Source organism: Natrix helvetica, assembly GCF_964273705.1.
Source record: "Natrix helvetica genome assembly, chromosome: 7".
NCBI classification, from domain to species: domain Eukaryota; kingdom Metazoa; phylum Chordata; class Lepidosauria; order Squamata; family Natricidae; genus Natrix; species Natrix helvetica.
Window position 1 is genome coordinate 23,852,453 of NC_138558.1, and position 60,948 is coordinate 23,913,400.

General features: G+C 40.6%; 1 protein-coding gene across 4 annotated transcripts; it reads left to right on the plus strand.

Annotated features, from left to right (window-relative positions):
- The first annotated feature begins 14,294 nt into the window (after window positions 1-14,294).
- On the plus strand, window positions 14,295-60,515 carry SGMS2 (sphingomyelin synthase 2). 4 transcript variants are annotated; one of them, XM_081959238.1, is made up of 7 exons: window positions 14,295-14,372; window positions 41,022-41,100; window positions 46,806-47,458; window positions 52,627-52,744; window positions 54,593-54,746; window positions 58,013-58,179; window positions 58,655-60,515. In XM_081959238.1, the coding sequence occupies exons 3-7, from the start codon at window positions 47,004-47,006 to the stop codon at window positions 58,856-58,858; spliced, it is 1,098 nt and encodes a 365-aa protein (XP_081815364.1). In that variant the 5' UTR covers window positions 14,295-14,372; window positions 41,022-41,100; window positions 46,806-47,003; the 3' UTR covers window positions 58,859-60,515. The 4 variants fall into 4 exon arrangements, with proteins under 4 accessions (XP_081815364.1, XP_081815366.1, XP_081815363.1 ...); XM_081959240.1 differs by lacking the exon at window positions 14,295-14,372 and adding an exon at window positions 14,390-14,413; XM_081959237.1 differs by lacking the exon at window positions 14,295-14,372 and adding an exon at window positions 14,422-14,710.
- Window positions 60,516-60,948: the final 433 nt, after the last annotated feature.

The window sequence follows — 60,948 nt, forward strand, 5'->3', positions numbered from 1 at the left end:
AAATGATAAAAATTGATTTGAATTCCAGTGTTAATGCACACATAAAGACAATAATGGGAAATTCATACATAGTTGGAATGAGCATCTACAATTAAGATAATGTACATTTCCTACTTTAGCTATATAAGAAAACATTAAATGATAGCTACCTCAGACAACAGATTTTGAGCACCATTGAAAGGCAATAAATTGTCTTTATCTAAATATTTTTAGATGTACACATGTTCTATTTTTATGGATACCAAAGATGTAATAGTATTTAAAAATTCTGATGCCCATTTTGGCTTTGGATGACATGGTAAGCCAAAAATGTTAATGAGATGAGTGTATTAGGGGTTAAAATGACAAAGCAGTTTTATTAATATGCTCTGCAGCTTTGTGATTTGTGCAAACACTGCTTTTTACTATTGTATGCACATTTGCTGTTAGGATTGCAAAGCCTGTTAGTAGCTTTGGGTCCCTTTGTCCTCAAATATCACTGATTATTAATATATTTTACTTTCAATTGCCAGTCAGCAGCTACACATTGCTGATTCATCCTGCCTCTTTACAGTACATACCAGCAGAAATAGGATTGCAGTTCTTGAGAGAACATGTCTCAGATGTAAGCATGCAGCATTCATTGTGCTAAATTTTGCAGGGGAGATACTTAACACATTTTCTTGTGGGCTGCAACTATGATAAGGCAGAATTCCTGTTCGCTAAAAGACTTGCAAACACTAGTAAATTAGCTAATGGAGATTTATCTCAAATTCCACATGGCTTTTTAACCAGCCTTTTTGAAACTAAGTATCTTGCTCTGATTTGGACTAGCCTCTATTTCTGGTTAAGACAAACAAAAAGTAGACTTATTCAATCTCAGATAATATCCATACTCTAAATCCATGAGTTCCAATCTTTGTCCAACGAGATCTGACGTTAGTTATCATCAAGATTCAGTTTAAACATAATTATACAGAGCTGGATTATTTCATTTTTAGCCTACTTGGTTATTGCTCTGTCATTACATTTTTTTAAAAAATATATACTTAAGAAAATTGTAGGGCAAGAATTTTAGACTTCATGTCCAACCTACTTACAATTTAAATTAATAATTCTTGCATAGATTTATTTAGTTAAAAGCATTGGTGCATTTGGGAAAAACAAGTGGACCAGCTGCAGAGCACTTAAAATATGAGCACATAGGAAGTGATCAACCAGAAGTAATATCAGATGGTAGGGATCGTGGAGAATTTAAAGGGTGAGACAGGCAGGTGAATAGGTTTGCTAATTCTAGCTGCTTTCTTCAAATATAGATTTTAGCTGAGTAATGTTTTACACATTACAACTACAATTCTCTATAAAGATGACCTGGGAATTCATCTCACTGAATTCAATTTCAATTTCAATTTATTTGATTTGTTAGCCGCTCCCTCTCCACAAGGGACTCGGGGCGGCGTACAATAAATAAAAACACACACATATATATATATATATATTACATTACACGGAGGAGGTAACAACCATTACAATACATAAAATAATAATAATGAAATTAGAAATTAAAATACCCCAGTTTAAAATTACTAATTTAAAAAGACTGTCAGGAGGAATAAGATGGAACTATGCTTGAGCCAGGCCAGATAATTGAAAAAGGTGGGTCTTGAGTTTTGAACGGAAGGAGCGGAGATCGGAGGTAATCCTAATGTCGAGGGGGAGGTCATTCCAAAGGGCTGGGCCCATCACAGAGAAGGCCCTACTCCTGGGTGTCGCCCTCTGGCATTGTTTAGTGGACAGCACCCGGAGAAGTCCCTCTCTGTGAGAGCGGATTGGTCATAGGGATGTATGGGGCAGGATGCGATCCCGCAGGTAGCTAGGTCCTGTGCCATGGAGCGCTTTGAAGATGGTAATCAAAACCTTGAAACGCACCCGATAGACCACAGGAAGCCAATGCAGCTCGCGCAGGAGAGGTGTTATATAGGAGTATCTAGTACTCCCCATAATCACCCGCGCGGCCGCATTCTGGACCAACTGTAGTCTTCGAGTGCATCTCAAGGGAAGCCCCATGTAGAGAGCATTGCAGTAGTCTAGGCGGGACGTCACCAGCGCATGGGTGACTGTGCGTAAGGCATCCCGGTCCAATAGGGGGCGCAATTGGCGCACCAGGCGAATCTGGTGGAACGCCCCTCTTGCCACGGCTGTTACATGGTCATCCATGGACAGCCGGGCATCCAGGAGGACGCCCAAATTGCGCGCCCGCTCCATGGGGGCCAGTTGCTCACCCCCGATGGCCAGAGATGGAAGCAACTGGTTGAACCGGGGGGCTGGAAGCCACAGCCACTCCGTCTTGGAGGGGTTGAGTTTGAGCCTCTCAATTCTAGCCTCCCGCCGGCCGCGAGTCCTACCCGAGCCCGGCGCTTCGTCCCAGAAAGGCCCGTAGGCCTTTCCTCGGTGAAGCTAGCTGCCCGCCACCCTCACGCCCCACGCCAGCCCACCGCTTCAGTGAGGGAAGGCCCAGAGGCCTTTCCTCGCCAAAGCTAGCCTCCCGCCACTCCCCTCGTGCTTAGTTGCTTACCTGAGGGAAGCAGCAAGCTCCTGGAAGGCGAAGAGAAGGGAGTTTTGAAATGGAGGACCCGCTTTTAAACGGGTCGCCTCCAGCCCGCTCACTGATTGGCTGGACTGGGCTAGCTGGTTTAGTGCGGATGGGCGGGGGAGGGAGCGAGCTGCATTGGGACGGCAAGGGTGATCGAGCAACAGGAACGGTGCCGGTTCCCAGAAGTTACTTCCGGGTCCGGTTACTTCCGGGTTCGGTCGCCAACCGGTTCACGCGATCCGGTGCGAACCCGTAGGAACCCACCATCCCTCTCTTCCAGCACCATCTAATTTAGTAAAAATCCTTTAGGTCTTCTTTGTAGACTTTGAGAGAGAGTTGGAAGGACTTCTTAGAATGAACAAACCAGAAAGATAAGTGCTTTACAAACATTCTCTTCTATTAAATGAATGGCTGGTTCTCCCTCAACAGAAACCAGAATTTGAAGTTCAATGCTTCTTGAAAGCTCCAGATTATAGAAGGTTGACTTAATAATTCGACAATGGACAGTGTTTCATAGCATTCCTTTTAATTTATTATAACAGCAGCAATAAGTTTAACAGTTTAAATCTTCAATTCCTATTGGATTTATATCACTGTGAATGTCCAGCACTCATCAAACCCATGTTAAAGCTTTTATAGCCTTGTCCAAATAAAGACACATTATTTTCCTTTTAACGTAATTGTACTTCTTTGATTTTTCTGTGTAATACAAGATATGGCTAAAATATTTTGGAAAGAGGATCTAAATTTATTGTAGTTGATATAAGTGTAGGCTAAATAAACTTAACTCTTCTGATCAATACATATTGTTTCTTATGTACAGCTACAAATGATATTTTAGTAACAAAGAAAACATCTAATTGAGAAGTGCAGTATTTGTTCAACAAACATCTTTTCAACACTGGATTTTCCTTTTGTATTACAGAACTGAATGGGCAAAATGCCATCTATCATCTTTCTAGCAATAGCACTTATATACCGCTTTACAGTGCTTTTACAGCCCTCTCTAAGTGGTTTACAGAGTCAGCATATTGTCCTCAATAATCTGGATCCTCATTTTACAAACCTTGGAATGGATGGAAGGCTGAATCAACCTTGAGCCCATCAGGATCAAACTCCAGGCTGTGGGCAGAGTTAGTCTGCAATATTGCATTCTAACCACTGAGCCACCAGTGCCACGTATTTCTTGACCACTGTGGGGAAACCCAGTTTATTCAAACATGTTGTATAATATGTTTCAAGTTTATACTGTTTGGGGAAATAATAAATTTCCTTTAGATCCCTAATTCATATTTAAACATTTGTATATTGAGATTGTATACTGAGGTTTGATCTTTTGATTGCTATTCTGGTCTCCTTTATGCTCATTTGTCCTTTGAAGCATCTTAGATGAAGGAGGTAAAACTATATTCTGTCCCCTACCAAGTCAAATTGATCATGAAGGACAAATTGATCATGAATAATTAAAGTTGTATTTAAGAATATCATTATATGTACAGATAATATAGGATATAAACTTTTTAAAAACAGTACTTAAAATTTAGCAAAATTTCTTATTCATAGTTAAAGCACAGTCACTTCACTGGCTCTACCATACTCCTTTTGACCATTGGTAAAACTTGTCATCAGGGCCTTGCAAAAAGCCAGCAAGTTTGGGCCAATTTGATCTTCTGATGATGTTCCATAGGCTGGCTGCCATGGCATAAAGGTTCTCTTCCATGGAGACTCTAGGTCATTACCAGCACAGTATTAGTGGGAAGAATTAGGCTACCTCATCATTTAAATATGTGACATGTATATGCAAGTATATGTGGATATAGATATTATAGATGATGATGGACATACCATACTTTATTTATATCCTAAATGAAAGCAGGATGGTCAGAACAGTTTAAGCGAAATCTTTGTATTTCATTACTGGAAAAAAAAAGTGAAGGAGTGTAAATATGAATGAAAGTCACAGAATGCTTGTAGCATAGTGTAGGAGTATGTGGGGATGACCTTGGGAGATATGGGAAAAACACATAGCGTAATGGTCAGAAGGGAAACAGCTTAACCCATAGAAGGAATGTGGGTATGGCAAACATTTCAGAAGAGACCCTCCCTAGTTTCGTGGACTGCAAAGACACAGAAGAAATACATATGTTTTATTTGCAATTTAAACTTCTAATAAAGTAGAATTAGTTCAACTGAGCATGCTTCCTATCTGGATTAGCTCACAAAGATGACATATAGCCCTTTTAGGTTACATACAGCCTTAAGCATTAAAAACCCCTTTTTAAAGTACTATCCTGACATCCTTAAAACTAACTTGTAAAGTAAGCCAGTTTGGCAAGAATGAGAAGTGACGTCAAAATCTACTTTTGACATAGTATGAAAACTCTTCTCACTGACTTCCTGATTCTGGCAGACAAATCATAAACAGATAAAAAAGAGCAAAGAGTAATTTGAGTAGGTTGGATTAGAATGCGGGGGGGGGGGGATTAAGCTGTTAGCTGTAATGGGGATTTCTTTTATGGTCTTTGTCCTCTGATTCATTGCTTATCTTAAGGTGGGGTTGGGCAGGAATAATACAGTATGTATTTAGGTGACAAAACTATTACAAGGATAAAAGTCCATTAATCACCGGGATGCTGGATTGAGAGTTTCTGTTAACTATTTAGTGGAAGCTGTATGTGAGATGAAAATTTATGATATTGTCTGGTTAAACATTTAAAGAGAAGCTTCAAAAAATGGAAGTAGTGTAAAATGCTACATTCTATGATATTTTTCTGAATTAATGAATTCCAGCAAAAATGAAGTCACAACAGTACAATTTTTAATTTCATTCTCAAAAAACCATGGTACTTCTCCTGCATTCTAATTTTGGTGTTTATTCAAAGATCAGTCTAATATCTTTCTGGAAGTCTTAATAACTTTAAAGCACCAATTGTGTCCATTTATAGTATTGCTCCAGTTATGCCACTCTGATTTCATAAAAGAAATGCTTTTAGAAAAATAATTTCTATTTGCTTCAGTATAGACTAATAAAGAAGTGTGATCTTGAAAAAAATTGAGAAAAAATACTTAGATTGAAGATTTGGTATAATAAATAGGTTTTGCTTTTAAAAACTTGATAAGGGCTATCCTTTATTTAATTTCATGTTCCACTGATATATGATATTTACACTAAGAAAAGTACAAATTCTGGTAATTTAATAACAATTTATTTTCCTTGGCTTGGAAGATGACAAGCCACTTTTTTAAAAAAAAACCTTGATAACAATTTTTTCTTTTAAAATTATACATGAGATTTCTAATACTAATTATAAATTGTATATGTTATTTAGTGAAATAATATTACTTGTCGGGAAGACAATTAAAATCCTTATACTATGAAAAACAAGCAAATTCTACCCACTAAATAATTGGCATTTGGGTTGGGGGTGATTACTGGCCCCCAATTACCTTCTCAGGTATTATTTTCCATAATCTGCTTCTAGAGTTTGGACAAATCCAGTAGAACAGCATGGGATGTGTAGTTAAATGACCAACTGATCAAACTAGCCCTTCTGATTGAGAGATGATAGTTAGAATACAACTTTTTGTGCATGTTGGATAATTAAATGAATATATTTAATATCTCAGTCCATATTATCCAACCATAATTTTAAAGCCTATCAATTAAATTTATGAACAATTGCCATCATGTGACATCTGTTAGAATTTTGCCTATATACCGGTACTTGACTCCAAACATTTTTGTAAGTTCCATGAACAGGTTTCTAACAGAGGCAGTGCCAGGAGAGGAAGCCTGGTGTTAAGTCCTTGAGCTACGACGCCATTGACTATCATTGCCGGCCCCTGACTGGTTGAGACGCGAGCAGCCAGCTGGCGGGAGAATGCAGCCATTCTATTGGTTCAGCGTCTGACAGCTCTAATATAAAAAGAGCGGTCAGCTATCAAATGCTGCTGTTTGCCGGGTTGAGGTTTGCCTTACATTTTGCCATGTTATACTGTTTATAAAGGTTGTGTTAGCTTCAACCTGCCTTGCCTCAGTTCCTGTCTGCCTCATTCTCCCTACAGAACACTGGTGATGAGGATGGGATAAAGGAAAAGTGAAGTCACTAATAAGAGCTGCCTCAAGTTACAGGCAACGAGAAGTCGCTCCAAGGCTAATTCCTCACGTTCCCTCCTTCTAAGGATGGCTAATCTACCGGCATTCACGGCATTCAGCCCGGCTACTAAAACATGGGACGCCTACCTCGAGCGGTTCGAGTGCTTCCTGGAGGGAAACGACTTCCCCGGTTTGTCCAGTGGCCGTAAAAGAGGATATTTTCTCAGCGCATGTGGCCACGAGATGTTTGGAACAGCCAGGGCTTTAGCAGCCCCTCAATCCGTCCCTTCGATGCCTTGGGAGACTCTTTTGGAGAAACTTAAAAATTATTACTCTCTAACTGCCTCACATTTAGCCAGTTGTTATGCGTTTAGGCAGAGGACCCAGAGAGAAGAGGAATCTGTGAGCGATTACATGGCTTCCCTCAGAACAGCGGCCCTGCACTGTGACTTTCCTGTGCTGGATGATGCCCTGTTAGAACAGCTGGTCTGTGGTATCAAAGACCCCAGGCTTCAGCAACGCTTGCTGGCACGAAAAGAGCTGAGCCTTCAGGCAGCCGTGGATGAAGCCAAGGCATATGAAATGTAAGAAAATACACTGCAGAAATTCAGAGATTTCTGCCACTGGCCACCTATGCCAGCAGGGGCCATGCTGTCCACCAATCGCTGACCCACCTCCAGAGCGCACCTTGTCTAGAGAATTTGTAAAAAGACTTCCCAAACACCGCGAAGACTGCTTTGCCATCGCAGGTGACCAGCAGCATCCTGATTGGGCTAACAGCCATGCGTCCCTGACTAAGCCTACCGATAAGATATACCTGACTGTGCGCATAGAGGGAGAGCCCTGCATAATGGAAGTGGACACTGGCTCTTCCAAATCCCTGGTCTCTTGGGCTACTATCAAACGGATAGTGCCCAGCCTGACCAAATCTCAACTCAGGCAGTGCCCACTTTGCCTCAGGACAGCCAATACCCATTGTGGGTTGCGGCACATTCACCATAGCCAGCAATAGCTTTCAGGGTCCTCTTCGCCTCATCATTGTAGATGGCCATCTGCCCAGCCTCCTGGGGCTTGACTAGTTCTCTGCATTGGGGCTTAACGTCTCTGGCATCCACTCTGTTGTTCCAGATTCCTTCACCGCGCTAGCCAGCGAGTTTGCGGACATATTTGACAACAAGCTTGGTAAATCTAATGGGACCCCCCATTTCTTTTAAGTTGGACCCCCCAGGTAGTGCCAATACATCTAAAACCCAGGAGAGTGCCTTTTGCTCTTCGGCCCAAAATAGATTTAGAGCTAGATAAATTAATAGCACAAGAAGTGCTCGAAGCAGTAGACCACTCCCCCTGAGAGACCCCCATAGTAATACCTATTAAGCAGGATGGTAGTATTAGAATTTGTGGGGATTTTAAATGCACCATTAATAAAGGGTTGCAAGCCAACCCTTACCCAATGCCAGTGGTTCAACATCTGCTTCCTTCCTTGGGCCAGCTAAACATTTTTGCCAAGTTAGCCTTGGCACAAGCATACCAGCAGCTCCCGGTGGATGAAGCCACTGCCATGGCTCAAACCATTGTAACGCACCGGGGAGCTTTCAAATGTAAACGCTTGCAATTTGGGGTCAGTGTAGCCCCGGGTATTTTCCAGAGCCTAATGGAGAGGATGCTCCAGGGGCTGCCAGGGGTGGTACCCTATTTCGACGACGTGCTTATATCCACTTTGGATCAAGCTGAGCTCGTCGATAAATTAAGAGCAGTCCTGACTCGTTTCCGCCAACCATGGCTGAAATTCAAACAAGAAAAGTGTAGGATAGGGGTCCCCAGTGTAGAATTTTTGGGTTATCTAGTTGATTCCAAAGGCATCCACCCTACTCCGTCCAAGGTAGAGGCAATTAAGAAAGCCCCAAGCCCTCCGCTAAGGCTGAACTGCAGGCTTTTCTGGGGCTGCTTAATTTTTACTCCATTTTTAACACCATAAGGCATCTTTGGCAGAGCCTCTTCATAGGCTCCTGGACTCCAAGACGCCCTGGCATTGGGGGTCTAAGGAAGCACAAGCCTTTAGGGCATTTAAGGATGTCCTTACATCCAAATCTTTATTAGTGCAATACAGTGATCGCCTCCCATTAAGTTTGGCGTGCGATGCATCGCCTTATTGCCATATTAGGGCCGTTCTGAGTCACGTCCTACCTAATGGCTCAGAAGCCCCAATTGCCTATTATTCACGCACACTCTCAGCAGCTGAAAGAAATTACAGTCAGCTGGATAAGGAGGCCCTAGCTGCTGTGGCAGGGGTTAAGCGGTTTCACAATTACATTTATGATAGTTTTTTCACTTAGTGACAGACCATAAATCCCTCTTGGGTCTTCCGGCGGGGGATCGTCAGACTCCTCAGATTTTGTCTCCAAGAATGTCCAGATGGACAGTCTTTCTAGCAGCGTATAATTATCAGCTACAATATAGGCCAGGAAAAAACTTGGGGCACGCTGATGCCCTCAGTCGCTGCCCTCTGCCAGCGCCTGTTTTGGACCCTGCTCCTACAATTTCGGTCCTCTTAATTGAAGAGTTAGCCATGCCAGTATCCACCCAGGATATTGCCAGGCTTTCTGCCACAGACCCCATATTGGCCTAGGTTTTGGACTGGGTGCTCAGGGGGTGGACGCAGAGGCCAGTAGATCCTGAGTTTCACCCCTATTATATACGGCAGCATGAACTGTCCGTCCTTAACGGGTGTCTGTTATGGGGCAATACAGTGGTAGCTCCCCCAAAGCTTAGGTCGCCAATTTTAAGTTGCCTGCATACTGCTCACCTGGGCATTGTGCGCATGAAGGCTTTGGGCCAAAGCTACATGTGGTGGCCCAAGATTAAACAGGAAATAGAAAACTGGTAGCCACCTGCCAGCAGTGCCAGCAATCTAGACCAGCTCCTCCTTCTGTGCCCATCAGGGAATGGGACATGCCCCGGGCTCCATTGGCACGAGTCCATTTGGATTTCACCGGCCCATTCTTAGGGCAAAACTTCTTGGTTCTCGTAGATGCCTACTCGAAGTGGGTGGAGCTGGCACTCATGCCATCCACCATTCGGAGGCCGTAATTAGGGTGCTGGGGAGGCTATTCATGACCCATGGGTTGCCTGACATGGTGGTGACCGACAATGGGCCCCAGTTCATGTCGGCACCCTTCCATATGTTTTTAGGCCAGCATAGCATACGACATGCCCCAATGGCCCCATTCCACCCAGCTGGAAGTGGCCTGGCAGAACGAACCATCCAGTCGGCTAAGGAGGCATTGGGCTGCCTGGGGCCAGGGAATTGGCACGGCAAACTGTCCCAATACTTCCTGGCACAGCATACGACCTCGTGCCCAATCATCAAGCAAAGTCCCGTAGAACGGCTTATGGGTCGTCAGCTCCGGACAACCCTGGACCGGCTACACCCCGGTTATGTAGCAGAGAAAAGCCCCCTTGCAGGCAACTCCACACGGGCCTTTAATGTGGGAGACCCAGTCTACGCCCAAAACTATGGGGCCAAACCAAGGTGCCTTCCCGGACAAATCACGCAATTAACTGGACCCTACTCTTATAAGGTCCAACTCAGTGATGGGCGAATGTGGCGCCGACACATTGACCAGCTCAGACGGCGAACCACCAGTGCAGCAGACCAACAATCCTGCCCCAGGGAACTAATATCGACAGAGGCTGTTCCAGTGCAGACAGAGCCGCATGCAACACCCCCCACTGATGCGTTCTTGTCACCAGGTTTACCTGAGAATCCGGTCAGTCCCGTGACGGTCACGTTTCCTGCCGACTCAGCTGCGCAGTCTCCTGATGTTCCACAGGACTCTCCACCAGCGGCTTCTCCTATGGCCACCGCCCCTGAACTAAGGCGATTTGGGCAGAGCCGACGTCGGCCGGCATATTTGGCTGACTATGAATGTGCTAACTGGGAGGAGAGGGATGTTAAGTCCTCGAGGCTACGACGCCATTGACTATCATTGCAGGCCCCTGATTGGTTGAGACGCAAGCAGCCAGCTGGCGGGAGAATGCAGCCATTCTATTGGTTCAGCGTCTGACAGCTCTAGTATAAAAAGGGCTGTCAGCTGTCAAACGCTGCTGTTTGCCGGGTCGAGGTTTGCCTTACATTTTGCCGTGTTATACTGTTTATAAAAGTTGTGTTAGCTTCAACCTGCCTTGCCTCAGTTCCTGTCTGCCTCGTTCTCCCTACAGAACACCTACATTTGCAATTAAAGGGACATTGCAATTAGTTAATCCACTGTGTTTTAATACAATACCAGAGTTATACTGGTTGGCCATCTCAACAAATTATATAAAATAAATACAAATTAAATATTCTCTTGATACTGTGCAGATCAGGCAAAAAGTTTAGGTCATGATATGTGTTTGGTTTCTTAACATGTTGCCTCATCCCAGACAATTGTGGTTTTCTTCAGCGATATCTGAACTACCACAACTAAGTGTGTGCAGAACAATCAGTACAGTTAGTCCTCACTTACTGACTACTATTCAAATTTATTTTAGTTTATTCATTTATCAAATGTATATGCCACTCATCTCGCAATGCGAGGTAACATTGAGTGGCTTACGACATATGACCATTCATATGATCATTCAAAGTCACAATAGCACTGAAAAATGAGATTTCTCACAGGTCCTCAAAGTTGTGGCCTTGCAGCATCTCCATGGTTATGTGATTATGAAGCAGGCATATCAACCAACCCATATGGTCACATGACATTGTACTTAATGACCACAAATGATTTGCTTCACAGCAACAGCTGGAATTGATATACCTACGTCAGCATATAGTTATGTGACATTTCATTTTAAAGATGGGTCATTTAATTTTGGAGTTGCCAGTCCCAATTGAGGTCAGTAAGTAAGGATTAGCTGGACAGATAGTTCTCGACTTACAACAGTTCATTTACTGATCGTTCAAAGTTACGACGACATTGAAAAAAGTGACTTAACCGTAGCAGCATCCCCATAGCCACATGATTAGAATTTGGACGCTTGGCAAGTAGCTCAGATTTATGACGGTTGCAGTGTCCCAGAGTCATGTGTTTACCTTTTGCAACCTTCTGACAAGCAAAGTCAATGAGGAAGCCAGTTTCACTTAACGACCGTATCACTAACTTAACAATTGCAGTGACTCACTTAATAACTATGGCAAGAATGGTCATAAAATGGGGCAAAATTCAATTAACAAATGTCTTGTTTAGTAACAGGCCAATCGTGGGCTCAGTTGTGCTAAGTTGAGGACTACTGTTTCTACCACCAGCAGCCTCAAATCTAAAAATATAGGTGACTGGTTCAGTTAAGTTTACTTCCAAATGAGCCACTTCTTGGGAACTTGTTTGAATTATCCTGGTGACTAAGAAGACCCTCGGCGCAAAGCTGGCCCTCTTTCTCCTGAGGAAGCTGAAAGGTGATTCTGCTATTCACTACAGGTAAAGAAGGCTCCCTCTACCTCTCCCAGATTGCTATGATCACCCATTCAGGTTACAGAGGGAAGGCAGTTGAGGTAAATCCTCTGGGGTTGCTAAGCAACCATGAGGCACATGCCCTGGCCCCCTGCGAGCAGGCCCTTGGTACTGGGCCTATCCCTCTGCCTCAATGGCCGCCACAGCAGGGCAAACCAGAGCCAGCTGCGACACTAGGAAAGCCACAGTAAAAGGAGCCTGTGACCCACTGAGGGGTAGGTATTTCCAGTCCTTAAAACCCCAAAACCACATTTATTCTTCTCACTTTCCATTTTGGGGACTGAACTGTAGCTCTGTACTTTACAAATCGTGCAGAATGGCTGAGCCGTTTTTAGAATGCCAGGGTTGTGCTGTAATTTTAAAGTGTATATGTTAAATGGTAACATTTTTCATTACAAAAATTGTCACAGTTGTTTTATTTAGCCAGTTTCTCTTCATTGCTCAAATAAAGTAAACACTGAGCAATATGAATGACAATGAATAACAAAATGAAATTCAATGGTGCAAAAAGTAAGATTCTGCATTTAGGCAAGAAAAACCAAATGCAAAGATACAGTATAGGTGGTACCTTACTCAATAGTAGCAACTGTGAGAAGGTCCTAGTGGACAAATTTAAATATGAGCCAGCAGTGTGCAGCAGCTGCCAAAGAAGCCAACACAGTTCTAGGCTGGAAAAACAGAAAAGTAGAATGAAGATCACATGAAGTGTTAATACCACTTTATAATGCCTTCCTAAAGGCCACACTTGGAATACTGCATCTAGTATTGGTCACCACAATGTAAAAAAGATGTGGAGACTCTAGAAAGAATGCAGAGAAGAGCAACAAAGATGATTAGGAGAGGCTAAAACATATAAAGAACGGTTGCTGGAACTAGGTATAATCAGCTTCATGAAAAGAAGGACTAGGGGTAACATGATAGTGTTTCAATATCTCAGGGGCTGCCACCAAGAAGAGGGAATCAAGCTATTCTCCAAAGCACCAGAGGGTAGGACAAGAAGCAATGGGTGGAAAACAATCAAGGAGTGAAGCAATCTAGAACTAAGAAGAGATTTCTTGACAGTTAGAACAATTAATCAGTGGAACAACTTACCTCCAGAAGTTATGAATGCTCCAACTCTATACATTTTTAAGAGATTGGATAACCATTTGTCTGAAATGGTATAGGCTTCCAGCCTATGCAGGGGGTTGGACTAGAAGACCTCTAAGGTCCCTTCCAACTCTTCTCTTTTATTCTATTCCAACAATGCTCCATCTTTTTATTTTTTTAAAAAAAGGGGGGAGGAGGCACCATTCCTACACCTTTGAAAACATGGGTTTGGGGGTCTGGTGATAAAATAACAGTGAGAGCTTAAGTTAAGTATCCAAGAATAGCCCTAACAAAGTAAAAAAGTAGTATCTGTATCGCCTCTACTATATATGATATTCTCATGTTTGTAAAATAATTGAACAAATGCAGTCTTATACAAGGTTACTTAAATTATCCTCTGCTATTCAGTGGGGTTTACGTTCAAGTAAGTATGCCTGGAATGTATCACTAATTTGTTTCGAATATAGTCATTATTTTTTTGGTTTCAAACAGCTTTGTCATGTGATGCACTTTTCTTTTGGATTCCATAATTAAAAATGTAGGCTAGAGGAAGGGCAGTGTTCAAATTGTTCAATACTACTCTGCAAGCAGGAGCTAAATGGCCATTAGGTACATATTCTGAGCCCTACAGCTAAATTATTCCAGAGTTTTGATGGTACAAACTTATTTGTAGCTAAGGAAGTTTGAAGGACAGAGAAAATACACTGAGACTCGGGTGAACCCTGAGCTGGGATGCTGAGGAACAGAACTTTTCTGGTAAAAAGGCAGCAGCATTCTAAAGATCAGATTCTGTCCCTATTTCATGCCAAAAAGTTTTGTCTCTTTAAGGTGGCTTGTCAAAGGGCAAAGAATTTTGCAAACAGGCTTCTCCACCGCCTCCCCTAACTCGAATGGTTAATTAGGGGAAAAAATGAAGTTTTTCCACTCGACCTAATTTTAATAGCTATGCCAAATCTTCCTCCTCCCCACTCTTCTGCTTAGAATGAGGCTTTCCCCCGCCCCTCTTTATAAATAAAAATAAATAAATATCCGCTCCTCTAGAGGTTTTTAACCGGTTTTTCAAGTCCAGCCTTTGAATAGCGGCAGCGGCGGCGGCGGCGGCAACAGCAGCCAGGGCTCTAGAGTGAGTCACTGTTTGGAAATGGAGTGGGCGTGTGTTTGAATGTAAGAGAATGAATGATGTCAGGAAAGGGCTGTGGTAGACAGGGGAGGTGGGGAAAAGCAAAGAGCATGAAGCTGGCTGAAAACGGAACAGTGGCTTCAGAAACCGAAACGGCTTGCTCGCTTTTGGTCTCTGTCTTCCTCTCCTTCACCCAGGAGCCGCCCTCAGGCCGTGGAAAGCTCTCCAGCTGTTGCACGGCCGGCCTAACGGTCCACCCGGCATTCCCCAGAGGCGGGGAGGGAAAGGTGTGCCGACTAGAAGTGCCGGGGTGGATGAAAACTGGGAGCGGAAGACGGAAGGTGGGCAAACTTTCTTCTAGCTGTTTCTCCTTGCGGCTATTAGCCCGGAGATAGGAGCGTCCCTGTTTGTAGCCAGAAGGAGCGGCAAGTACTAAAGAAGCCTGGAAGCTCTAAAAAGAACTAGTTTATGCTGGGTGTTGGAAGGCTTTGAGTTCCTGTTCTGAGGCTGTTGCCTTCGTTTAAAAAGAGAGAGGGGGGTGGGTGTAAGTTTCTGGATAAGGAAAAATGATGCTTCAATTGCTTAGTGTGTTTTCCTTTTAAAGAAAAAGTCAAAGAGCAATTCTTAGGTTATTGGCAGAGAGCAGGGTTATAACAGATTTTTCTGCTGTAACATATATAATAAGAGGAATTCTAATGAGGCTGACTTTCAGAGAAGTTTTTTTTTTTTTTACAATTTTCTGTGTAGGTTAAAAGTTGTGAAGTACTGTCAAGTATGTTTTCATTAAGGAACTTCCAAAAGAGCCAGAAACTTCTTGTTTTGATCTTATTGGTACAAAATATTATAAACAGCTAAATATAGACATTTCCTTTGGAAACATCTCTTAGAGGTAGAATTGTTCATTTATTGTAAACTATTTCAATTCTAGGACATATCTTATTCAATTTATTTTCAAGATCTTGGCAAATGAAGAGTGTGTCTATTTTAATGGTAATGAGACTATGGGAAATAGCGATTGTGAGCATTGATTTTTAGTTTGTTAAAATATAAGCACTAATAGCAATGTTTGCCATATTCCCATGGTTTTTTATATAATATTTAGAATATATAATGGTCCTAGAAAATGACCATGCGTCCTTAGAAAAAAACAAATGACTTTATATTTTCATGTTAGAAAAAATATAATTGAAAACAGCTAGTTGTTAGAATTTTCTGTAGATTGATTTGATAGACACCTGGAAAGCACAGGCAATGAGTTTTGATAAATGTTATTAGCTGAAGTCAACTTTCCAAGTACATATACTTAGTGTACTATAGTGTGCATATGAGAAAGGAATCTGGAGATAATTCATTCTGTAAAAGTCAATAAATGGTACTTTGGAATGGCTGGAGAATTGCAGCCTGTGTGATAAAACCAGCTGTATGAGGAAGAACACTATAAAAATAGGTACATATATAAAAGCAAATAGGTTTCCTGTTACTTTGATGTGTGTACCTTGAAGTGTTATCAGGCTATTCCCAGAAACAGAAAATAGCTTGGAGAGTGCATTCATGGTGTTTAACTTATGTTTAATTTTGGCTGTTACATTCTTTTGCTAACTTCATTTAATTATTTTAAAAATATCTGATAATGCAAATTATGCATAATTGTTGCCTTACTCTGTACTTACTTTGTGGAAGATATAAATGTTCCAGTCTACAATGTTTCTACAATGGTTGTATGTTTGTAACAGTTAAGTGCAATATTGTTAATGCTTCTAGTCATTATTTTTTATTTTGATTGTTTAAGTGCATTATATAAAAATATGGCATTTGTTTGAATTGAGAATCAATTTATTTATAGATCCTCTCAAATTTCCCAGTTTGATTTGTGCAAACATACAATAGATTCAATAACAATTGTAATGTTTGTAGAAGTATAAATATCTTTAGATTTCATTCTACCCTCCTGCAGAAATAAACACCACCCTTTTATGAGCAGAGGTGAAGATATCCAACCCACTATTTTCTAAACTATTTTTATAGTGGAAAATTAAAAACTCATCAGTTACGGAAGTAGGATACAATTATGTCCTTTTCATCAATAGAAACACTAAGAGATCAAAATACTTTTCCTCGTGTCCTCAAATCTTTTGTGGAGGTTTGGGAAATCTGAAGCAGGCCAAGGAAAACAAGAGAAATTCAGATAGGGAGAAAAACTCCTTCCTTCCTCTTCTTAATGCATTCTGGATTCTCATTCTTTTTTAGGCCAAAAAAAGAAGCACATTTGATTCACATTTCAAAATTCATGGCTCAATGTAAACAAGTCATCTGATGTATATGAAAGGGTAACATGAGAAGAAGCCCATAAAGGTGTAACCACTGAAAGCAATCATAGTTACAAAAATGGACATGTTCCTGGATAAGTGGTTTGAATACAGCGGCCAAGTAGACACTCTAATGCTTTAGTTCTGCCAGCACCAACTGCTCAGAAGGAATAGAAGCATAGTTAGTGATGCAACTTTACATAGATTCCCCTTTCCCCCCTTAGAAATATATTCAGGAAAGGGAGAAAGTAGGTGAATTACCTAGAGAATAACTCATTAACTATCGTCAGCAGGAAAATGCTGATACATGAAATCAAATCAGTTAAGGCTTCATGTGATGGTTTCTGCCATCATGGGATCACTTTCTGAAAACACATTTAGAATTGATTCTAAACTTCACTGTAATTGTTAAATAGCTAGTACTGTGTTCATTTTTTAGCAATACTATTTGTTTTTCTTGACAGTTTTAACAGTTCCAAAACTCATTTATTTCAGCAGTCTAATGAAAGTGTGAAGTATAAAGAAAAAGACTTTAAGGTAATCTTTTCAGCCAAGCATTCTGACATCTAAGCAGAAATTAGAAGCAAAAGAGTAGCTCAGATGAATGGATTTAGGCAAAAAAATAAATAACACTCAAAAATTCTCAGTCCAGGAACGTGTATTTAGTATCACAACCAAGTTCAGAAATGTTTTTTCATGCAAATACTTCCTCATTATCCATCAAGCATTTTCATTTAGTTCCTTATTTAGTGGAAAGTAGAATAAACAGTTTAATTGTTTTTTTAAAAATCTTGCTAACCTTTTGTAAATCACCAGAATTGTATTTGTAGATTGTAAGCCACCACCCGATGCTCTGGATTTTAATGTATCAGAGATAAACCTGATTACAGTTTGTTCATAAACAATGTATTTATTATAATGTCTATATGACTGATAAAATAATTTACAAAAACAACTATTTTATAATTAGAATAAATGTCAAATTGAACTCAGCTAGTAATTACATGGTCAGATCCACATTATTTTCTTGGCAACAATAAGGAAGTGGTTTGTTACCATTCTCTGAGATGTTTTTTGGTTTGTCTGCCTTCTTGTATCTTGATGTTCTCCCATCCAAGAACTGCAGGTAGTCACAATTTTGCCATCATTTGTTCAGAGATCATTTGAAGTGCTGAAGGGCGTAATGACCAGTCCCCAAAGCTATGATGGTTATAGAACCCCTGCATTCACATGATCAAAATCCAGGCACTTGGCAGCCCGCTCACACTTATGACTGCCCACTTCAACTCCCCCTATTGCCACAACTGTCCCCTGTCTATGACCTTTAGGCTCTCTGCATACTGTGGCCCTTGCTGCCCTGGATGATATTTACTGTCCTCTTGCTCCAACTGCTGATGAGGCATCCCTGCCCTGGCCCTTTGTAAGGCAGATGCTGGCCACACAAGGCTAACTTTCCCAGGTTGCTTGCAGCAATTTTCTTGTGGGGAAGATGGCCTCATGTGGCCAGCAGCTGCCTTTTGAAGGGCCAGGGTAGGCATATCTTGTCAGCAGTGGGAGAAAGAAGGTGGTGAACGATGACAGGAGTCTTGGAGTGGAAGGCAGTGAGGGCGGCTGAGAGGTAAAATCACATGAAGTTGCGCTTTATAACCATATCACTTAACAATGGAAATTCTGGTCAATATTTTGATTGCAAGTTAAGGATTACCTGCAATCAGGTCCAGCCTTGCTAAGTTATTTGTGATTAGTTAAGTCATCTGCTGTAACTATAATTAAAAATTCTTTAAATATACTCCCATCAAAAGGGAGCTCAGAAATAGGTGGTTTTGGTAGCAGCATCAATGCTGTGAATAATCTTTCCACAGAGATATAGATTTTTCAATATTGTTAACATTTAGAAAAACTGAAAATATGACTTTTTCAGTGAGCATTAAGCTTGTGCGGCATTGGATCTTGTTTTGGCTTTCTTTGATATTTGTTTTAATTATTAATAATTTAATTAATAAGTAATGTTATATTAATAAGTATTCATTTAATTATTATTAATTGAATGTTTAATAATAATTATTAAATATTTGAAGGGACTTCCAAACTCCCTTTCTACTCTATTATTCTGTTATTGCCCTACTGTTTTTTGGTATATGAGCTGTCTAGACTTTTTTTTCAAAATGACAGGGGTATAAATATTGCACACACACCCCAAAAAACTTTGTGAGTTGGCATCGAAGACTCAACACCAACCATAATCAGGTAATTTAACAACTGTTCCATTAGTAGGATATGTCTTCTTATCTGGGTAGATGCATAGCAAAGAAGGCAATGTAAAGCTGTATAGGCAATCCAAAACACGTTGAAGTTAACTTAGTAGTACAATTCTAGTTCAATTCAGGTTTGGAATATGTAAAGATCTTGATATAGTTTCCCCTTGAACAAGCTATTGATGCAGACATTTTGCACTAGTTTCATTTTCGGGACTTCTGTAAGTATTCCTCCCATTATAATAATCTCTTTTTAGGTTACTTGTGCACTGACTAGCTGACAGCTGGTGACTAATGAAGCTCAGGAAGGTACTGTTTGCCACTGAAGCCATGAGACTCTATTCATGATGGGTTTTTTTGAAGTACCTCTAGATTATCTGTCTGCTCCATTGGGGAGAGCACAGCTCTGTCCAAAGCTAGATGAAGAAATCTCTTTCCAAAACACTTCTTTTGTAGTGGGATTTCAGCCTCAGCTAATTTTACCATTTTCAGCACCATCAATGGTTAGAATGCAGTACTGCAGGATACTTCTGTTATCTGCCAGCTGCCTACAATTTGGCAGTTCAAATCTCACCAGACTCAAGGATGACTCAGCCATCCATCCTTCTGAGATTGGTAAAATGAGGACCCAGATTGTTAGGAGCAATAGGTTGACTCTGTAAACTGCTTAGAGAAGACTGCAAAAACACTTTGAAGTGCTAGGTCTAAGTGCTATTGCTATTATCATCATATTTTATCTCCTATATTGTATTGTCCTCATAATATCAATATCTCTATCTCTATATTACAGATACACACACACACACGTATCTGTCACATGGCATACACAGAGGTAATGCAATCACTGATATACAAATTTAAATAAAGTGTCATAATTACACTTTATTTAAATTGTATATCAGTGATTGCATGATCTCTGTGTATGCCATGTGATAGATAAATAAAATAATTTGCAAATCTGGTGGGCTTCAATTTGCTGGATTGGAAGTATTCATGAGCTATATTATAGTTTTAAAAAAAATTCCCTTCATACCATATACCTGAGTGTGCTTATGCTCTAGTTATATAGTTGCTTAAGTATTATTATTTGACTGTAGGGATACTGATGTCTTAAAATAAAACTTTACTTTCTTTAAACTGATTTATGCTTTCAGTTACACTTCAATTTCTTAACTGGCCTTAAGTAGTTTATTTTATTTTATTGATTTAATTTGCAGATTATTGATAGAAAAACTTTCTGGTTTAAGTAGATAGTTATGTAGTATATACAGATATTTGTGAACACTATATAAATGTGGAATACATGACACTTCATTTTAATATGGATACAGTGCTGCTGTATGCTAAGCAGATGCTGGGAGAATGATTTGGAGGATGACTCTTAACAGAGATGCTGCTGTCTTTAAGATCTCAGCCTGTTAGGAGAATTATTGTACCATGGACGCTACTGTCCCAGATTATTTCAAAAGACATTAAGAACCACAGACAGTACTGTCCCAGCAGATGCTCTGCAATTTATGTAGGAACTGAAACAGGCATTGATAACAAAGTTTGTACAAGACAGATAAACTACTGTTTCCTCAAAGCTGCATCTGTTCAGAAAGCTATTTAACTATATTGTTCGTTGCTGTTTAACTGCAAACCGAGTCTTAGGCTGGAATCATTTCCAAGCTTACTGCACAATCCTATTGAACTCAGGAAACCTCTGAGTATGTATAAATCAGATGGAAAGCAATTCTATGTTTATTTTTGAGGAAGTCCCCTGTTTTCAAATAAGGCAGTTGATTTTGTAGCTCATTTTTCCCCGCATGTCTGCCTTTTTACTTCACAGACATTTTCTCAGCTCTAAACCTTTCTCTCTGAATATACAGTGCAAACTAATTTCTTTTGGAAAATAAATCAAGAAAATAATTCATGAAAAGACATGGGGAGCTCTAGCTTTAAAAGTATGAGCTAGGCCAATGATGGCAAACCTTTTAGGCACCAAGTGCCCAAAGTGTGTGCATGCGCCCAAACTGCAAGGCACCCTGCGCATTTGCAGCAGAGACCCGAAGACCAGCTGGCCAACAGGTGTGCGTGCATGTGCGGCAGAGACACGAAACAGAGCTGGGGCGACCGTACACGTGTCCACAGAGAAGGCTCTGCATGCCACCTCTGGCATGCGTGCCATAGATTCACCACCACTGCTCTAGGCACTCCAATGGAGCACAGGTAGTACTGTAAATGAATACTGAAGTATAGTTTTTAGGATCAGGATTATTTTTAGAATTAATTTACAAATACACAAATGTTTTATTCTTCCAGGCAAAAGTAACTAATTATTGGACTGAAAGTCTGTTGATCAGTTTAGATTAATGAATGAGTTTAAACAGGACATGAAGTGAGGATTTGTATGCATGGTTTGTTAAGCAATGTATAATATCCTGACTTGTACTTAATGATACTAAGTCCTAATGAGTGAGTGCAGACATCATGCAGAACAACTCAGCTAATATATTTGGTCTTGAGATTTGAAAGAACATAGTAAAATATGAAGTGACACTCTTTCTGCAACTATTCAAAGTTACAACCAGCACTGAATGACAGCACTGGTCCTTGAAGTTCTCACCATCACAGCATCCCCATGGTCATACGACTGCAATTTGGGTGCTTGGCAACTGGTGCACAATTATGGTGGTTGAACCATCTCATGGTCACATGATCACCATTTACGATCTTCCCTGCTAGCTTCCAACAAATGAAGTCAATGGGAAAGCGGGCAAGTCTCAAGTCACAATATGTGATGTGATTAAGAATCACACATTATTCTCTTAAAGATTGTAACTGGACTTGCTACTCATAAACAGAGTTACCACTCCCAATTATGATTGAGGAGTACATGTAAGGGGGGAGATAGGCAGGCAGGCAAATAGATTCAGATCCTTATTTCACTAATGGATCTGAAAGAATTGCGCTGATTGTATCTTATTGTAGAATTTACAATACAATACAATAGTAGAGTTGGAAGGGACCTTGGAGGAATTGCGCTGATTGTATCTTATTGTAGAATTTACATTTAATAAATGTTATGTATTTATATGCACAGCAAAAGTTTTTGGATCTGACAAAAACAACCTTTTTTACTTGAAATAGTAAAAATTAGTGGCTTTGTTCATGATCCACTGAAATTCGTTTGAAATTTGATTCATCAAGAATTCATAAGTATGTTCTCAATTTCTGTCTATTACCTTTTTTGCAAGTAGAAAGGTCTAAAGCAGGAAGTCTTAATTTGAATTACCTACTTTATTCCTTAGGCAGAGGTTTATAAGTAGTGGGAGATTTTTAAAAAGTCAGATATTTAGAACATAAAGCTGACAAAACTTTGAAGAGAGGCAACATTTATTTATTCTTAAATTTATTTGCCACAAATCTTGCCATGTGGTTACCCTGGGCAGCTTGCAACATTAGAATGTTTAATTATAAAATATGTAAATATAATAACAGCAAAACAATAAAACAGTGAAAATAATGAAAGTATAGCAATATGAATTAAAAATGGTGGGGTGGCAGCAGGATATGAAGGGAGGGGAAATGGGGTCAGTCTAATAGCCATCTCTCATGTGGTACTCCTCCATTGAATTCCCAGGCCAACCAGCAGAGCCAGGTCATTCTGGACATTTGCTAAAAGGAGCCGCCACAAAGAAAAATTGGAGGAGCATTACCATATCATCTATGATTTAATGTTTTAGTATAAAAATGTTTCCTTGTGGAATATTTTGAAGTGGATGGTTGCCAGTGACTAGCTGATTTGCATTTTGATCTCATATTTAGCACAATTGGATTGCTTGTTGAATTGAATCCAGCTTTTTTCTGCAAAATGTAACTGGTGGTTGCCTGTCTATGGCACAACTTCCATATGGAGTACACTTGGATTCTTTCTGATTTCTTTCTGGAAACTTGCACAGTTTCTAAAAACTCTTCATTATGTATCTTGTTATATTTTAAATGCTAAAATAGTGTTGGTGGCAGGCAGGTGAAGATGGAGATATCGATCTTAGTACTTGCCTTCTGATTAATATTATCCCTTATTCTAATAAGATTAGTCCCACTAATGCTAGTGTCTATCTGAATAGGACTCATAGTATACCTACTGTGCTAGATATGGTGGATTAGTCAATCATTTGGAGGTAGGGGGTCCCACAAATAATCTGACCCTGTGTCATGAATTGCTGTTCAGTTGATAAGCAGCATATTGAATGTATCGGGTAGGCTACTAAAAACCAATGCACCTTGTGAAATAGTGGTGCTATATGTGGTGCAACCACAACTACCTATTCCATTGTGTTTTGGACCACTTGCAGCTTCCAGGTGGTCTACTAAGTTAGCGCCATATAAAACACTGCAACAGTAATATATAATATATATAAAATAGGAGTGAAATCAACTTACCTTTGCTACTAGTTCGCAAATGTGAATGCTCACTTCGCTCGCACACATCATCTCTGCGCATATGAAGGACCTTCCGCGCATGCATATAGCATCAAAAGCAGGACGTGATGATGTCCGGGTTGGTGGGCGGAGCCTCCCAGTTATAGAACTGGCTGAATTGCACCACTGATACAATATATAAAATAATGATAAGCAATTAAATGGCAGTTGTCTCTTTTCTGTAAGTCAAGTATTAATTAAAATGTCTAATGTTGTTTATTCAGTCACCTATGTTGTAACCAGATTAATGGAATATTATACTTGAGGATATAAACATATATGCATTTACTTTGGAATAAATCCACTAAATCTCTTTGTATTTAAAATTATCGGCAGACTTGGTACAATTGGTTATTAAGGGTAGATTTTTAAAACTTAGTTAAATGAACTGCATACAATATAATTGGTCAATGACTAGAACATACATATATTTTGTACATAGTTCATCTGTGCCCTAATTCCTAGCATTTACACTCAGTGTTAACCAAACCGATAGGGGGAAAATGTGAAATGTGAAAACCAAAATTGGTTGTGTTTACATGCCATCTTAATTTATAAACCATGGGTTACAGACTATGTTGCTTGGGTTCACAGAAGATGTGATACCAAGCAAACCATCTATTTAGATAGATGCAAGGAAACACATTTACAAGCCAAATAACATTTTCAAATGTTTGTTCCTAATGAAAATGAAAGACAGTTTTGGAACTGTGTTTTTTTTCCTCTGAAGTAATATTAATAACCATTAAGCTATATAGAACAGCCTATTAGCCTACCTAATCAAATATATGACTTCTTGAAAGGCAATGTGTTTCCTAGGAACTGGGGGAAATCATTAGCAAGAGCCATAATAAATTACATGGGTCACAATCATTTATTTGAAAATAAAAATAGGATAGTTCTTTGACACCTTAAAGAAAAACACATACATTATGATATAATTATTTTGTTGACTCTTGTACACTTGCTTAGAAATTGTTATCTTTTAGTTAATGTATAAGATCGAGTTCAATTGCCCAGATATAGGAGTTATTGAATTAATTCACGTATTCCTCATAGCTTATTAATATCTTTTGGAGCATCTTCTCCATCAGTTTTAATAAAGGCTGATATGCCTTCAAGAATATTCTCTCGAGACTTATCTGAACTAGACAGTTGTCCTTTTGCAGAATGGACCAATAACAATTTTTAGAGAACAACAATAGATGATATTGCCTTGTATTCATTGTATTTAATAATAAATGCAACCTTAGGCAGATTTTCCTGCCGTATTTTAGAAATACTCTTTTCAGCATTCTTGCAAGTCCTCCTTTCTGTGCAGTTATCTTTGCTACGAAAGCTGTAGTAGCAGAAGGGCTATAATACTTGCTTTACAAATGTTGCCGATTCAAGATTCAGCAGAAAATGTGATTTTTTTAATTACTAATTTTCACTCCTTAAGCTAGATACTTTCCCTTAGCCATGTTATTTTTAAATGTCCAGGAGTTTCACCTTAGGGAAGTTGTCTCATGGGAGTGTAGTGTACATGTTAGCCTACATTGCAATCTGAATAGCATTTGAGCTGTTGCCAAAGTGTCTCAGTCTGAACAAAATCTTTCCAAATCAAATTAGAGTCAAGCAAACATGAGCATAGGAGAGGAATAGTTTAAGGATGTTGTGTAGACATGCCATAAACTTCTGATGGTTGGCCTTCTAGCCACATTAAAAGCTTGATTTAATATCCAATGTTGGCTGTTTGCTACAAAATTTATGAATGAAAATAACTTGACACAAAGCTTAGCATTTTGTGAAAATCTGAGTCATTTAAATGGCAGTTGTTAGATTGGGTAATGGATAGGCACACGCAGGCTTAACGGTAACAGCAGCTCTTTATTAAGTTCAACAAGTGAGAACAATCCAGACCGGTGCCAAAGATGTCCTCGAACTCCTTAAAGATGGCTTCAGCGCTGTCGTCTTTCAAGGCGTTGATACTGATCACCTCTAAGCCCAGGGCTTGGAACCAATCTAGCCCTCGGAGGCTCCGCAGGTTGCCGTTGACCACTGTCACTGGGAGTTTCCCGCTGAACTGCTTGAAGTTCACCTGGAAGGTGCCTTGGCCCACGATGGGGACCCGATTTCCCTGGTAATCATGTAGGCGGATGTCAGGGGTGCGAAGATGCTGCTTCTTTAGGCTAGGAATAGCCTGTTTCAGGATAGACCACGGTCTGATGGTCAGTGATGACCCGGTGTCGATCTCCATCTCACATGGAGCATCCTCGATGAGGACTGTGACCTTCAGCTTTTTGGGCCACCTGGTGTGGACTTGGCTAATTGAGGTATGGTGGGTGTTGTGGCCCAGCCGGTGCCGGTGCCGCTGCCACCAGACTCCGACAGCGAGGTGTCCTCTGAGTCGGCTCAAGAGGAGGTGGGGGACCCTGGACAGGGTTCCGACGCTGAGCAGGGCGCAGAGAGGCTGGTTGGCCACCAGGGGGCGCCTGAGGCATGGAGCAGTGGTGAAAGCCAAAGGAAGGGGGCTCCTGATGTCATGCCTTGGAGCAGTGGAGAGGAGTCACAGGACAGTGAGTCAGACAGCAGTGAGCTATTAGATGCTCGTTACCGACGTGCTACCCGGCGTAAGGAGCAATTGAGCAATTACCGGAGATAATGGCTCTCAGCTGCTGATCATTAGACTCCTCTCCAGACTATAAAGGGACTGCTTGTGGACACACCCTTTGCAGGAATCAACTGATCATTGGAGTTGGAGAAGCTCAGATCTGTGTCGTACTTTGGCAGGCTGGATTGCTGCTAAAGATTTTACCTGGATTACTGTCAATCTGTTCCCTGGACCTTGGCTGCTAAGGTGATTATCTGGAGCTTGGTAGCTGGATTGCTGCCAAGGGGTGTCGCTGTAGCTGGATTGCTGCCCAGAGTGCTATCTTGACCTTGGCAGTCTGGATTGCTGCCAAGGTGGAACCTGTATGTCAATAAACATCTTTGAAGAGACTTTGTGTCGGAGTGTCTTGGTATACAAGAGGAGGGGGTCAGAACAGGTGGGTGACTCTATTGTCGCCCTCTGAGTGCCGTGGTGGCTTCCGCCAGGCCCCTGGGCTTGGCCTCTGTTGACGGTTTGGTGTGCTTCTAGGTTGCCAGGCAGTGGCAGGGAATTCGATCCAGCACACCTTGGCGACGTGCCCCTTTCGCTCGCAGTGCTGGCAGGTTGCGTCGTGGAAACGGCTAGCCGATCTGGCATGGTCTCCTCTGCAGCTAGCGCAAGGCGGGAGACGTGGTTTGAATTTGCACGCCGGCTGGGCGCGGCTACTGCATACGTGGCAGCTGTCATCTTCCTCGCCTTCTGAGCTCTCAAGCTCTGCAGCCTCGCAATGTACTCTTTCACGCATCGTGTGGAGTGCTAGATTTGACGGCTCATTCGGATGCCCTGGCTTTGTCCAAGGCGATCTGCAGAGTGAGTGTAGATTTAGCGAGTAACCTCCTCTGCAGGTTAATGTCCCATGCGCCGCAAATTATGCGGTCCAGAGTCAGCTCATCCAGGTCTCAGAATTCGCAGTATGCTGCGGCCTTGTGGAGCGCCACAACGTACTCATTAATTGACTCACCCTCCTTCTGGTTTCTGATGTTAAACTCATGCCGGCAAATGTGCTTGGACGGCTTGGGCGCATAATGGGTCCTCAGTGTCTGCTGAAGCACAGACCAGGTGACTGATTATAGCGGTGTAGGCTCAGAGAGGTCTTTCGCCGTCTTGAACACTTCCCGGCCACAGTACCTGAGGAACATGTTCTTCTTGCGGCCTTCAGAAAGGCCCATGAAGTCGTTTGCCTCAAGGAAGCAGTCAAATCGTAGCATGTACGAGTCCCAGTGCTCAGTGACTGGATCATACAGAGTTGGTGGGCGTCCATGGCCATTTTGTGTTCTGAGGGCATTTTGGAATCTGCCACTCAAAAATGGCTGCTCGAAGCCATGCTGAGCTCCGGGCTGGATGTACTTGCTGGATTGCTACGCTCTTTTCAGTTCACCTAATTGCCTTCCAATCCCACCCTCGTTGCCAGTGTTAGATTGGGTAATGGATAGGCACACACAGGCTTAACGGTAACAACAGCTCTTTATTAAGTACAAGTGAGAACAATCTAGCGCATGTTGAATCTGACAGGAACCCTTTTATAGGGAGCTGTCAGACCCTTCGACCAATAGGATTAAACCTCTGTTCCCGCCGGAACAAAGGACCTTGATGGAAACCACTGTAGTTAGAACAAGTATCTAACAGCAGTGACTGCATATCTTGATTTCTGTAAATAGATACTTATCAGTGGATAGAAATGGATGCAATTTATATTTAAATATATATTCCTTTTATTCAGGAAAGTTTTGAAAAGGTTGCAAGTAGCCAAAGTATTGTGTAAGAAAATAATTGTAAAAACTATTTTGATCTGCAGTTTATTGCAGATTATTTCTATATAGAGGACCGTAAGTTTAGTTCTGAACTTTCTGAACAAGTATTTCTGGAATTCTAAAAAAGAGCCACTACGAAATCACTTTAAACAATACTTCATATGAGATGAATAGGTATGTAAATCTGATTCATAAATAAAATAAATAAATAAACATTTAATTTGGGATAACTGGGAGTTATTATGAAATTATTATTAGTAGTAATATCTATGTATTTTGGAACAAAATACCATTCATAATTTACATTTAATATTAAACCACAAGTCAACTTTGTTTAGAAAAGTAGGGTATATAGGCTACTTAGAATTGGTTTCAATTGGAGCAGCAAATAAACCCTGGAAAGAACATACTATTTTTAAATAAGATTTTCAGTGAAATCTGTTGGTTCTGAACTGTGACATATAAGGGAAGAGCTGAATTTTCAAAAGTTTTATTTTTTCAACTTGGTTTTGTGTTACTATGAAAGATTCAAGGAACAAAGGCTAAAAAAGGGCATAGTTGATATTGTGTAATGTTTTTTGGCAAAAATTAAATAGAGCATGTTAATAATATAAAATGGTAGGAAATACCACTTTTAATGGTATAAAAGGAAATTATAATACTTTTAAAATCGCTAATCAGACTAGGCAACTCAACAATAGTTCTAACATAAAAAATTCCATACATCTGAATTCATCTGAATAATGACATCATAATCAATTCCAACTGAATTACCTCAGACCACTCCTGAGTATATGCACCTTAAGGGAAGTTGTGAAGCTGGGGCATTAAAAAGAGTTACTTGTTAATCACAACAAGCATAGAATTCAGAAAAAAAACATCTAATATAAGGTCAGTAGAAAAATGAATAATTTTATTTATTTGATATATTTTAATCCCCTGAAATTTGAATAAATTATTTTAGCATATCAGTATAAACTATGTATAATCTCTAAGTTTTGCCATAGTACTTACTGGGGGTTTTAGAATATTTTTTCTTGTCTTTCTTGCTTTTCCTATATCCATTACCAGAAAAAATAAGCAGATGGTAGAAATATATAACTTCATTGTTCCAATTATTATTGCTTATATTCTTCAAAATAATTTTTGTATTCATTAAAAATTAGAAAGAAAGCAGCAACTGATGACTTTCAGATGTTATTTCTGCCAGAATTCTTAAAGAACATATTGTACTGTATATTATTGGACTTTGTCAAACTATGATCATTTCACCTTGTCTCCTCTCCTCCTTTTTTAGATTTCTCATTTAAAAAATACTCCCAACAACATTAACTTTTCTGATGTACAAGAACAAATGCAACTATCAGTTCAATTACAAACATATAACCTGAAAGAGAACTAAACCATGATGCTTCTTGGTCTTCAGTGATATCATTTATTTATTTATTTATTTATTTATTTGATTTCTAGACCGCCCCCTCTCCCCAAAGGGACTCGGGGCGGTGTACAGGTACCAAATTAAAAACCTTACAAATAATCATAAATATAGTTAAAATCGAATTAAACTTTAAACCCCTGTACAAATTTATAAAAATTAAAAACTTAGCCTAAGACCAAAATTTAAAAATACAGACTGAGGTGGGAGAGCTGGAATTAGGCCAAGCCGGCTAGATTAAACAGGTGGGTTTTGAGCTTCTTACGGAAGGAGCGGAGGTCCGTGGTTGTTCTAATATCAGGGGGAAGGTCATTCCAGAGGGTCGGGCCCATCACAGAGAAGGCCCTTCCCCTGGGCATCGCCCGCTGGCACAGCCTAGTGGACGGCACCCGGAGGAGTCCCTCTCTGTGTGAGCGAATCGGCCGAAGGGATGTGTGGGGCAGGATACGATCCCGCAAATAACTAGGCCCTGTGCCATGGAGCGCTTTGAAGATGATAATCAGCACCTTGAAATGCACCCAAAAAGCGACAGGTAGCCAGTGCAGCCCGCGTAGGAGAGGTGTTACGTGGGAGTATCTAGCGACTCCCGAGACTGCCTGTGCGGCCGCTTTCTGAACCAACTGCAGTCTTCGGGTGCATCTCAAGGGGAGCCCCATGTAGAGAGTGTTACAGTAGTCTAGCCGGGACGTCACAAGCGCATGGGTGACTGTGCGAAGGGCATTCCGGTCCAATAGGGCACGCAATTGGTGCACCAGGCGAACCTGGTGAAACGCCCCCCTTGCCACGGCTGTCACATGGTCGTCCATTGACAGCCGGGCGTCTAGGAGGACGCCCAAATTGCATACCCAATCCACGGGGGCCAGATGTTCGCCCCCAATGGCCAGTGATGGAATCAGCTGGTTGAACCGGGGTGCCGGTAGCCACAGCCACTCCGTCTTGGATGGGTTGAGCTTGAGTCTGTTACTTCCCATCCAGATCCGTACGGCTTCCAGACACCGGGACATCACTTTGATGGCATTGTTGGGGTGGTTCGGGGTAGAGATGTACAGCTGGGTATCATCCGCGTACAGATGGTAATCTACCCCGAACCCATGAATGATCTCGCCCAGCGGCTTCATATATGCATTGAACAGGAGAGGCGAGAGGACCGACCCCTGTGACACCCCACAAGTGAGCGGCCTCGAGGTCGACCTCTGCCCCCCTGTTTGAATCAGTTTTCTTTTTATAGAATAGAATTAGATAGCTTTGGTGCAAATACATGAATAGGAGTTTTCATACAATTTTTTATAAGCAGGAAAAAGTGCTTGTTTGTGGAAGTATCCAGATTTATTCTCAACCTATTCCTTGGTACTAGGTTAATATTGAGTGCTACATATAGCACACTCTTCAGGTTTATTCATATATTACTTCCTCATATATCTGTCTACTGCTGTCTCTCTCTGTTTTACACATACACACTGAGACACACCCATATATACCCATACCCCCCCACACACATAAAATACACACTACAGTATTTCTTTTGTGATAAGCAGTGTTATGTAAAGTATAGAAAGCAAAACAGAAATGAGAAAGCAATCTAGTTTATACCAAAATTATTTACTATCCCTTTCCATACTTTTCTGTTCTTATAAATCATCCATGCTTCTATCAAGCACGTACACTGCTTCAGATTGTATTTTATAATCAGCTGCATCCAACCTCAACTTTCTCAGTTTTTCCTTTATGACTATTTACTCTTTTTCATATGTTTATTTTGCAGTTCCTAATTCATTCTCCATGCTGCATGCTATGCTGCAGAGTAGAATTTTATTTATTTTATTTATTGAATTTATTGGCTGCCCATCTCACAAGGCTAGCATTACACATGCCTGTTCAGATTCAGTATACTGTAGTTGTTTTACTGTATTAGACAGTTTCTAATGTAGATTTTACTTATATAATTCAGTGAACAGATTGGTTATTTATATCTAATTCATTATCTTTGTAAACATTTAGTTAATAATTGCTAATCTTTGAGCATACAAGCGATTTATTATGGATACTTTTATGTCACTTCATTCAGGTGAATATAAATGGTTTACTGGTAATCCTTGACTAATGACCATTCAAAGATCTTTTGAAGTTACAACAGCGTTCAATAAGATGACTGGTCCCCAAAGCTATGGCTGTTCCCGCATCCCCACAATCACATGATCAAAATTGGAGCGCTTGACAGCTCAGCTGATTTACAACCACAGAAGCATTTCATCCCTCATTCATGAGTTGGTGGTGGGGAACTATGACTATGTCATTTTGGGTCCTGCACTCCATTGGTGCTGCTACCCTACCTGACCTTTGGTATCTTCTTGGTCCCACTGCTGAAGCAGCATATCCAACCTGGCCGTTTGGAAGGCAGCTGCTGATCTAGGAAAGTTTCTTTCCAAAGTTGTGCATGGGAGTTTCCTCATGAAAACTGAGGAATAAGGCCTCAAGAATATACTTGTACTACTATATTACTTCTCTACTTATCACTTTGAGTGTTGAGGGAGATACAAAGTTCCAGTTCTTGCTCTTCTGGCAGCCTTAACCTTTGTTATTTGATGCTGTTTATAATAAAATATATAATGTATGCCAGACTAAATAGCAACGCAATCTATAAAATTATATTATACATTCCAATTAATTCATAAAGTCAAAATAAATAATAGTCCCATATATTTCTTTTGTATCTAACACATTCCTAGTTCCCAAATATCTGCTTAAAGAACCAAGATTCTAACAACTTTAAAAAATATTAACAATGAAGATGCAGCTCCTATTCTTAAAAATAGCTGGAGGAGAGAATGTTTGTATCTGGTATCTTCCTACCACATATAATGGACAATAGTGTCACTTAAGAAGTACTCTATAGTAGCATATAATACCTCTTTTTGATCTATTTATAAAAAATGAAGTGATTAATGCAGGTGCTTGGCAATGAATGTTAGATGTTGTGAAATTTATAGGAATGTGCTATTTCTCCTAGGCGCTGCTTGGAGTATCCAAACATGGGTTAACTTCAGTTTGCTACCCAAGGACTGAAGCTTGCAGCGGCCATTTTGAAGGGGGGAAAAAAGTGGCACGCTTTATTTTTCAAGCCGTTTGAATTGCTGCAGCCTGGTTCCATAGCAGATCGCCACTGGGAGGGCTTCTTAATATTGGGATCTCTCTCTGCGGCTCCAGGCAGGTCCTTCCCTCCCCAGGAAGACTATTAAGAGCGGCTGCAGGGAGTTTGGCTTTTCTCTGGCCATTCCCTACCTTATTCCAGTGCAGATCTGCAGCGCCTTGGGACGTCCAATTTTGGCGCCAAAAATATTGCTCGCTGTTATTGATCCAGAACGTTGGTCTTACCTGAACGTTTTTTTCAGGAGATGTGGAGGGAGGGGGTCACAGAAGGGTTATTACAGCCTGATTGGTCCATTTGACTGAGAGAAAACTTCTTAACCTTCGGCTTCTCCCGTTGGTTCCCAGTTTCCGCGATGTCGTGACATGTATCTGTAACAACAAACAAAGACAAGGGAAAGCCCCCCCGGGGCCACCCGATCCTACACCTGTCTTTTCTCAGCTCTTTCGATGACCTTCTCTATAGCCCTGGATCGCCTGAGCTCATCCCTTTGCAGAGCTCTGGAAGGTCTGTCCTCTGCTGAAGGCCTAGAAGCCCGAGGCCTAACAGGGGGAGTGGGTTCAGCCTTATCATCGCCTGCCTGAGATGGCGCGGCCTGCTGGGCCTCTGTTCTATCAGCCATCGCCCCACTCACGTGCACCAAATGAATTTCGAAGTAGAAACAGCCCTTCAGCTGGTGGGAATCGCCTGCTCCGGGCCTCCGGTAAAACTACAAACTGCACGGCCACGTTGTATCCAGCCTCTCCGTGCTGCAATGCCCAGACATGTGATCCAAAATGGCTGCCGGCTTCTTTGGGCGGTCTCTGGCAAAAGTGCGCCTAAAAATGGCCGCCGACCTCGCCCTTAGCTTCCTCTGCCTGCGGGCGGCTACTCGCACGCTCGCCGCCCCAAACGGCACCCAAGAAAGTCACTGGAGCTCCTAAATCAACGGAGATCTCCAAATTCAAGAAAAAACGGCCCCGCGCCACCGCCGCGGGCTGTAACCGGCCCCGGACTGCAAGAAATTCAAATGTGAAGCCGATCTGTCGCTTTCGCGCCGAAAAGCCCCGGCGCGCTGCGACTTTCGCTCAAATACATTTTTACATTGTGCAGAGAACGCAGGGTCGCCCGGCACGCCCGAGACACCAGGCATCAGTCCGGAGCGACCTTCGAAGCGGGGGAAGTAAGCTAGCGCCCCCCCCTACTGAGTCTCCCAGCCTTCTGAGGGCAGCAAACAACAGCCCTGCAAGGCAGACCCACTACAAAAAAACAATTTTTCAAAGTAATCAAATTAAAAATTCTAAATTTACCATCAAATATCATGCAACTGACTAACTAGAAACCCATAAAACACTCCTACTAGGAACCAAACCTGAGTCTTGGACCGACTGAGAGGAAACTGGGAACCATCGGGAGAAGCCGAAGGTTAAGAAGTTTTCTCTCAGTCAAATGGACCAATCAGGCTGTAATAACCCTTCTGTGACCCCTCCCTCCACTCTACTGGAAAACTGCCGAGACCCATTTCCTCAGGACTTGGACTGAATTAAAGAGGCCTATTATCCAAAGCTATATCACATACAGGGGCTAATTACAACCAAGCTGTGATAGGGCTGAAGTGTACCATGGCCAACAAGAGTGTGGCTGAAGTCAGGGATCAAACTGAACCTACCTCTAACAAGCGCAGCAGGCCCAACCCTGCTGCTAAAGGGGACAGTGCAGGATGCCCTGCAAAAGGGAAACAGCCCAAAGCCAGGAAGGTCTCAAAGGCTGCAGAAAGGTTGGCTGAGAGAAGACAGGAGATCCTGGAGAGACAATTTCAAAAGGCAGTTAGTGCCCAGGCACAAATTGTTCAAGTCAGGGAACCACCACCAGCTCAGGTTCCTGCAGACATCCCCATAGTGGATATTCCATGGGAGGGCTCTCCATCTCTGGCGGACAAAGGGGACTTTGATTTTTCTCCCAACCCTTCCAGTGCATCCCCCCAGGTCTCCTGATTCCCCCCTGGAAGAGGTGGACATGGAGGAGGCCTGATCTTTAATGGGGGAGGAGTCTCCCCCTTCTGGACCTATTTCTGGGACCACTCCTGAGTTTTCCTAAGTGATGCAGGAAGTGGTTGCATGGGCGATATCAGAGGGGATTGCAGATGGCATCCAACAGCTGGGTCTCACCTTGCCCCTCCAGAACAAGGCCAAAGCTAGGATGCAGACCACAGGAGCTCACACTCAATCCACCAGAGCCTCCCCTCCTGCTTCCTCAGCTGTCAGCGAGGTGTCTGAAGAAGAGGAGGGTGGACAGGACGCCCCTGATCTATTGGAGGATGAGAATCAGGTCCCTGACGCCCCCGCCTTCTCTGGCTTATTCAAGCCTTCAATGTTTAAGGCCATTCTGACCAAGGCTAGGGCTTCGTCCATTCAAATGGGACTCCCCGCCCAATCCGACAAGACTGCCACTGAACAGGGTAGCAAGGAAATGGTCAGATCAGGGGATCCAGGTGCAGGTCTCTTTAAGGAGACCACTCCCCTCAGGAGCTGGTTCCGGCACCACAGCTGTTCCTGGATGTTATCCAGCGACAATGGGTCCAGCCTGGGTCGTTGGCTAATCCCAGTGTGGTGGATAAAAAGCTCTACTCTATGGAGAGGGGCATGGAGGATCTCCTGAAGCTTCCTCAAGTAGATGACCCCATAGTGGCGCTAACCTCCAACTTGGTTCTCCCAGCTGACCTACTGGAGGGACTCAAAGCGGAAGACAAGAAGGTGTGGAAGGCCTGTCATAAGACTCACACGGCCACCGTGTGGGCCATGAAGGCCTCCTCCTCCTCTTCCTACTTCAGCAGGGCAGCCCTATTTTGGCTCCGCAAGCTGCTAGCCAACCTCCCTGCCGGAGACACTAGATCATGCCAAGACGTCAACAAAATTATTGCTGCGGTCGAATACTCGGCCAACGCTTCCCATAATGCCACCAAATTTTCCTCTAGGGCTATGGCATCTAATGTGACCACATGCTGTCTGCTGTGGCTCTGCCACTGGCAGGCGGACATGAAGGCGAAGTGGAAGTTGGCCTCGGCATCTTTCAAGGGTGGTAAGCTCTTTGGTGAGGCCTTTGACTCAGTCTTAATTGAATCCAAGGACAAACGCAAAATCTTACCAGCAGTCACCGAGAAACGGGACCACAAGGGTCATTTCTTTTTTCGTAGGCAGCCCTTTCGGAACACTGACTCCCCCTCCACATCTGGGGGATTTACCAGATCCTATCCCCAAACGCAGGACCACTGTCAGGATAGGACATTCTTCAGGGACAAAACCAGACAACAGAGTAACCGCAGGTCATTTCGAGGAGGGTTCTCCAACCGCTCCTTTCGCAGGCCCAAGTGACCATCACCGGTCACCTCCCATTGGGGGTCGGCTACAGCTCTACACCACCCATTGGGAGGAGACAATGACGGACGCTTGGGTACTGAACATGATCCGTCACGGCCTTACCTTAGACTTCCTTTCCTTTCCTCCGCGGGCCTTCATCCAGTACCCCCTCCCGAAATCGACCCACAAGCTACAATTGATGCAGGCAGAAATCTGGCATCTACTGGTCAGGAGGGCAGAAGATTTTACTCGATCCTCTTTCTAATCCCCAAAGCCTGGGGAGGGGTGAGAGCCATGCTGGACCTCAAGAAATTCAACATCCATATAGCGTACAAGCGCTTCAAGGTGCAATCACTCCAGACCATCTTGGGTTGCATCAGGCAGGGTGACTACCTGACATCAATCGACCTGAAGGAGGTGTACCTGCACATTCCCTTTCATCCAGTATATCACAAATTTCTGAGGTTCGTTTGCAAACCAGCATTATCAATACAAGGCTCTTCCTTTCGGCCTATCATCGGCCTCCAGGACGTGCACCAAACTTCTGGCTGCTGTCGCCGCACATCTCAGATCTTGTCCAGTAAGAATTGTCTGTTATCTGGACAACATCCTATTGATGTCGTCGTCCAGGGAGTGGGCGTGTCGAGATCTCAATGTCACCATCCACGCACTACAGCAACACGGTTTCTCCGTCAATCTGGAGAAGAGTCACTTGGAGCCTACCTCCAGGATTCAACACCTGGGCACTGTGATCGGCTCCAAAACTTGCAGGGTGTTCCTCACACAGGAGCAGATGGACAGCATCACATCCCTTGTGCGTCAGATCAGGAGATCCAGGTCAGCACCTCTAGTGACTCTATCCCAGCTACTAGGAAAGCTGATTCGTGCATCGCTGTAGTTCCTTGGGCACGGCTGCATGCATGGGATCTTCAGTGGTTCCTTCTTCCTATTCAGTGGTGCAAGGCCAGCAACTCCAAGAGGGTGGTCAGTGTTCCCCAAAAGGTGCTCTGCTCGGGTGGTGGCAATCTTCAGCGCTGATGAAGGGGTCCCTCTTCAAGGAACCAGAGCAACAGGTCACAAGAACAGACACCAGCTTGTACGGCTGGGGTGCCCACCTACAGACACACGTGACGCAGGGCAGATGGTCGCAGGCAGAGCTCGCCCATAACATAAACTGGCTGGAGCTCAGAGCCACCAGACTAGCCCTGCGCCACTTCTGTCGGTTCATCGAGGGTTCCCATGTCCTCATACTGACGTACAACATCACCACCAAGGCCTACGTCAATCACCAGGGTGGAACTCGATCAACAGCTCTGATGTTGGAGGCGGATGCCATAAGACGATGGGCCGAGCGCCACCTCGAGTCCTTGAGAGCGGACCATATCTCGGGGGAGGACAACGTGACAGCAGACTGGCTGAGCAGAACGACCATCAGCAACTCGGAATGGCAACTTCATCCATCTCTGTTCTACCAGCTGACCCAGAGATTCGGTCTTCCGACAATAGACCTGTTTGCCAGTCCCAAGAACACTCATCTGCCCCAGTTCTTTTCAAGATTCCAATTCTCCAGCGTGGAGGTTCACCGACCTTTTCAGCCTGTCAGTGACCAAGCACTGGCGCATACCTCAGGAGCAGGTCTCCCTCAGCCAGGGGGCCATACCTCACCCTGACCCACAATGGCTTCAGTTAGCCGTTTGGCACTTGAGGGGCACTTGACCTTCTGACAAATAAATACAATAAAATAAATAAAGAAAGAAAGTCATTCAAACCATCCAGGCGACCTTCCACTGTGCGGATCGATGATGCTACTTGGGCTATCTTCTCCTCTTGGTGTCAGTCCCATCACATCGATGCCACAGCAGCGACAATCCCACAAATCCTAGACTTCCTACAGGAGGGGTTGGACAAGGGCCTCGCCCCCAACACCCTTCAGAGACAGGCAGCAGCCCTGGCCACCATCTTGTCCAGAAATGATTCTCTACCGCTCAGCAGACACCCAAGGGTCCGCAGTTTCCTAAAGGGGGCTACCAACCTACGCCCTCTGACGGTACACCATTACCCAACTTGGGAATTATCAATTGTCTTACAGGCCTTAACATCGCCACCATTCAAAACAATTCGTTCTATTAGCCTATGACATTTGTCGTTCAAAACCACTTTTCTCGTAGCCATCACCTCAGGACGCAGAATTTTGGAACTAGCCGCACTATCAGTTAGGGAGGACCATTGTATTATACATTCGGACAGAGTCATTCTGTGATTGGATCCAGCATTTCTACCAAAAATTAACAGCTTATTCCACAGAACGCAAGAGGTCATCCTCCCCGACTTCTGCCTGCACTCCAGTCATCCCAGGGAGCGCATCTGGCACAAATTGGATGTGCGCGGCGCTGTGCGGGTATACAAAAATAGGACAGCCTCTTTTCTCAAGTCAGAATCGTTCTTCATATCGTTCCAGCCCACCTCCATGGGCAGGAAGGTATCATCTTCCAACATAGGACGTTGGCTGCGCGCTTGCATTAAGTTGGCTTACGAGCAACAATCCAGACCTGTTTCTCTTCGTATCACAGCACACTCCACGAGGAGCGCCATGACTACAGCCGCTTGGGCTACTCAAGCGCCTATTGAAGAGATCTCCAGGGCGGCTACCTGGTCCTCACTGTCACCGTTCATTCGGAATTACAGACTGGACTCCTTTGCCTCTGCAGAGGCTTCATTTGGAAAGAGGGTCTTACAGTGGGTCCTTGCGGCTCCTGCTAACCAGGACATTCCTTCTTCCCACCCTGGGACTACATAGCTTGGGTATGTCCCATGCTTGGACACTCAAAGCAGCTCCTAGGAGAATGACCGTTGGCTTACCTGAATGGTCATTCTCTGGGTGCTGCAGGAGTGTCCAACCCTGCCCTGGGGTCACCTGAGGGCACGTGACTTATCACCTCTATGGCATAGACTTTTCTCCATACAACATTCTTCTGGGTCTCATACCTTCGTTTTTTAAACTGAGCCTCTGAGGAGAGCAGGAGGCGTGGCTACACAATATTTGAACTCAGTCCTTGGGCAGCAAGCTGAAGTTAACCCATGCTTGGACACTCCTGCAGTGCCCAGAGAATGACCATTCAGGTAAGCCAACGGTCAATTCCTATGTGACTTGATCACCTCCCATAGCAATAATAAATATAAATGACACATCCTAAAAATAGTTCAGTCACCACTTCTTTAACAAGAATGTGAGTGACAACTATTCCATTCACTGGTTGTTGACTCACTTTTTAGGTGAAGTAAATGAAAGTACATATTACTCAGCTCAGGCTCCTCCTTTTAATGATTATGATTAATCTAACTCTTCTCATTTTTCAATTAAGGACTATTGCAATGCTGATCTCTGTAGCCATGAAATAGTGAAGTAGCTTAATGTCATTTAAGATTGAATTATTAAAACTATAAGAAAAAAAAAAACCTGAATGAATTTTTCTAAAGCAGCAACTCCAGAGGGGGGTTCCTACCAGTTCGAACTTGTTTGGATGAACCGGTAGTAACCTGGAGGCCTGAGTCGCTGGAACCAGCAGCCATGCGCCTGAACCGGTTCTCCTACAGCAGCGCCATTTTGATTTTGGGTTCTGCGCATGCGCAGAACAATTTTCACGGCAGAAATGTAATTTTCCCCCTTTTTAACCTTTCGCGCATGAGCAGACCTTTTTAGGTGCAAATGCACACATGTGCAAAAAAATTTGCGTGTCGAACCGACTGTAATGCCGGCAGCAACCCACGCCTGAGCAACCCATATGTATCATCAGAAATTCTAAATATTAAACATACATTCTGATTCTCAGTATAGTTAAAAATACAACTTTGTGGCAAAATATTTTTAATGCACGCTCTCTTAAAATATTGTTCAAAGTAATCTGGAGGAAACAATGTTTCTGCTTGGCATGAACAAACACTGCACATGTTTTTTGTTTGAATATGTAATTGTTTATCTTCATAGATTCGATAATGCCACTTAGAAAAACCTCCTTGCTCATTTCTGCTTACTTTTACTGAGTTTTTCTTTTAAAAAAGATTTCACCTTAGCAGAAACAATATGTAACTGGAATGCTGTTCTTTTATAAACATTTTAGAAATTGAACAAACAATAAAATCAACAAAATATTAAGAATTAAGGTATCTAAATTGAACAATACTTTAAAAAGCAAAATATAGAGAAGGCAAATGAAGGCATTTTGTTTCTTAGATGGCCTATTAGCTTCAGATTTTTCTTTGTTCTGAATGTTTTTGAATCTGTCTGACAAGATATACAGACATATTTGTTAATGTATTTATTGTATGTTGTTGTTGCATAATAAAGTAAAATACTTTATAAGTAAAACTACATAAATATAATATAAAAACAATCTAAACCCTGGTAAATATTAAAAATAACAGACAACACTATAACAGGCAGCCGGAAAAACAATGGTAATGGGACAAATACAGCATTAAATCACAATAATAAATAATAATAAAATAGTAATAAGACACTAAATTGTTAAAATGCTTACATGGTTCTTGAGAAAAGAAAGGCTAATTTGACAGTGCAAATACAATAATGTAGGCATCAGGAGAATGCCTTGGTACAGCATTAATCAACCACCTCTGAAAAGGCCTTTCTTTTGTATCTTACCCACTTTGCCTTATCAGTTGCCCTCATCAGTTGAGGGTATCTGGAGAAGATGTTAAGTGAAGATCTTCAGTAAATGTGGAGGGAGGGGCTGTAGGCCTCAGAGTTTAAGGCTTTGTAGGTTAGTACCAGTATTAGTATTTTGAATAAGGCCTAGAAACAGATTTTCACCATGTACAGATGGCCAAGCAGTAGAATAATGTGACTGTATCAACCAATCCCAATTGGCAACTCATTTTTCTGATTTTAATCTAACTGAAGTTCCCAAATCACTTCCAAGTTAGGCCAATTTATAACAAGGTCATTTATAAAAGCTTCAGGAAGGTTTGTTCCAGCTAATTCACTGTTACAGACGGAAGGAAGTTTCAGCATTAGAAATTATTTTAGGCCTCTAATTATTGTACTAGATATAAGAATTACTTAGAAGGAATACAGTATTTTCTAGAAGGTGACAGGCATCACTTTTACAAGAGGGGGAAAAAAACCACAAATAGTAAAACTGCCTTTTAATCTTCATGCAGCTAAATTATCCTGCCCAGGCAATGGTATAAAACATGAATTGCCTTACTTACGGTATATTAAATGAAAAGCAGTAAAGCATATTTGCAAATTATATCAGTGCATCCCCTTATCATCTCTTTCAACTTCTCTTTCAATGTTTTCATGCAGGTGCCAAAAGATTTGAGAAATAAAATAACTGTCATGGAGAAGAATATTACCAGCAGCATCTTTTGAAATTAACATCCAGGTAAGACTATGCTTACTCTAATATAAAATACATGCTTTCCGTTTTTATCATCGAGTTGATTGGATGCATGAGACAATATGTTGACTTGAATGATAGTCTCTAGGTGGAGATCCTATCTTACGATAGGATATGACTCTCTAATCACATGAATGTGATTAGAGTAAAACTGAGCCTTGGTTGTGCTTATGGCACACTGGATATAACAAAGGAAAATGATAGAAATATACTATATTAGATTTATTGAAAGAAAGAAACTGATAAAAAGTAATCAATGACAAGGATAAGTTAAGATTAAAAGAAGCAGAAAAACAGTTGAAGTGTATTTTTGAGAAAAAATAGAAAAAATGGAATGGAGTGAAAAAGTCTAAAGAAGGAACTTCCAGCAATGCAAAATTAATTAAGAAAAAAAAGTTAGGAAATAATTTGAAACTTAAGTGAAGGAAATCTGGAAGGAGTATTTTAGTACATTTGGGAATAATAGTGGAAGGTCAAAGAGAGAATTTGAAACATGCCATATATAGTATGTTAGCATCCCAGAATCAATTAATGAAGAGTAATGAATGTTTCATGCCTGAAAAATAGAAGAGCTCCAGGTATAGAGAGTATTTTAACCAATGTTAAAATATAAATGTGGTTTGTTTGCTTCTGCCTGTACACCGCCCCGAGTCCCCTCGGGGAGAGGGGGCAGTCTATAAATTCTAAATAAAGTAAAGTAAATTTGTTTAATGTGCAACCTGTATAATATGTTTGTATGTGATATGTAAATCAGAACAAGTAAATGACTTTATGTAAATATTTTCTTAAAAGATAGTGTATAATATATTGTGAAAAAAGAATATTTGTCAAAAGTGAACATCTATATAACCGCTTGTTTCTGCCCATTTTTCTACATGGAATTGAGAATTAAATCAGCAGAAACATGAAAGTTGAATGCAACGGAAATTAGATACTGAAAAAGTGTGTTGACAAAACAAGAGGTGGGGTCAGGAATGAATGGGTATTGACTGAACATTGACTAAATACAAAATCAATAAAAGTTGATTTTGTACAAAAGAAATTCATTGTAGTAATGATATTTTGATATATATAAAATAAGAGAGTGATGTAAGATCTCGGGGGAGCACCACCTTCCGTATGATGTAGCTGTCAAAACTTTTCTCCACACTTATGTACCCTTTCCCCCAAAATATTTGTAAAAACCAATAAAAACTTTTTATTTTTAAAAAAAGAAATTCATTGTAGTAGTTTAGTCATGTAAAAAGAGTGAATAAAGACCAAGATACAAAATAAATATATGAAGATAGAGTGGATGGACTGAAAGAAGAGGAAAGATTATAAAAAGTGCTGTTGGGTAAAGTTAGCACCCTCAAAAAGAGATGAGAATTTTAAAAACAAAATTATTATTCATTATTGTATTCCCCCTTTCTATATCTTCAAGGCAGGCTAAGAAAGAGGGACTGGCCCAAATTCACTATTTGGCTGGCTCTCATTTATATTGGAATACTATGATAGAAGCATGATTAGCGTGCAAGAATACAAAAATATGAACGTACATACTGATGCATTGGTATAAACAATATTTTTAGCGATATTAATGCCACAAATTCGTCTGGATTATTATGTTTTTTTCTGCCATGCCTAGCATTACTTTCATCAGAATGGAACAATGTTTAGTTTAATGACCACTCATTCAGCAACTTATGATTGTGCTGAGTGACACTTGAAACTAGTCCTTGTAGCTGCGGCTAACACAGAGACCCTGCAGTCACGCAATTGTGATCTGAGTTATTGGTGGCTAGCATGTAATTATGACATTGCATATCCCAAAGTGATGTGATGCCCATTTGCAACCTTCACTGTCACTTCCAACAAGCAAAGTCAATCGGGAAGTCAGCAGGATGTTGCAAATGTGTTTTTTTTTAATAAACAAAAGTTTTATTGGTTTTTTTTTAAAGTATTTTGGGGAAAAGGGTACATAAATGTGGGAGAAAATTTTTTGACAGCTACATCATACGGAAGGTGGTACTTCCCCGGAATCTTACATCTCTTTCATGTTTTATATATATCAAAATATCATTGTTACATTTATATTAGCAGTTATTTTACTCAATTCTTTAGCATCTTCAACCATATTTTATATCACTTCTACATTTCATTATATTAGCAATTGCAATATGTTTTTAATTCATTTCTGTGACCTAAGTTTCATTACTGTCTCCTCTCCCCTGTCTGTTGGCTGAGCCAAGGCTCCTCCCCCCTTCGTGTCTTGTGCACCGTCTCTTGTTTCACCTAGGAGGTCCTTCTGTTTTTCCATGAAGGCTTCTGCCTCCACCACTGTGTTAATTCTCACTCTGGCCCCCTCCCAGAAAATCAACAGGCCTTCTGGAATTAACCACCGGAACCAGATATTTTTTTCATATAACTTTTTAATTATAAAGAAGAATTTCTTCCTCTTATCTCTTATTCTTTTTGGTATCTGTTTCAAAATGGTTATTTCTTTATCCTTATATTTTAAAGGTTCCCCCCTTTGAACTCCTAGAATCTCATCTCTTGTGGTTTTTCTGAAGAATTTAACATGAACCTCCCTTGGGACATTGTGTATTCTGGCATATGCTGAATTAATTCTATATATCAGGTCAATATCCCACGCTAGCTGTTGCCTATCTCTTTTAATATAATCTGCTAAAATTGTTATCATAGTCTCTCTTAAGTCTTCACCCTCTGTTTCAGGTATATTTTGAAACCTAAGAAAAAAAGACATCCTTTCAAATTCCATTTTTTCCAAGTAGCTCTCAAATCCAGTATTTTTTTTTTTGTAAAGCCTTCATCTCTTCTCCCACCCCCACAGCATTCTCCTCCAAAGCATTTATTTTTTGGCTATTTTGTACAGTCTGTTGTTGATTCTGTCTGAGTTCTTCCTTTAAGTCCGCCAGCTGCTTTTTTATTTTGTCCTGTCCCTTTAAGAGTGTCTGAAACATTTGGTGGAACGTATCTTGAGACGGCTGTTCCCCCTCAGAAGCTTTTGGTTGCAAAAAGGAAGTTAATTGTGTTTGTGGGGGAACCGGGCTTGAAACAGCAGAAGATGGAGCCGACACTGGTTTGGGTGGAGGCTTTTTTGGAGGCATTTCAAAGTTCAGGAAAAGTTATAGTTCAAAGCAAGAAAAAAATGGTGTCTGTAGGGATGCGCCGCCGGGCGGGACCAGGAGACAGGCAAAGTCCAGTGTGGGATATCGATCTTCAATACAGCTCCCCTCTGGTTATATTCAATTTTCCCCAATCCAAGGGATTGTATAAAGAGATTCGTCTAGGGTTCACGCAGGTTTTATAATTCCAGTCCAAAAATTGGGAACGTGGGATGAAACGCCATTTTGGCTCAGCCTTCCCCAGGGAACAGAGAACAGTCATTTAGAAAGTTTCCATTCGTAGCTTTTAAGGTCAGCTCACTTTCTTCCTTCCTTCAGTTCATTTGTAACAACAACATGAACGTGGGATGATACGCCATTTTGGCTCAGCCTTCCCCAGGGAACGGAGAACAGTCATTTAGAAAGTTTCCATTCGTAGCTTTTAAGGTCAGCTCACTTTCTTCCTTCCGCAATTGTTAAAGAAGGTCATTAGCCCATTGCTTGAAAGAAGTGAATATCAAAGGATTTTTTTCCCTAATTCTCTCTCTGTAAGAGAGATAGTGTAAAGCCGCTTTTCCGAGAAGGGGGGGAGAAAAAGCCCCTTTCTCCAATCTTAACACTTCGTAGAGATCAAAGAGTCTTAAGGATACTGCTAATCCTCATTTACTTAGTTGTTCAAAGGGAGTAAATAAAAGACCCCGGGGGTGTGTGTTCCCTCCTCACCGCATTTCTGCTGTTGCCTTCAAATGAAGCATTTTCTTCCGATCTCCTCCGGACGAAAGCACGCTTGGCAAGCACCCCCCCCCCCAAAAGCCTCTCAGTGCCTAGGGCAAAGCTGGCAGCCTCCCTGCAGCCGCCGCTGCTCCAGGTGGGTCCAGCAAGCCGCCTCCTCGGCAAGACGCCCCTACAAGGCATCTTGTCCCCCCCTTGATCGGGGGGGGGGGCACCGGGACGGCGAGCGGCGGACAGCATGTCCGTCGTCCACAGAAACAGAAAGTAGAATGGATGTTGCAAATGTTAACTAGATGAGATTTGCTTAACTTTGTGGGATTCGCTTAACAAGCAACCAGAAGTGTCAGAACTGCAATTATTAAGTGGCATGGTCATATGACATTGCACTTTATGACTGCATTATTTAGTGACAGCAATTTCAGCCCCAATTGCTGCTGTTAATCAGGGACTACCTTTAATGGGTTTGTACATATGTATGTCACAGTTCAGATAGCCTATTCAGAAGCATATATGTTGAGGGTATCAAAACATAGCATGAATTATGAGGGCAGCTACACCATGAAAGAAATCCACTATGTTTCCAGCCTTTAGCATCTCATCTGAATGTACGTTCCATTATAATGGTTTATGTGACTCATTAGTTGTATCAGTTTACTGTTTATCTCTTATAAAATGAAACAATGATTTATAGCTAATGTTTATAGATTATAATACAAAGGAAAGTGCTTGGTTTGAGGTAAGACTTCGCTCTGCCTTGATCTGATTGTATTCTCCAATGTCTTGAAAGCTGTACTTGGAGATCAGTCATTTGTCCTAAAATAGCCTATGGTCAAAGCAAAAGTACAATGCAATTGTGTTTCATTTTTTAAATGCCTGAACATATTTTTTTTAAATGCTACCTATGTATATTAAGCCAACAAATATAAAGATGTTTGCAAAAATCATTTTGTACTGTGCAATATAAGGACATAACTAATTCAATTAAAAGTAACAGTAGTCATTTCTATATTTATTTATTTAAACTTATACCCTTTAAACTTAAATCTAATGACTTTCAACATCTTACAGAGTACATAATACTTCCAAGGTCCCTTCCAATTCTGTTTTTCTCTTATTCTAATATACAAAAGTGAAAGCATCTATGATTTGATTAAAAATAATAATAAAAACCCCCAAGAACAAAGACAAACTAAAAAGGTGGCACAATGTTTTGAGCATGCTTAATGTTTTGAATAACATTTAAATTATTAAATGCTATTTTGGATTTCCATTTTTAGTTTTCTCTGAAAGCCTTCTGAGAGAGAGCGAGTCTGAAGGGATTCTAAAATATTGGCACTACCATGGAAAAACAATGCCTCTTAGCCTTGCCCACACTTTTCCTTCTAAAAGTATGGGATTACAAGTGTTTCCCTGCAGAAATTAATGGCTCAGGGTGATTCTGCTTGGAGTAGGCTGTTTCAGATGCCAAGCCATAAAGTGTCTTATCAGTCAGCATCAGCATTTTAAATGTATCCAGAAACCAATTGGCAACCAGTGCAGGGATTGCAGAATTGGTGTTATGTATTCCCAATGCCGAGTAACAGTAAGCATGCAGGGTGCTAGGTTCTAGACCAACAACCCCTAACCTTGGGGGCAGAAGGGATGGTTCTGCACAAGCAGCGTGCGAGCTTTTGAGCGTGCAAGTGTTCTCGTGTGTGCAGCTCCATTTGGATAAGTGGAGTTGCACACATTAGCACACTCACCTGCCATATATATATATACATTTGTTATATATCTTTTATAGTGCAAAATGATCTATACGTGGATATATGTCTAACAGTGCTAATTATTGTATGCTAAATGTAATTTCAGGTAGCATGTTGATGATCCTTAAAAGAAAAATCTACCGAAGAACCAAAGCTGTAGCTCAAAGTGGAACCTATAGTTTCTGTATGCTTTGTTAAAAGAATAAAAGTGGGTGAAAGTGGATGAGGAAGACTTTAAAAAAAGAAGTGGAAGCTATTTTTTGGAAATCCAACTAGAATCCATTAATCACACATATTAAACCTGATGGATACCATAGAGACAGCAAAGCTTGAAGAACATATGGAAGGCCAGACCAGTGAAACTTCCAATGGTTATGCTCGACCTGCTCTGGCTGTTAGTGAGGAAAACAAGAATGGCAGCAACAAACCAAAGAGTTTATCCAATGGTTTGCGAAAAGGTGCTAAAAACTATCCAGAATACATACAAATTTCCATGCCCACTGACTCTAGAAGCAAGTTTCCTTTGGAATGGTGGAAAACAGGCATTGCCTTTGTATATGCTGTCTTCAATTTAGTTTTAACAACTGTCATGATCACAGTGGTACATGAGAGGGTACCTCCCAAGGAGCTCAGCCCTCCATTGCCAGATAAATTTTTTGATTATATTGATCGTGTGGAATGGGCTTTTTCTGTATCAGAAATAAATGGAATTATCCTTGTTGGAATATGGATAATCCAATGGTTGTTTCTTAAATACAAGTAAGTATATATATTTTTCTTTTATTTTTCTTATTATGGAAACAGAGAACTTTAGATGTTTTTAAATGCACTGTATACCATGATCTACAGGGGTGTAAAAATCAATAGATTTGAGATGCTAACGAAGATTTTTGCAATTGCAGTAATGTAATCATAGAAATAAAGAATCTGCATTCTGAATGTTAAAATATAGCAAATACCTTCAAGTTGGAGAGATGTGGACAATATATGGCTAGCTAATTTATAGATTATTAATTGTAATTTGCACAGAATAAGATTAACAGATTTGGGTAAAATTGGGTTTTGCTTGGATTGGCGGAATGCTGGATAGAATGTGCTGAAACCGTGCTTATCAAAGTAAGTTTGGGAATTTAGCCTATTTTATTAATTTATTCACTTGTATGATGTAGAAATTTATATAGATATGAACCTATAAATAAAGCCTTAATTGGTAGAAGCCATGATGAATGGCAGAGATCAATATCGATCTAGTATCGATATTTATGAGGATTATGGCATATAGCGAGTTGTGACTTGGAATGTAAAAAAATGATAATAGGCATGAAGAAAAGAATTAGCAGATGAAAATAAAGGGATATATTGTGGGTATGTGAAACTAAGAGAAAGGGGAAGATTGTAATAGATCTGAATGAAAATGATCTACAGGTAGTTCTTGATTTAGGATTATTTATACACACTGCAGCATCACCCCTGTGGTCATGTGATCATTTGTGGGTGTTGGGCAGTCTATTTGCATTTACAACCAGTTGTAGAATCCCACAGTCTTGTAATTGCATTTTGCATCATTTTATGCTATTTAATGGCAAAAATGCCCATTGGATAAAATAGCTCAAGTTTACGACTATGTGGTTTGCTTGACAATTTAGTGACTAGCTTAATGACCAAGAAATAGATCATTTTGGTAAGACAAATGGTTATTGCTACAAAAAATGAGAATAAGAGAAAAATAAAAATGCTGAAATAATTTCAGATGAAACTGAAATGAGGTAATGCTAGAAGTAGTTAATAGATCAGTATTGAAAAAATAAATATGTTAAAGAGTGGGATTGAGGCAAATTATATAAAAGTTTGTTTCAAAATATTTGATAAAAAGCCTATCATAAATGCTGGGATTATGTTGAAAATGGCAGTGGTGAACATATAGATATGAATATGATGATGGTGATGATAATGATGATTTAAACTAGTATGCCACCTGAATTTCAATAACTCTGGGCACATGCTACATCTGGAACAATGTTAAAATGTGGGTGTAATTTGCTTAAGGAATGATTGTGTCAGTTGCTTATCACACATGAAAACTGCATCAATGCTTGATGATGGGAAGAATGCCATTACTCTTCTCCTTGTACAAAGTAAGAATACATGCAAAAAAAAATTTTTTTTAAGGAAAGACTTTGGCAATGTTTTGATTGAGTTACAAGAGGTGACAATAACATTTGACAAGTGCAGTATGGCTTTGTGCCAGAAGGATATATGCAAGCAACATTTTTGCTCTCAAGTTGCGCATTGAGAAATATGTACATGGAAAAAAGTTTTTCATAGGTTTGTTGATTTAGAGAAAGCATATAATAATATGAGTAGGCTTGAAGTACTGAATGTTTTGCATGAATATGGAATGAATGTTGATTGCTGATTACTATAGGAATAGCACTTAGACTTATATAATGCTTCATAGTACTTTACAGCCCTCTCCAAGTAGTTTACAGAGTCAGCATATTACCCCCAACAATCTGGGTCCTTATTCCACCAACCTCAGAAGGATAGAATGTTGAGTCAACTTTGAGCTGGTCAGAATTGAATTCCTGGTAGTGAGCTGAGTTATCTTGCAATACTGTATTCTAACCACTGTGCAACCACACCCTAAGAGCAATATAAGTGGAATGTTTATTGGATGTGTGTTGGCCTTTATGTGTGAATATATAAAATATTTGTAGGGTAATTTGAGGTATGTTGGTTGGATGCATGGATGTGCATGTACTTTTGTATGTAGATTATGCTGTATTATTTTAACTGAAAGCAGATGATTTGTCATGAATGTTAGACTGTATGATGCAACAAGGAGCATAGATGTAAACATTAATGTACCTAAGATGAATGTAACTATGTTTGACAAGGAAGATTTCAATGAACAATTATGAGTTACACATAATTGACAAAAAAGTAGAGCAGAAAGATGAATTTGTGTAACCTAGTAAATAAGATGGAAAATGAGTGAAGAAATGATAAGATGGGGAAATGCTGGCAGAAAGGGAGTAGATAATTTGTAATCTGTTATGAGAAATGAATATTTGCTAAAAGTATGCAGAAATAACACAATAGACCTCATTTTGTTATATCAGTATTAAAACTGGGTATTTCATAGAAACATAATGTTCTGACCTAAGCTTCCCAAGAGCATGAAGCAAACTCCTGGTCCTGACAAAAACCTTTTTAATTAATTTACTGTGAATTCTGCTCATTCACATTCAGCAAAGTCTTTCCAGGGAAGATTTACAGTCATAGACCTTGTCTGGCGTAGAGAGTTGCCAAGCCAATATCTGCAAAACTTGGCAAGGAGTCTCGGAGAGTCATGAGCCAATTAATCGAACTAATTGTCTCCTTCAAACTCCACTCCTCTTTCACTCCTCTTTTATTTCCTCTGAGACGGGCCATTGATTGTCCACTGGTGGCCTTACTCCCAAGTCGACCCCTGTTCTTTAGCTCTTCCCTTCGTCTGGCAACTCTGCGCATGCGTACATTGGGAACAGGCTGCAGCTGTTCGTCTGCCTCACTGATGTCTGACTCTGAAGGCATTTGATAACTGGCATACAGCTCTGGCCCCCTCTCTGCCTCACTGTCCAAATCTCCTCACTGTCTGAATCTGCCAGCTCCGCTGGTGGGCCACAACACATAAATGCAATGGGAACATGAGCTCTATGTAAAAACAAGGAGAGAAGGTCATATATCATTGAAACCAGTGACTTTGGATGGATAAGCAGCTAGAAAAATTATGGAGCTTCATTTTTATATATGATGATTGAGTGAGACTATTATATGTGAAAAGATTTGTTTTTACCCACAATGTATATGAAATGGATAGTGAAAATGATGGAACTTGTTGAAATGGACAACTTGATTGCTTTAATTAGTGCTAGGACATTGTCTAAATTTACTGCTAACCCCTTACTGACTTTTTATGGTAAATAGAAAAATTGATATGAATGATATATGATTTTGATTAGAATAAAAATATTAGATTATGATTAAATGTATACAATGCTGTAACCTTAGAGTAAGAGGTTATATTTGTAACTGCTGCAAAAGAAAATTGGAAGTCACTTCTTTATAATTTTTCTTTTCTTTGATATCTGTGCCTCTACTTTTGCTTTTTTCTTCTATTTTAAATTTTTCCTTTTTTCATTCTAAATACCAGTATTAGTTCTTGTTAGTTTTTATTTTGTATGAAAATGTTAATAAAATGTATAAAAAAGAATGAATGGGTGCTTAATGGAATACAGAAATGAGTAATTTGAAAGGAATACTTTGTGGCAGATTGGATTTATAATGAATTAGGACTGAATGCCAGACAAATATATGAAGGAGGAAGTTTAATTCAACAAGGGGAAAGAGAAAGTCAAGAGGATTGTTCTTGTTGAAGTTGATGAGGTAATCAAAAATAAAGAATAGGAAGTTTAAAGAAAGAAAAAGAGAATGTATGAAGCAAGGTGTGAACAGGGTGAGAACAAAGATTGTTTAAAAGAATAGAAAGATATTAATAGGATATTGAATGGTTTTTATCTATTTCTTTGCTTTAATGTTTATTGCTTTTATTCTGCATTTTGCATAACTTGCTTACCCTGAAATAGAACAACGTTATGGATATGTCTGTAAGCATATGTTTAGAAATAAAAAAAAATGTTGAGTGTAAATAACTCTTGCTTCCACATTAAGATATATATTAATAATAGAATCTGTAATGGTTTATATAAATTGAATTCTTATGAGAGTACAGATTATTTGCATTAACTAAATGCTGTATAGTTTTCAGTAGCATTATACTGTTACCTTTAAAGAAAGTGAGCACAATTTATAGTTTATGCACAGGGGTGGTACACACTTACCTTCCCTACCGGTTCGCAAATGTGTGTGTGTGCTTCCCTCACATGCACCACCTCCATGCATGCACTGATCCTTCCACGCATGCACTTTTGGTGGAAAAAAGGCCTTAATGGGATGCCATAGAGCCAGGCGTGGGTGGGCAGAGCCACCCATGATTTTCGCTACTAGTTCTGGTGATCCAGTCCACACCGGTAGAATACTACCTCTGTTCACGCATTCCTAAATGAAAATACTTCCTTACTTCACCCTATCCAAAAAATGCATTGGTCAAAGCAAGGTGATTGTTTCCCATCTCAATATTTTGGAGAGATAGGGTACCTCATAATCAGAGGTGGTATTCAGCAGGCCCTGACCAGTTCTGGAAAACCTGTAGTGGAAATCTTGAGTAGTTCAGAGAACTAGTAAATATCACCTCTGACTGGCCCCGTCCCCGTCCCCATCTATTCTCTGAGGAGGGTAGGAATGGAGATTTTACAGTATTCTTCCCCTGCCACACCCACCAAGCCACACTCACCAAGCCACGCCCACAGAACCAGTAGTAAAAAAATGTGAATCCCAACACAGCTCATAATACTATTGAAATAACTCATTCAAGGGCCTTCTCCATTAAGACAGAGTAGAAAATCAGAAATGTAGCAGGTTTTTCTTTTTTTCCTATTATTTAAAAGCTAAGTATGCTAAGTATGCATGCTGCTAACTGTTGACAATCCAAAATTCTACCATGAAATGCTCAGATGTCGTTTTATATTACTGTAATATCTAAGATTGTGTTGTGCAAAACAGGTCCAATGTTATGATTTTCATAGCCACCAGCTAAATATAGAAGAAAGGTATTATTGTAGATTTCCCCCCCTCACCTTTCTGAAACTAATATAACCAAAACATAACTTTGGATTAGGAAGTGGTTCTTCATATTTTTTAAAATAAATTTTATTCCACTGTGTTATAACTGCCATTGTAACAACCTTTTTTCATAGGAATATGGTATATTGCTAGCATTATGTCTCACGAATTCTTACCTCAATATGTTTGTGTTTATATTTCAGATCAATAGTAGGACGAAGGTTCTTTTTTATATTGGGAACTTTGTACCTCTATAGATGCATTACCATGTATGTCACCACTTTACCTGTACCTGGAATGCATTTTCAGTGTGCTCCAAAGGTAAATTTATTAGCATGTAGTTGTAATAGTTTCATAGATATCATTATGCTATTTCATTTGTATGCTTCCCAAGTTTGAAAGCTTTCAGGAAAGACCTGACACCTCCATCTACATTTTTTTCTAAATGGCAAAATCAAAATATTAAAAATTGAGAAAGCAAAAGCCATGTGGTCACAAATTCCAGTTCTAATCAAAGCATCCCTTCTGCCTGTACAACAAAGGTGGTATTCAGCAGGTTCTGACCAGTTCTGGAGAACTGGTAGCGGAAATTTTGAGTAGTTCGGAGAACCGGTAAATACCACCTCTGATTGGCCCTACCCCCATCTATTCTCTGCCTCCCGAGTCCCAGCTGATCAGGAGGGAATGGGGATTTTGCAGTATCCTTCCCCTAGAGTGGGGTGGGAATGGAGATTTTTACAGTATCCTTCCCCTGCCATGCTCACCAAGCCATGCCATGCCCACCAAGTCACACCCACAGAACCGGTAGTAAAAAAAAAAAAAGAATCCCACCACTGCTGTACAAGATGGAGCAGATACATTTTGACAGCTCTGGAGGGACAGTGAGGTCTTGAAATCTCCACTTAGAGGGAGTTTCAAGGAAAGGGAGAAAGCTATCAGCCTGCTTCCAAGACCTTCTCAGATAGCAGTTTCATAAAGATAATAACCAGGAGGGATTTGACCGTATTAAGTCTGGTCACATTAACAAATGAATATAGGAGAAGGCAGTCTTAGATAACTAAGGCCAAAGCCATGTAGAGCCTTAAAGGTGACAACTGGCACTTTGAATTGCACATGAAAGCTAATTGTCAGCCAGTACAGTTTTTGAAGCAACAGAGTCATTTAGGTCCTGTATATCAGGAAAAACCCATCACACTCTAGGGTGCCATTTTATGTACCAGGTGCAGCTTCTAAATGTTCTTCAAGGGCAGTTCATTATAGTATTTCAAATAGCAAGTGACTAGGGTGTGAGTGACTGTGAAAAGAGCCTCTTGATCCATCAGAAGCCACAATTGATGCACAAAATGTAGCTGTACAAAAGCTGTCTTAGCCATCTGCTTAGTGAGGAGAAACTCTGAATTAAGAGGAGCACCAAATTATGAATTACTTCTGAACAGGGAAACAAAACTCAGTTCAGATTGAAAAAGAGTATTTCTCTGGGATCAGCAGGCTGATCAACTTAGTGTTATTCTGACAAGCACATCTGGGTCAGAATTTCCATACTGCCGATGCATCCCAGAATTGAGATGTCTAACTAGGTATTATCATCTACTGATGACACCAAGCTTAATCTTTACTGATGGCCTCCCTCAGCAATTTTATGTAACTATTAATGAGAACTGGAGTAAAAAGAGAATTCTGAGGCAGTCCATAAATTAAAGGCCTACAAGTAGATTTCCCCTTCCCTACCAACTGGAATTGATCTTTTAGAAAGGAGGAGATTCATTGTAAGACAATGTCTCCCCTTATTCCAGCCCACCAGAGAAGGATGCTATGGACTGAAGGCCTTTAAGAGATCAAAGAATACCAAGGTTACTTTTCCCCAAACCCAGCTTCTCCAAAGATCATCCATATGTATAACCAGTACAGTTTCTACACTGTATCCTGGACTAAAACTTGTCTGCCAAGGATCCAAATGGTTTGCTTCATATAATAAATAATGATGCTCCATTGGCTTTTAATTGTTGTGAACCTCTTTGCTCATTTTCACAGAGATACTATAAAATGTTATAGATAAATTATTTTGTGTATTTTTATGCATTTTGTTTTAATTTTAATTTGTGTTGAAATGTTTTATCCTGTCAAATGTACCCTTTAACAATTCCCCCTCTTTTTTTTACTTAATTCTAGCTAAATGGTGATTCTCAAGCTAAAATTCATCGAATTCTGCAACTAATTACAGGAGGTGGTCTGTCTATAACAGGCTCACATATCCTATGTGGAGATTTTCTATTCAGTGGACACACTGTAATCTTAACACTCACTTACCTATTTATCAAAGAATGTAAGTTTCAATATTTGCATTTTTTCAAAAATAAAAATATTTTCACAAAAATGTTTAATGCCAGCACCAGGCTAGAAACTAGAAGACTGTGAGTTGTATTCTCCCTTTAAAAGTCTATGACTAGTCCTGGTTAACTTTGGGCCAGTCATTCTCAGTCTATGATGTTGGGTTTGGGCAATAAACTAGTCAGTCAATTTGTCATAGTTATGGCAGTGTGACTAGTATTATGAGATAAACCCAGGAGCAAACCACAGCACACAGAGCCTTTATACAATTAACAATGATTTATATATACAGAACTATATACAGACAAACACAAGTAGATAAATCCCTTACCACTCAGCTACGGACACAAGGAGAGAAATGAGATACACATTGAGAGAGAGAAACACCCTGTAATGCAGCGGTTCTCAAATAGTGGGGCGCGCCCCCCTGGGGGGGCGTGAGGCTCCGTAAAGGGGGGCGCGAAGGCTCCCTTTCCATCTGGGTGCAACGGCGGCGGCGTGGGCGAGGCATAATATATCCCGGCTTGAAGTGGCAGCGCTGGGGACTGCTCAGAGACTCATCAGAGCCGCGGGCTGGATCTGTGCAAGAAGCCTGCTCGGGCGAGAGTGGGAGGGAGGGAAGCATGGCTGTCCCAGGCTTCCCTCCCTCCCCCCCCCAGCCCAAGCAGACTTTTTGCACAGCTCCAGCCCGCGGCTCTGATGAGTCTCTGAGCAGTCCCCAGCGCTGCCACTTCAAGCCGGGATATATTCTGCCATGCCCTCAGCGGCGTCTTTATGCAGGTAGCTCGCCTCCCCGCCAGCAGCTCCACCGCCAACATTCCGTCTGGAAGCGGAAGCGCAACAGCCGCTGTTGGGGAAGGGACAAAGGGGCGGCGGTCGCCCAATCTTGCCACCCCCACCCCTTCGCCCCTGGTAACGGCGACTGTTGTGCTGCTGCTTCCAGCTGGGATGCTGGAGGAGCTGCTGGCAGGGAGGGAGGGAAGAAAGGGAGGAGGGAGTAAGGATAGACAAGCAAGAGGGAAAGAGGAAAGAAGGCAAGCAGGCAGGAAGGAGGCAGAAGGAAGGAGGGAAGAATGGAACTGGAAGGGAGGCAGGGAAGGAGGGAGGGAGAAAGGAAGGATAGGAGGATAGGGAAAGAGGAAAGAAGGCAGGCAGGCAGGGGGAAAGAGGAAGGAGGGAACTGGAAGGGAGGCAGGAAGGAAGGGAAGGAGGAAGGGAGGGTGGAAGGAAGGATAGACAAGCAAGAGGGAAAGAGGAAAGAAGGCAAGCAGACAGGAAGGAGGCAGAAGGAAGGAGGGAAGAATGGAACTGGAAGGGAGGCAGGGAAGGAGGGAGGGAGAAAGGAAGGATAGGAGGATAGGGAAAGAGGAAAGAAGGCAGGCAGGCAGGGGGAAAGAGGAAGGAGGGAACTGGAAGGGAGGCAGGAAGGAAGGGAAGGAGGAAGGGAGGGTGGAAGGAAGGATAGACAAGTAAGAGGGAAAGAGGAAAGAAAGCATGTGACTACGGTGGGAGTCGAGGAAAGACCGGTGTGCTATGTTATGCAGAGGTGTACTTATAACAATTTTATAGACAAATTAGACTATTTACAGTCGCGCGGGGGGAGGGGGTGCGAAATGTTTTCTTCTTCCTAGGGGGGGCATGACAGAAAATAATTGAGAAGCACTGCTGTAATGGATGGATGGATGGATGGATGGATGGATGGATGGATGGATGGATGGATGGATATATATATATATATATATATATATATATATATATATATATATATATATATATATATATATATATATATATAGAGAGAGAGAGAGAGAGAGAGAGAGAGAGAGAGAGAGAGAGAGAGAGAGAGAGAGAGAGAGAGAGAGAGAGAGAGAGAGAGAGAGAGAGAGAGAGAGAGGAGAGAGAGAGGAGAGAGAGAGAGAGAGAGAGAGAGAGAGAGAGATCTTAAATCAGTAAATGACTTTTACTTAAACAGGCGATACCTGTATTGCTGAATCATCCTCATTGCATCAGTTTACAGATTACAGTTTACAACCTTACATCAGCTGGCAGCTATTAAAACCTCATTACCTGGTACAATTCCTCGTGCAACCAATGAATGTACATTTAGTTGTTCTGGAAAAAAGCAGACCATATGCTTCTAGGAAAACACTAAGAATTAAAAATCCCACCACCACTGTCCTCTGTTCTCTAGGCTGAACATATGTGTAGCTTATAATCATTCCTCTTAAGTTTTTCATTCCAGGGCCCTCATCATCTTAATGGCTTTTTGGACTTGTTTCAGAATGTCCTCTAAACTATGGTGCCCAAAGGTGGATGATGCAATATTCTAAGCACAGTCTGACCAGTACAGAGTAGAAAGAACAATGACTTCTTGTTAGCTTGATTTCATACTTCTAATGATACAGCCTAGGATTCCATTCCATCCCCTCCCACACTTTTTTTTCTTTTGTAATTGCATCACATCCTAGGCTGACTCAAGTTCGGCACGTGGTCCACCTGGATTCTTTTCATGCATACCACTGTCGAATGTAGTCCTTTCCACCCTAGGCTCATACCTTTGTTTATTCCTACCCATTTACTGGACTTATCTTGCTGGTTTCTACCTATTGTTGCAACTTGTCATATGCCTCTTGAACCTTGACACTGCCATTTAAAGTGGTTTTATACCTCTATGTTTGAGTCATTTAAAATATATATTATCATCCAGTAGCATGCTTTGAACAGTACAAAACTCTGCAGTAAACCACTCTGACTCACTAATGTACACCTGTTAGATATGTTTGTTCAACCAGCTCTGTATCTAGCTGGTCCATTGATGTTTCTATTAGATTTTCATGGAAGACCTTGTTGATTACATTCCTGAAGTCATGTACAGTTTATCTATTGGCATTTCTCTGTATAGCTAAAGTGGTCAATCTATCAAAAAAGGAAATCAGTTTGTTTTAGCATGTTTTTCTTGATAAGACTATGCTGGCTGCTGCCAAGCAATGGATTCTTTTCAAAATTCTCACATACATTCTGTTTAATAACCTATTTCAGAGGTGTGTGTGCATGTGCATGCATATACACACATTTATGCATATACATATTTGGTTGTACCTATAATTACTTAGGTCTCCCTTTTCCCAGTATTGAAGATAGCAACACTATTTGTCCTTCTCCAGTCACCTGGTAAGACTCTTGAATACAACTGTAATTTTGAACTGTAGTCTCCAGAATAGAATATGATTACCCATGTTTTATATGATTTTTTTTTAACAGATTCACCTCGTCACTTTTGGTGGTATCACTTGATTTGCTGGTGTATGAGTGTTGCTGGAATAATCTGTATCCTGGTAGGACATGAGCATTACACTGTAGATGTTGTCATTGCTTATTTTATCACAACTAGACTCTTCTGGTGGTATCATGCAATGGCTAACGAAAAGGTAAGGAGCAGGCGTGCCAACTTTAAATGTTAAAATGAATTTTAAATGTTGAGCTTGAGATATATATGTTCAACCATACGCATATGTTCAACCATAAGCCAAAGTGCATAAAGTAATTATCAGGAGCCACATATATGAAATTAAGAAGGTCATAACTAAGCTCAGTTGCTCAGAAATGCCAAGCATAAACCAAGTAGCTCTTTGAGCTCTTCACAGGAAAGCAGCAATACAAAGAGGGCTAAATATTCCTTTTTTTTACCAAAGCGGGACCTTAAAATTTTACACAAAAATACAATTTCTAATAGTAGGTGAGAAAAGAATACATTTACAGTATTTTGTTGTGTTAAACAGACTTTAACCAAACAGATGATACAGTGACAGTGCTTTCAGTTTAAGGAAAAGAATATTTCTGGTGGCTGGAACTCTGTTTTTAATGCAATCTAAACATGATTTTAATACTTTTTTCTTAATACAGAACTTGAAAATATCATCACAGACTAACTTTCTGTCTCGAGCCTGGTGGTATCCAATATTCAATTTCTTTGAGAAGAATGTACAAGGCTCAGTCCCTTGCAGTTTCTCTTGGCCAGTAACATGGCCTCCTGGTTGTTTCAAGTCTTCCTGCAAAAAATATTCCCGTGTGCAGAAAACGGGAGAGGACAATGAAAAATCCACCTGAAGAAGATGAAGGCAAAAACATGCATATTATTTTTTCTTTTTACCAAAACACTTATGCTATAACCAAAGCTCTCAAGATGACTTAGATTGTTTATTGAAGAAGTGGAACAGACTCTGTGCAATTGATCTGAGAAAAGACTTTTGTAGCCATTAGACAATAATAGCTATCCGTTGGTAAAAAAAAATTAATAGTCATATTGTACAGTTTCATCCCACTCTTCAGTATTAGTAGACCTTGGCATTTGAAGACACTCCAGTGCCAGTATAATACTTCCTGAGGAAAAGAACCAGGATGTTGGCTTCTTAATGAGATTAAGAGGTGCCAAAGTACACATCACACCATCTGTTGTTAAATATCACTCACCCACAGAAACTCTGAAACAAAATATCAGCTTCAGATTTCTGCAGTTCGATGAGCAAAAAAAAAAGGTAAAATGAACAATACTGGTCTCTCAAGCTGAGAGTGACAGAAATTGGCAGGTAGAGGAGTTAAATCCAACTGGTGCATATATAAGGCCTGTTACATATAACTGGTAAAACCAGAACAGAATGTGATCTTTTATATTCTTTCATGGGAATGAATTATATTATGACCCCATACTGCCACTGTATCTGCCAGTACACTGTATGTACCAGTACATGCTATCCTCTGTTAACTTTTTTTTTTAATGTGGTAATTTTATATATGAAAATAAAACCTATTTTACCTGATGATACTGTAAGCTAGAAATAATGTTTACTAATGTCATCAATGTCCTAAAAGAGAAGAGGTAAACTAATTTATTGTTAAAATAACATACATATGTCAAAAGGATTATTTATTTTCTACTGGTCAATTAGTTTGCATGACTTTGTGACAGATGTACTGGACACATTTTTTGAACATTAACAGTTAATGCTCGATAGATGAATTATATGGTGAGTCTGAAATCGCAGCAAATATTGACCATCTTTCAGACAACAGTTGAAAAGATAGCATATCACTTAGTAAAGATAGTGGTCTAATAACAATTTTCAGCACTGAAACAGCACCTCAAAATTTTGAAGCGGTTGTAACCAGTCTATATCTATCTGTTGACAGGAGCCTTTGAGGTTCCTATTACAAGAAAAGGAAAATAAATGAATTTGGTGCTTCCCTTCTGCCTGTTTTGCCTTTCCCCCAGATTTAACCTAGTTCATTAAGTTCCCTTTCAGAACAGCTTGGGAGTGATACAGAAGCCTTCAGGGAAAAGGGGAAAACAACAATTATCATTCTGCTAATGAAAGCCTCTCCTGGATTAAAATGCCTTCTGCGCAAAATAGCAGTAGAATTGTCAATATTCTGTTGTGATGGTTACTGAAATACATATGCATATGAACATTCAATACAATGCATTAAAGAATAATAAATTGAAATAAGCATTTCAGATCAAGAAGAACAGCAATTCATACTTCCTGGCTTTAGTGTCATCTAAATGGTGTCTTGAAAATAATTTTTCAATGTTTTTTTAAAATTGCATTCACTAAAACATTGAGATAGATATGATGCATTTGCTGATGAATATCATTTTTGCTTTCCTTTGGCATTTAAGTTGTTATGCTAAAGTTTTTCCACTGAATATTTTGTTTCACTATTACCTAACACTATTTATTATTAAATGGTCACATGGCCAATCTGATATCTTCTTGTTTTCAAGGTTTATTTGTTTGAACCAAGTCTCTGTTTATAATATAAACTTAGTATGTTGAAACACCTGAAGTATTTATTAACCTAATGCACACAAAAATTTACATGGCCCACTACTTTTGTTCAGTTTGGCTCAAAAACCAAACTTTGCTACTAGAATTACAACCCATAGCAATTAAATAGATTGTATTTGTCCATGTTATAATATGCTTTCATAATGTGTCAGTAAAGGCAATATTCAGAAAACTACTATTCACATTTGCTTTAATTAATATAACTTTTAAATATTTTGAAGTTTATAATTATATAAAAGGAAATCAATTAGAAAAGTTGACATTTAAACATTTGTAAGGTCAAATTAAAAAAAAAACAGATGCTGAAAATTTTCTGAAGGCTGTTGTTTTTCCCTAAAATTTGTTAACTAG

Bases quoted from the DNA above. Each gene is read 5' to 3' on its own strand.
- SGMS2 (XM_081959238.1), top strand. From the start codon at position 47,004: ATGGATACCATAGAGACAGCAAAGCTTGAAGAACATATGGAAGGCCAG. The intron at 47,459-52,626 runs GTAAGTATATAT...TTTATATTTCAG, and splicing joins TGGTTGTTTCTTAAATACAA to ATCAATAGTAGGACGAAGGT. The intron at 52,745-54,592 runs GTAAATTTATTA...ACTTAATTCTAG, and splicing joins ATTTTCAGTGTGCTCCAAAG to CTAAATGGTGATTCTCAAGC.